This window comes from Pangasianodon hypophthalmus, chromosome 28 (genome assembly GCF_027358585.1).
Source record: "Pangasianodon hypophthalmus isolate fPanHyp1 chromosome 28, fPanHyp1.pri, whole genome shotgun sequence".
In the NCBI taxonomy this organism is placed as follows: domain Eukaryota; kingdom Metazoa; phylum Chordata; class Actinopteri; order Siluriformes; family Pangasiidae; genus Pangasianodon; species Pangasianodon hypophthalmus.
In genome coordinates, this window is record NC_069737.1 from 15,423,453 (window position 1) to 15,493,947 (window position 70,495).

General features: G+C 38.6%; 5 protein-coding genes and 1 long non-coding RNA gene across 12 annotated transcripts in view; 3 read left to right on the forward strand and 3 right to left on the reverse strand.

Moving 5' to 3' along the window:
- Nucleotides 1-6,590: 6,590 nt before the first annotated feature.
- frg1 (FSHD region gene 1) lies at nt 6,591-13,396 on the forward strand. Its single transcript, XM_026947696.3, has 9 exons — nt 6,591-6,762; nt 7,017-7,084; nt 7,620-7,745; nt 9,526-9,583; nt 10,544-10,658; nt 10,883-10,987; nt 11,605-11,696; nt 12,612-12,722; nt 13,237-13,396. The coding sequence occupies exons 1-9, from the start codon at nt 6,701-6,703 to the stop codon at nt 13,271-13,273; spliced, it is 774 nt and encodes a 257-aa protein (XP_026803497.1). The 5' UTR covers nt 6,591-6,700; the 3' UTR covers nt 13,274-13,396.
- A 435-nt stretch (nt 13,397-13,831) lies between these two features.
- LOC128317077 (butyrophilin subfamily 1 member A1-like) lies at nt 13,832-25,751 on the reverse strand. Of its 2 annotated transcripts, XM_053231043.1 has the most exons (11): nt 25,702-25,751; nt 25,264-25,311; nt 24,360-24,701; nt 23,964-24,116; nt 17,524-17,649; nt 16,973-17,062; nt 16,507-16,551; nt 16,347-16,412; nt 16,155-16,220; nt 15,765-15,830; nt 13,832-15,665 (listed from the first exon to the last, which is right to left on the reverse strand). In XM_053231043.1, the coding sequence occupies exons 1-11, from the start codon at nt 25,724-25,726 to the stop codon at nt 15,166-15,168; spliced, it is 1,527 nt and encodes a 508-aa protein (XP_053087018.1). In that variant the 5' UTR covers nt 25,727-25,751; the 3' UTR covers nt 13,832-15,165. The 2 variants fall into 2 exon arrangements, with proteins under 2 accessions (XP_053087018.1, XP_053087019.1); XM_053231044.1 differs by lacking the exon at nt 16,347-16,412.
- Nucleotides 25,752-25,806: 55 nt separating this feature from the next.
- Nucleotides 25,807-28,020, forward strand: LOC128317661 (uncharacterized). 2 transcript variants are annotated; one of them, XR_008301200.1, is made up of 4 exons: nt 25,807-25,828; nt 26,192-26,283; nt 27,236-27,346; nt 27,861-28,020. It is a non-coding gene; the product is annotated as an uncharacterized LOC128317661 (long non-coding RNA). The 2 variants fall into 2 exon arrangements; XR_008301199.1 differs by lacking the exon at nt 25,807-25,828 and adding an exon at nt 25,890-25,969.
- Nucleotides 28,021-28,455: 435 nt separating this feature from the next.
- On the reverse strand, nt 28,456-35,144 carry LOC113547399 (butyrophilin subfamily 1 member A1). 4 transcript variants are annotated; one of them, XM_034301005.2, is made up of 11 exons: nt 34,790-35,144; nt 34,350-34,397; nt 33,319-33,660; nt 32,910-33,068; nt 32,132-32,257; nt 31,582-31,671; nt 31,123-31,167; nt 30,963-31,028; nt 30,771-30,836; nt 30,381-30,446; nt 28,456-30,281 (listed from the first exon to the last, which is right to left on the reverse strand). In XM_034301005.2, the coding sequence occupies exons 1-11, from the start codon at nt 34,812-34,814 to the stop codon at nt 29,782-29,784; spliced, it is 1,533 nt and encodes a 510-aa protein (XP_034156896.2). In that variant the 5' UTR covers nt 34,815-35,144; the 3' UTR covers nt 28,456-29,781. The 4 variants fall into 4 exon arrangements, with proteins under 4 accessions (XP_034156896.2, XP_053087016.1, XP_034156899.2 ...); XM_053231041.1 differs by having other exon boundaries at nt 32,916-33,068; nt 34,790-34,891; XM_034301008.2 differs by having other exon boundaries at nt 34,350-34,454; nt 34,790-34,832.
- A 1,084-nt stretch (nt 35,145-36,228) lies between these two features.
- Nucleotides 36,229-47,735, forward strand: asah1b (N-acylsphingosine amidohydrolase (acid ceramidase) 1b). Its single transcript, XM_026947708.3, has 14 exons — nt 36,229-36,385; nt 37,253-37,299; nt 37,672-37,762; nt 39,156-39,242; nt 39,481-39,559; nt 39,713-39,787; nt 40,522-40,567; nt 40,780-40,924; nt 41,721-41,775; nt 43,339-43,420; nt 44,159-44,290; nt 44,507-44,630; nt 45,757-45,813; nt 46,242-47,735. Exons 1-14 carry the CDS (start codon nt 36,320-36,322, stop codon nt 46,329-46,331), a joined length of 1,176 nt encoding a protein of 391 aa, XP_026803509.3. The 5' UTR covers nt 36,229-36,319; the 3' UTR covers nt 46,332-47,735.
- Nucleotides 47,736-53,764: 6,029 nt separating this feature from the next.
- Nucleotides 53,765-70,495, reverse strand: part of dlc1 (DLC1 Rho GTPase activating protein) — an 86,971-nt gene continuing 70,240 nt past the window's right edge. For both annotated transcript variants that reach the window (XM_034300979.2, XM_034300980.2), the window contains 12 exons: nt 69,948-70,029; nt 69,085-69,148; nt 65,464-67,010; nt 64,708-64,887; nt 64,109-64,268; nt 63,794-64,001; nt 61,464-61,677; nt 61,188-61,302; nt 58,282-58,488; nt 57,904-58,121; nt 57,578-57,751; nt 53,765-56,788 (listed from right to left, as the gene is read on the reverse strand). In XM_034300979.2, coding sequence (XP_034156870.2) covers nt 56,689-56,788; nt 57,578-57,751; nt 57,904-58,121; nt 58,282-58,488; nt 61,188-61,302; nt 61,464-61,677; nt 63,794-64,001; nt 64,109-64,268; nt 64,708-64,887; nt 65,464-67,010; nt 69,085-69,148; nt 69,948-70,029 — 3,269 coding nt within the window. In that variant the 3' untranslated portion in view covers nt 53,765-56,688. The remainder of the gene's footprint in view (nt 56,789-57,577; nt 57,752-57,903; nt 58,122-58,281; nt 58,489-61,187; nt 61,303-61,463; nt 61,678-63,793; nt 64,002-64,108; nt 64,269-64,707; nt 64,888-65,463; nt 67,011-69,084; nt 69,149-69,947; nt 70,030-70,495) is intronic.

A 70,495-nucleotide genomic window follows, 5' to 3' on the forward strand; every position in this document is an offset into this window, starting at 1 on the left:
TAATTAGAGTGGAAACGTTTTGATTGTTCCGAGTTTTCATAACACCTAGGATGGTGATAGACAGGTAATAATTGTGTGTGTTTGTGTGTGTGTGTTTTGAACAATGTACATGTCAGAATCTTAGTTAGTTAGTTAGTTAGTTTAGTTAGTAAAGAGAAAATCTCCCAAAGGAGGATCCATTCAAAAGGGGTGTGTGTGTTTTTTTTTTTGTGTGTGTGTGTGTTTTGAACAATGTACATGTCAGAATCTTAGTTAGTTAGATAGTTACTTAGCTAGTTTAGTTAGTAAAGAGAAAGGATCTATTCAAAAGGTGTGTGTGTGTGTGTGTGTGTGTGTGAATGTCCTGGCAGAAGCCATCGCTCAGTCGGGTAAACAGCAATAACACACGCTATTAGACCGCCCGTTCCAGCATATCATCCGCTCCTGGAGGCTTTAATAGCCAGAGCCGTCCATTTCGAAGGCTTTCAGATGTGTGTAAGTGTGAAAGGTGTGATCGGGGCGGACACTGCGGCTGGAACAGCGTGAACAATTCTCCTTTTGATATATCACGCTATCAGCTTACGGCGTCGCACTTACAAACAGGACCACATTAAACACTGGAAACACCGCGGAGACGGGGCGAGCTCGGGGTCAGCTCAGTGCGACGCTGGGATATTTCTAAAAACAGACATTAAGGAGAAAAGCACTTACTGTTTCCTCCAGGAGTTTATGTAGAAATCTCATTTTCTTTTATTTTATCTTGTTTTAAACATCTGGTAGAACATTTCATGGGAACAATCATCTGCATCTGAGTTCCTTATTCACAAGTGACCGTATGTTGACCTCCAGAGGGCCAGTATTGGCATCCCTTTACGACAATAAAAGAATAACAGGAATGAGAATGTGATGGGTGACATGTTGAGCTTAAACACGTAGGGAAGCTCTACAGGTTTATTTAAGCACAAAACTTTATTCAGCAACTTTATTTATAATGTCAGAGCTTTTTTTTTTTGTTAATATAAGAGAATTTCTTTGAATGTCTGAGGTGAACTAATGGATGTGAATACATTTTTTGTGAAAGCGAGAGCATTTTATACAAAAGTGAAAGCAGTTAGTGTGAATGTGAGAGCATTTTGTGTGAAAGTAAGAGCATTTTTGTGAATGTTAAAGCAGTTAATGTGAATACAAGAGCATTTTGTGAATATGAAAACATTTTATGAGAATGTGAAAGCAGTTAGTGTGAATGTGAGAGCATTTTGTGTGCAGGCTTTATTAAAGTTTTTATTATATATAGTGGTATTTTTAAAATGCTTATTTAGAAACTTTGGAAACTTTTTATAAAAATTATATTAAATGTCTTTTTTATTATGACCTTAATTGTGCCTAAAGATATTTTTATTTATATGTATTTTTCATTTATTTTTTATATCCATTGTAATTGTTTTATATACATTTTTCTATCTATTTTCTGCACAGCATTGATTCTTTCATGTTTAAATGTCTTTGTTTGTCACAGATGGATTTAAAAATATATATTTTTTTATTTCCCAGGGAAACACGAAATGTTCAAAGGCATGTTTTAATTGAAATATTCCTGTTGGGGTGCCAGTAATTTCGCTGCACATGTTCTGAGAGGAAATACTGTTTATATAAAAAGATGTTCTTATGAAATTGATTTTATAATTTTGTATTATTCTATAGCTCTTAAGCCCCGCCCACCAATGTTGGAATGTTGAAGGCAGGAAGTGATGCGTCTGAGAGACAGACAGCGGATGGGGAGGTGTGAATCTCTGGCAGTGAAACATGGAGCAAAAAGCACCATGAAGCCTGAATTATACAAAGCCGTGCTCCTCGCTGTCCATCACTCAGCGAGCCATAATAACACACAGCACTTCCTCTCTCTCTCTCTCTCTCTCTCTCTCTCTGTTTATCTCTCTCGCCCTCACTTCCAGCTCAGTAGTACAGCTGTGACCGTGAGTGCAGAATATTTAGCTTGCTGTGAGTCTGTGTCTCCTTCATCCACCTCCCACTCATCCTTCACTTTACATCGCTTATCCCTCACTCTCATCCATCTGTCCATCATCCTCTCTCTACAGACCTTTTATTAACTACTGTCTATTGCTCTCACTCTCATTCTCTCTCTCTCTCTCTCTCTCTCTCTCCTTATGTCCCTCAGGCTCCATTGCTTTCCTCTGTCTCTCTCACCTTCTCTCTATTTGTCTGTGAACCCTCTCTCTCTCTCTCTCTCTCCTTTTTGTCTTTCTTTCATTTATGTCTGTTTCTCTCACTCCTCAAGTGTTTCTCTCTCTCTTTCCATCTCTCTCTCCATCTCCTCTCTCTGTCAGTATCTCATTCTCTCACTTTAATCTCTCTCTCTCCATCATCTCTCTCTCTTTCCCTCTCTCTGTCTCTCTTTCTCTCTCTCCCTCATCTCTCTCTCTCTCTCTCTGTTCTTATGTCTATTTACTTGACTGTCTCTCTGTCTCTCTTTTTCTCGTGCGCTCTCTCTCTTTCTCTGTTCTTATGCCTATTTACTTCGCTCTCTCTCTCTCTTTCTGTCTCTGTTCTTATGCCTATTTACTTCGCTCTCTCTCTCTCTCTCTCTCTCTCTCTCTGTTCTTATGCCTATTTACTTCGCTCTCTCTCTCTCTCTCTCTCTCTCTCTCTCTCTGTTCTTATGCCTATTTACTTCGCTCTCTCTCTCTCTCTCTCTCTCTCTCTCTGTCAGATACAGGAACATGACGTTTCTCTCTGGAGGTTTCCACTCAGTAAACCTCATCCACGTTTCTCACACGCCACATTTTCTCCTGTAACTCGTCCTCAGGGAGCTTCTGTATCTCTCTACACCTGCGGCCTCTCGGAAAAAAAAGAAAAGCGACGCTCCGGAGCTGTCAGGTAGTGAGCTGGCGTAACTCATCCCGGGCCTGTGGGAGATCTCCTGGAGATTTTTCCCCGAGTCGCTCCTCCGGATGCGTTTCTTTCTGCGATGTTTTTTTTTTTTGGGGGGTTTTTTTTTTTCTCGCAGATATACCGTTCACTCGTTCCTTTAATCCTTTCATTTTCTTCTTCAGCAATATGGTGTATAAATGTTGTAATAATAGACAGCTTTTTAGTTCTCCGATGGTTACAAAGCACTGAAACTGGAGACTCCTTCCATGAACGTGAATTAAACATATAAAATTACACGCCAATGATTACGCACTTTGTTCAAATACGTTATCGTTTCCATAGTAACAAGTGCATTAATACACTATAAAGCTGTACTGCTGTGTTACAGAAAATTCTGACCAATCAGATTTTAGAATTCAACACTCCTATGGATGGTCATGATGGTAATTATAATGGAATTTGATTATCCTGATAAATTCCACGTAGCTAATTTAGCGCAGACCGTAGCATCAGTCGTATCACCTCATGCTGAATAAAACTCCTTAACAGGCCGTTTTTATTGCTGATATTATATTCATGTACTAATGCAATAACGCAACAATATAAATCACACAAATTAGCATGCATGCTAGGCTGCAGGTGTCTAGCGCACACGTCTGGTGCTTGAACGATGACGACTAACAAGAAAAGCAATAAAAAGCATTTATCACGCTCATAAAATTCAATTTATTTTCCTCTTTCTCTGTCTCTCGCTCGTTCTTACGTGTTCTCCACCTCGGATTCAGAGGTAATGGGGCGAGCAGAAGGCTGAGGAAAACACACACACACACACACACACACACACTCACTCAAACGGAGCAGCAGATCAATCCAAAACTAGCATCATGTTCCTAAATACATTTCCCTACACCAGCCTCGAGGCTACATCCATTTTTAAAACGGCTCCGTTCCGTAAAATTACCCAGTAGTCATTTATCTGCAATATTTCATAGATCTAGCTAACCACATATTAGCACATGTGCTAGCAGGGTGTTAGCTAGCTAGTGAGTAGCGCAAGTTATGACCACGCTCACACTGTGAGCTAAGTGCTCAAATCCATTTTTTTTTTAAAATGTAGACTATATTCAAGACACAGTACAGAGTTAATATAACTAGCTAGCTATTTGTGTTAGCAGGGTGTTAGCTGGCTAGTTATGCTAACTGTTTACTGTGTCTTGAAAGTCTGCAATTAAAAAAAACGGATTTCAGAACTTAGATCTCAGTGTGAGTGTGGTAATAACTTTGCACTATTGTAGCACAGACACTAGCTAGCATACACCCTGCTAGCATAACTAGCTGAACCCTCTTTGAATACACGCATACTATGAGCTAACCGCTCAAATCCATTGTTTAGTGTAGACTATTCAGTATTCAGGACACAGTAACTAGCGTAACTACTGCGCTTGCTAGCTAGCTGTTGTTAACATGTTTGTATAGCAACTTCAGCTAGCAATTGTTCTGCTTTTCGTTACTTTGTACGATGGATGCCGCCATGTTGAAACAACGTCACAGAACTGCACCTCGGAGGTCCTCAGTTTCCATTTGGTCCTAACAAAGCTCAGGAAATCAATTCTTCATAGAATCTACCCAGCTACAACCGATCGTTCCTTAAAGACGGCTTTACACTCTAGGATATTCTGCCTGATTGTTTGGTCATGAGTTGAAATTGCGTAATGAACGCATAATGACACGGCGCGCTCACGTTATCAGTGCCACTGCGACCGTAGACAGCTGACGACAAAGTTGTGTCTCAGTGTGAGAAATTTCTGATTAAAATCTCAGACTCTTGTCTAAAATCCACCAATAGGAGGATGACAAACTCATACGAGAAATATACGTAGCATAGAAAAATACGTCGCGGTGATGACGAAACGTAAACAAAACATGCTAACAGAGGGAAAAATATAGTCTTATGACCTGAAGCCATCTTTGAAGAAGAATGTTTGTGTGCGCGCAAGTGCATATTCACTGACTGATGACGTAAAATGAACGTACGAAATTCATTTTTTTTAATCGTTAGAGGATCTCTATAGTAAAGAAGCCGAGTCACTGTTACAGAACAGCTCACTTCAGACTGTTTTATTCTTCCATTCATTTAGAGTTATATTTAATACTGTGGAATGTCAGCACAAGTTCGTTCGTTGTGTCACTTATGTTACGTTAAACAGTTGTTCCATTACAAGTTGTAAGACAAAAAAACGCAGTTTGTCATGTTACTGAAAAACCTCGAAGCTTAAACGTGTACAGTCTTACGTACAGAGTGATAAGTAATAAACTCGGTTCAATATGGAGGAATTGTAATGATGACCTCGTTGACCTTTAATGTACAACGTTATAGCGTAATTACTGCGCAAATCATTGTTACATCAGACCTATATATTCATCTGTGTTGTATGTACATTGCGTTGTTGTATGTAACCTTACGAATAAGCATTTGAACCTGAAATCCCGCCCCCAGCCACGCCTCTGCCCGCGTAGAGACGAAGTCAAACGCGTACACAGACTTCTTGTCACTCTCTGAAAGTCGATTCAGAGTGACCTTCTAAGCAGCACGAGTGTCAAACTCATCGACAAACCAAGCGAGACAGCCTTTCAAAGCGGGAAGGAAAGCAGGCAAAATGAAGATGTATTACATTTTTCTAGCGGAGCGATGACCTAGATGTGCAGACGGATGAATTTGTCCTGTCACCGTCTCTCTCTATCTCTCTCACGTCTGTCACAGGCGCTGACACGCATAAAAGCTTTTCATGGCCGCCGCTGAAGCGTGTCTACTCAGAGAGGATGTTAGCGCTTTAAAGGTCGGATCGCGAGCACGTTTGTCTCGCGTCGTTTCACTTCCGTGGTGATTTACGGCAGATGAGAAGATGATTAGATGGATTTTCATGGCTGCTCTGGATGCAGATGATGCTGTTAAAGGGAAGAGGAAAAGTCCAACCTGAAACATCTTTATGTTGAAATATTTGGGATGTGTTTAGTGATATATACACACAGTATATATATATATATATATTTGGATGGATCTGTATTGTCGTTATTCCTGTGAGAAGTTAGCGGCTCAGTCAGTTTGGAGAAAGTTCCACTAGAACAGGTTCTCAGCGTTCTCAAAGATTCACTTCCTACTACTGTCTTTATCATTTAGTGGAATTAGTATTTTTTTTGGGGGGTTATTTTTTAGAGAGAGAGAGAATTGTTGGGGAAAAGGGGCGGAGTTAAACGAGTCAGGGGATAAATTCCAGGCTGGAAAAATTAAAAGAACAAAGAAACAATCCAGATTCATTACATGACAATGCTGGAAAACAAACAAACAAACAAAAAACCCAATATATTTTTTAAAACTATCCAGAAAGAAACTATCCAGATTCATTCATTAATATTAAAATTAAATTAAAAAAAATTTTTTTTTTAATTATTTATGATGTTATATTATGTTTAGGAATCTTTAAAAGTTACAAACTGCACCTTTAATTTTCTAAAAACGTGCTTATGAGGTGTGTGATAAATTTATTTATTCTGAAGTTAACACACATAAAGATCTTTAATTTAATACTAAAAATGATTAATGATATCATTTCTTGTAAAACTGAGCGAATATTTGTGATAAAACTGCTTTTTGTGTAATGTCGTCCTCCAGACGCTGAATGGCAGCGTACATTTAAAAAAACGCGAGATCAAAATTCATTCCTCTGTGTCCCATGTCGGCCACCGTAGACGGCTGGTTTGTTTAGCCGGAAGTGCAGGTTCAGGAGAATAGCTAAGAAGCTTGCTAGGTAGTTAGCACGGGTTTTACTCTAAAATGGCCGCGTATTCTAACGTAAAATCAACCAAACTCGTGTTGAAAGGTATGAAAGATAAAAGGTGAGTTTATTTATTTATAAGTCTTTAGTAGCGTTATTGTTTTAAGCAGCTATACGCAGTTCGCTTTAGCACTCGGCTGATACTAGTGCGGGCTGCATCCAAAATGGCGCCATGCTCCCTTTATAGGTGCACTAGGTAGAGTTTAATAAGCGACGGATTTTTACGTCATATTTAGTGGACTTTATGGCTGATAGACGCGATTTGGGACGAAGCCGGTTTTCGTCTCTGGTTAATTTCTTGTTTGTTTATTTAAGCAAAAAGAAGAAGCACAAAGACAAGAAAAGAAAACGCGATGATGATGAGGAGAAACCCGATGTCGTCGGTACGTTTCCAGGATTTTTGCATAAATAAATAAATACCATAGAAAATAATATTAGAAATACTCTGTTGAGTTCATTTTTATATTGTTCTCTAATTATTTTAATTATTTCAATATTTTGATATAAAATAGTTTTATTTGTTTGCTGGTGTGCGTTCTTTCTAAATTAATGTATTTAAGTTCTTATTTATAAAACAGAATTTTATAATTATTATTATTATTATTATTATTATTATTATTATTATTATTATTAAGCTATTTTAATTATTTGTAATTATTTCATTGTTTTAATTGTTTGTCATTGTGTATTATTGTTTTTGTATTTTGTTATTTATTAATTTATTTACAGAACAGTGCTTTGTGATTTATTATTATTATTATTATTAATATATAATATTGTAATTATATTTCTTTTGAATTATTTTTATGTATTATTGCATACATTTTTAGTTTGACTCATTAAATGTGGTGTGTGTATGTGGTGTGTGTATGTGGTGTGTGTGTGTGGTGTGTGTGTCGTGTGTGTGTGTGGTGTCAGGCGGCTGGTGGTCTGTCCGTAATTTCGGTGAAATCAGCGGCACGGTGGCCATCGAGATCCACAGCAGGTCGTACGTCCACGCGTTAGACACGGGTCTGTTCACCGCCGGAGCTCCGCATACAGGAGGTGAGGATCAAATGCAGAAGAACTAGCGCTAAAGAGGCTGATTTAATTTCTCCTCGCGTCTTTAGTGTAAAGTTTACAGCGTAAAGTGCGACAGGAAGATCCCGTGTGAGGGGAAACGACTCTCCACACCACCGGGGGGCAGCAGAAAAACTGCCCTGTATCACCACAGCATAGCGACTGTTTAGGGCGTTGTTATGGAGACCGTGTCAGTGGGTATAAAGATCTGAACGTTCTGTCGGCCATTTTGTTTCAGAAAAATACAGTTACAGCAGACGAATAGCAGAGAAATAGGAAGTTATGATATGAAGATATCAATATTGTGACCATTTATATTTATGTACAATACAGTTTTCTGATAACTCATGGATGTGTTTTCATGAAAATAGTTTTATTTATTTATTTATTTATTTATTTTAAAATAAATTTAATCACAAACTGACTAGAAGCAAATGATTTGATGCTAAAATTTTTAGTTCATTTTTTAAATTGTAAAATGATCATATTTCATATTTCCAGATTTGTTTTTTTTCTATATTTTTGACTAAATTCATCCGTTTTTATCTTATTTTTTTGTTTTGTATTTTCTTGCACAAGCCAGCGTGAGAGTTTTCTTCAGGATCAATAATGTTTATCTGATGTGGTGATGTGATATCGTAGTCGTATCGTCCGCTTGGTTTGGTTCTCGTCGATTCGTCGTTTGAGCAGCCAATCAGAGAGCTCGATTTCTCTCACAGTGTACGGTTTCGCTCTCATTAGCACGCTGAGTTGATTTTAGTGAGAATTCTGTCTCTCTCTCTCTCTCACACACACACTTTCTGTCTCTCTCTCTCTCTCTCTCTCTCTCTCTCTCTCTCACACACACTTTCTGTCTCTCTCTCTCTCTCTCTCTCTCTATTTCTCTGTCTCTCACTCTCTGTTTATTTCTCTCTTTCTCTATGTCTCTCTCTCTCTCACACTTTCTGTCTCTCTCTCTCTTTCTGTCTCTCACTCTCTCTCTTTCTCTCTCTCTCTCTATTTCTCTGTCTCTCACTCTGTTTATTTCTCTCTTTCTCTATGTCTCTCTCTCTCACACTTTCTGTCTCTCTCTCTCTCACACACTTTCTGTCTCTCTCTTTCTGTCTCTCACTCTCTCTCTTTCTCTCTCTCTCTCTATTTCTCTGTCTCTCACTCTGTTTATTTCTCTCTTTCTCTATGTCTCTCTCTCTCACACTTTCTGTCTCTCTCTCTCTCACACACTTTCTGTCTCTCTCTCTCTTTCTGTCTCTCACTCTCTCTCTTTCTCTCTCTCTCTCTATTTCTCTGTCTCTCACTCTGTTTATTTCTCTCTTTCTCTATGTCTCTCTCTCTCTTTCTCTCTCTCCCTCTCTCTCTCTCTCTCTCTCTCTCTCTCTCTCATGGCCCGGGAGAATAATGGAATCCGGTCTCTGATGATCGCACGCTGTAATTGCGGCAGGTTTCGCCGGAGAGACTTGGCTGATAGTGGATAATGTGGGACTGTTTGCGGCCCGTCGCTTCATCCTGAGATTCTGCACTGAGACGCGGAGACGAGTTTGTTAAGAGTCATTACTTCCTTCAGAGAAGCTCTTAGAGCTGCGTAAAGAATGAACCCTGATAGATTTACTGCGTGAATAACGCTGTGTTTATAAGAACTGTAGAGCACGTGGAGAAGTGCTGAATAACCTGTTTATAACACCTTCATATCTGCATCTCTGTATACAGGGAACTGTTACAGAACAGGTTTAGAAATCTGTCATTTGGTTGTTGTTGTTTTTTTCTGTAGATGATGAAGGTCCTGATCCACCGGAACAGTTCACCGCCATCAAACTCTCAGACTCCAGGTTCGACCAAATAAAATTCATTATTCTCAACCTTTTCTGTTTAATGTGCCTGAGTGTGCAGTGGAAAGGTGAATTTAAAAAAAAAACATTTAAAACATTTTAATTAAATTTATTAACCAGATTTATTTCAATTATTTTATCTAAACACTTTTATAAAAATAAATAACTGAATTTATCTCTGTTTAAAGTATAAAATGCAACATTATTACAAATTTAAAATATGAAACAATATAAAATGGTGAAATATGAAATTAACTGTTATTAAAAACTTATTTGTTTTTTTTTAAATCAGACTATTGTTTTAATTATTTTTTTGTATTTTTTTTACATTTATTTATTTATTTATTATTGATTATTTTTAGTTTCAGTGTGATTGATGGTGATAAATATTAACGCTCAGTCAGTCATTAGCTGATTGTGAATAAATTATTAATCAATTATATAAAGTTCTTTTATTGATATTTGTGAATCATTTTATTTTATTTTAATTAGATTAATATTTGGTTTATATACACTGTTTATTAGATATTTTATTTAGAGTTACTTAAATATTGAATTTATTTTGTTTAACCTGTATGTCTTTGGTGTTTTTTTAGTGTATTTTTTTTATTATTTATTTATTTTATTTATTTATTTTGTTTATATATTTATATCCTTAGTTAGTTTGTTGGATTAATTTTTTTTAACTCTGTCTATTTTTTTTTTATTTAAATAATTATATGTATTTTTATTAAAGGTATTTTTATTTTTTTATTTATTTATATTTATTTTGTTTATTTATTTTTATCCTTAGTTAGTTTGTTGGATTAATTTTTTTTAACCCTGTTATATTTGTTTGATTTTCTTTTAATTTAATTATATGTATTTTTATTAAAGGTATTTTTATTTATTTTATTTATATTTTATTTTTATTTACATTAGACGCATCAGTGAGTCTTTTCTCTGTTCTCCGTTGTGCAGAATAGCCCTGAAGTCTGGTTATGGTAAATATCTGGGGATAAACTCGGACGGTGTCGTGATCGGACGCTCGGACGCTATCGGCGCGAGAGAGCAGTGGGAGCCGGTGTTCCAGGACGTGAGTGCAGCTGTCAATCATTTAACCGCAGCCAATCAGACTGCAGCTCGGATTTAACGCTAGCTTCATTTCATTTAACGTCGCTGTTCTGCGGTAGCTTTTGTTTAAACGTTAACAGAAGACGGATCGGAGACGTCGGATTTAGTTTTGATGAAATAACTCATGACTTTTTGTCCTCTGTGTGTGTGTGTGTGTGTGTGTGTGTGTGTGTGATTTCTCTGCAGGGTAAAATGGCTCTGCTGGCAGCAAACAGCTGTTTTATTTCGTACAGTGAGAATGGAGACATCGTGGCCAAAAACAAAACGGCTGGCGATGAAGAGATGATCAAGGTCCGCTAGTAATTCATTCATTTTTTAAAAAATTTCCTAAAGCAACTCACTCTGTGTTCACGCTAGCAAGAGACAAGTCACTTGCATCTTAGTCTGTTTAGATTATTTTTAGTTCTAATAAGAAACTGTAGAAATCGTTGTAGCTACTACTAGCTACCTAGTAAAATCAGTTGTTTGTTTTACATCGTACGTGCTTCGTTCTCGCTTTGTTTTCAGATTAGATCAGCAAAACAAGCTAACTGTACTAGCTACGCACACTCACCACAGGCACAACGATCTCCTTCCAAACTTTATTTTTCCTTCATAATGTCTCTATACACATTATACGACAGGATAAGCGTGTGAAACCACGGTCGTAAGCTTTTCTTCCATTTTTCCGTGAACTAATTGCAGGTAGGAACTAAAGTTGTGAGCGAGGAGCTAAAAAAATCACACGAAAAGTTTGACTCGAGGAATCGTTCGAGATAATCGTTCAGATTTGTTGCTTTACAATGTTGTACGAAAGATCGCGCGCTGCTTGCTGGTGTGAGCGGCGAGTTACACGTCATTTGAAATATGAACAAAAGCCATTTATTAGCTGAGAGAGTTAACGTTCCGAATTTGTTTGGATTGTACAGATCCGCTCGTGTGCCGAGAGGGAGGTGAAGAGGAACGACGACATCGCAGACGAGGACCGAGGAAACGTCAAGAGCTGCGAGATCAACTATGTGTGAGTGTCAGTGTGTGTGTGTGTGTGTGTGTGTGTGTGTGTGTTTTAATGTAATAAGAATCAGAATGATAGTTTTGCATAACCTGTGCAAAGGATGGAAGTGCAGTTGTGCGAAAGTTTGTGCACCCTTAGGACGACGGACAAACATGTAAATATCTGGCATGATATTACATTAATAATAATAAAAATATATTTATTTTATTAGATTTACTTTTTATTTTGAGTTCAACTTCTGAACATGCTTTAGATAAAACACGAAAAAATTATACATAAAAGAAGGACTTACACATATATATATATATATGACTGTATATATTATGTAACATATTAATAGTAAATATGAAAAAATCTTTTGGATTTATTGCAGCATGGACTAAAGTTTCCCTTCATGATGTTTCTATTATTTTTATTTCATTTATTTATCCATGTATTGAGTTCATGTGTTTATAATGTCCCGTAAGCTAGATATAGATTCGTTTTGCACTTTTGCACTCGTCTATAGTTTTGTTGTTGTTGTTGTTTATAAAATATTCACAACAGACAAATCCATACAAATGTTTTTCAAAGACTCTAATCCAGTCTGTAAGAAGGAAACAAAACCACCAGTCTACAAACGTGTAATGAAATAAAATAAAATAAATGTTATAAACACCGTTCACGTCGTAAAAACGCTTCGGAGCTGCTCATCTTCACGCTGTGGTTTAAGACGTAAACCAGACGCTGTGTTTGGACGTGATGAATTTTTGTCTCATTGAATGAATCTCATTATGTACGATCTACAAAAAAGGAGTTCTGCTCAGGTGTAATGTGTGATTGTTACCATTATATTTGTATTGTTTTATATATATGTATATATATTGTTAATGTTTATGAGTTTAGTTGTTGACATGGCGGTGTTGTGTTGGTGGACGACAGGAAGAAGTTCCAGAGCTTCCAGGACAGGAAGTTGAGGGTGAACGAGGAGGACAGCGGCACGCTGAAGAAAGCCAGGACTGAAGGCAAATTCCACGAGGCTTTACTCGACAGGTCACAAACTTTTATTTCTGCATGAGCTATAAAACTTAGTGCCTTTTTATTTATTTATTTTTTTATAAAAATCAAATTTTATTTATGGAAAGACATCATGTTTCTTCATTTGTGCAAAGACAGAAGAAAGAATTATTGCAAAATGATTTAAATTCACTTATCTTAACAAATCACGTTGGGAAGTTTGGGAATTTACTTCACTAAATGTATTTCTCCACCATGTTTCCATGGAAATCCCAGAATTATCCCAGAATTATGGGATGGCTTTTTCAGAGAACAGATCTTTGTCTCCTTCAAATTTGTCATGAGGTTTTCTGTCTCTTAAAAAAAAAAAAAAAATAGCTTCCTACGAGATTTTAATGATGTTGAGTGGAATATTGTTGCACATCACAGAGCTGATTATTGATCTAATGCCAGTTACACAATAATATAAATCTATACTGTATATATACAATATTGTTTGATTTTTTTCTCCTGAACTGTGGATCATATGTGTGTCTTTTCTTTCTCACAGGAGATCCAAGATGAAAGCTGATCGATACTGCAAGTGACGCAGGAGGAACGTTTCCGTCATTCTTTTTTTATTTTACTTTTATAATGTTTACATTTTTTTGCTTTAAATTTGGCCAGTGTGATGTTATTGTGTTGTATATTAAACAATTTAACTGACCAGATTCAGTATTTCCAGCAGGTTTTTTGTTTGTTTCATTTGCTTTTGTTTGTTCAAGTAAGAAATGAAAGAAGTAATAAATAATTAAATAAATAAATAAGTTATTAAGAAGTAAGTAAAAATGTACGTAAAGAATGATGTAATTAAGTAATAAGAAGAAAAATACGTAAGTAAATGCATAATTAGTTATTAATAAGTAAGTAAATACCTAAATAAGTAAGTAATTAATAAGTAATAAGTAAGTAAGTAACTATATAAATGAGGAAATAAATAAGTTATTGTTGTTAGGAATAATTAAGAACCGTTAATGATTCATTGGACCATTAAACCCTGTTTTTAAAAATACTGTACCAGGACCAAGAGAGCTTAGCTAAATTTAAAGCCCTGACTGCTTCTAGGTTTTAAGAAGATGGAGTCGTGGAATCCAGGGAGTCGGATGCAAATGCAAAATTTCTTTAATAACAAAACAACTAAAAAAACAAGCGAAGACTGGAAAAGGACCCAAAACTGGGACAACTAAAACAAGGAACTAGACTGAGGCGAGGCGAGGCAAAGAAAAGAAACTCAACAAGGAAACAAAAACCACTCATGGTGTAAACAGAACATAAAATACCAGCAATCACACCAACTACACACAAACACACACAATGTTTCACACGTAAGGAGGGAAAACAGACCGTAAATAGGGAACTAACTGGAGAAACATAAAACAGGTGAGAACAATCAAGGAAGGAAATGGAGCAGGCAACAAAAGAATAAATTCAAACAATGAGTGAGAGCACCCTCTGGTGGTCTGGGGAGGAATTGTCCATGGTGAGCATGATGGTAAGAAAATATTGACCAGGAACTTGGAGTTCTTTAAGGATTCATTGGATAATTCGGGGTTCTGAACTTCCAAACTGAGGTTTTACTTGGAAGCTTTTTTGATAGGAAACTACTGTGTTGTAGGTTCTAGATAGAACATTGAAGGATTTTATGTCTGTCTGTCTGTCTGTCTATCTATCTATCTATCTATCTGTTTAAACTAGAAGCCTATAAACCTGTATCATTATTCATTAAATCATTGTTACTCATTTCAAGCTTTACATTTTCTTATTCTATCGGCAGATAATTGTGTTTCTTTCTAGAACTAAATGCTTAAAATTTGCAAAATTATCTGCCAATAGACAAGAGAACTCGAAACCTTTTCCAATATACAGCATCTGCTCTTTTGGAGTTTCACAATATACTAGTTAAACAATGCAGTGATGTTATTTGTCTTTCATTAAAATCTAATCCTTGAATGTTTCTATTCTGTTTCAGTTGTGTAAAATACTGACTGCATTGAATGACATGTGAAATATGAACCTAGTTGAGAACAGATCTACCCCAAGAGAACAGGGAAAGGAGACAGGAGATAGTTATATATAAACTGCATTTAATAAAACAGAACGCACCAAAGCAGAAAAGCACAATGTCATAAGTAGCAAATATACAGCATTACATTACTGCTTTTAAAAAGTTGCCAGACAGTACAGTAATTATTATGCCCTCTGATTCAGGAGGATTTAATACTGAAATCGTGCACTTCAGTGTGAACTACACGCCAGTCATCTGCAGAATCTGAAAGAAAATCCTCTTTTCTGTAAGCATGTGTGTAACCTGAATCTGAATATGAGTAACGGTCCTCCGAGTTCATTAGATTTATTATAGACACAGGAAGTTGTACCTGCTGAAGATGAAAACAAACCTCTGGCCTTAATGCACTTTTTTAGCTGACTCTGAGTTTTCATGTTAATCTAGAATTCTGACACGATTTAAATCTTTCACTCCTGGACTGAACAGTGCAAAATATGTGCCATGTGGTATGTTACAAAATGTGTGGAGATGATTATGAGAGGTTTTATCTGCATTGAAAAAGGAAAGAGCGTTACTTTGACAGTTTAAATATAGCCCTAATTTTGTCATGTTATATTCGATGGGTATTTTACTGAAATCATGAGTATTAGGATATAAGCCTTTGCCTTCTTCATAACAAAGAGCTTTGAGGACGCTGTCTGAGTGGGGTTTCTGAGTCACTCCTACACACCATGATGATTTCGGCTTTGCAAAGAATGCTTTATCCCATAGCATCACTTCCCAGTAGAACAGCCCTGAACCGAGCTCCTCTTTACTCAGAACATGAGGAAATTTAGATTTAGAATCATCACTTGTTTTTTCACAGGAAACACTTTTACAATCCGTGGACACTTTCAGAGATCCGAGAGCTGTTGATGGATCCAGTGTGAGACTCACTGTTGATTATAAAAGGATCAGTTTAGGTTTATTTTACATTGTGAGACACACAAGTGAATGGATTTCAAAAATAGGAAAGAGACTGAGGGTTAATGTACTTTTATATCTGACTTTCCAAGACGGTTCTTCAGTAGGTTCTGGAGGTGTATATAGTGAGGAGATACCTATGAAGAGACACATGACCTGGAGCATTTCCTTTTTTACATGTTGAATACATGAAACAAAATGCTGGCATGCTTTTATGCATTATTCTATTGTCAGATGCCATTTTTTTGTGGAAATTCAATATAGAAATAACTTTACGGTCTTATAAACCATAATGAGAAAACAATAAGGAAGGTACATTTTTTAAAATAAATTTTTACAGTGAGACTAACTATAATTACACCATAAATCATCTTCAGACAAATCTGTTTTTTTTTTTTTAATGCAGGTAATGGAGGTGTGGTTTAGCGAGCATCTTCAGTGTTGTGATCAAACAAAAATACCTTGATTCGTGTTTTTTGTAGCATTAAGAGGAACCGACTTCACCGGTAAGGATTCATGAGGATCAGCTGCATGAAAACAATAAGGAAGGTACATTTTTAAATTAACTTTTACAGTTAATAATTATAATTATATCATACATTTTAACAGATTTGTTAAAGCAAATCTTTTTGTAATGTAATATAAAAAAATACCTTGAGTCGCGTTCTCTGTAGCATTAAGAGGAACCGTCTCTGCAGGTAAGGATACATGAGAATCAGCTGCATGACAGAAATGGAAGAAAATAGAGATTACTAAAATGCATTATACCGAGTGTTAGTCTAAAGGAATACAGAAGAGAAGGACAAATGCTACCTGCTGCTTTTGCATTTTTATGAGATGAACAGTGCGGGAGTAAACCTGTTTAAAGAAAAGACAATCACGTTATTGACACGAGTTCAGGACCTGTAGTCCATCAATGAATATTATTTATACTATAGTGATTTTCTTGATTGTGATTCTGATGTTTTCCTTGAAGTGACTTAAAAGTGTAACTTTAAGTTTCCTGACATGGAAAAGCCTTCAGCACAGAGGAGTTTATGCTTTGCGTTTTCTCGACAAGCTGCATTTTTTTTCTTCAAAACTAACAGAACTAACTTGTTTCATGGATGGTACACAACATAAACTGCTGATATTGGAAAATAACTTTGGGGTGGTAACTGTAACTCTACTTCATCACATCACCTCTTCATTGTTTATTTTCAACAAATGTTTTATTCCTTACATAACTGATATACCTAGCTTTTTATATCAGTGAAAATGCTGAATATTTCATTAATACCTTTTCTGAATAAAATCAGAAGAACAGTGAAGGTGCTGAGGACAATTAATGAAAGCACCAGAGTCGAGATGAACGCTTCCCTCCAGAATCCTGCCAAAAGATAAGCATTATTTAAAAACAAAGTATATCAGAATATGCTAAAATGGTAGTAAGAGAAAGGTTTTCCATACAAATTGCTGTTTGATATCCCGTTTATCATTAGAGAATCAGAAAATGAAACAAAAAAACTGTGTAAATACACTCTCAGAAATACTTTTCCTTGTTGCTGGTGTGATACAATCAAGATTACATCTTTTGTACCTTTAGTATATATCATTTGCCTGGGAAAATACCTTTACTTAGCTTTCAGAATAAAGATACATCAGTGCTACTTAATGTCCAATTATGTACCTTAAATTATTTTTAAAGCTATACTCACATAGCTACGTTTCCTGGAGAAACATATTTACTAATGTTACAAAAGGTGTACCCTTGAAGGTACCACCCCAGTGACAAGGAAAATACAGTTTGCTACATTTATTTCTAAGACTGTATTGTGAGAGATAACTTACCTTTGAGTGGTACAATTCTGCCCTCTCTTATTTCCTGACCGTTTAAACCCACAGTACAGGAGATCCACTCTGAGTCAGATGGAGAGAAAAGCAGCCATGAGCTCACACTCACCAACCGTTCAGAGTCTGAAAGAGAAAGAAAGAGAAGATAACTTTAACAAATTGTCTGAGAAACTGGAGTGATCCCTCTGGAACGTTACTAAATTGGCCTCATTCATATAAAGTGAAAAATTGGTGACAATCAGTATCTCTAAAGAAAATGATATTCTGCATGGTGTGCCACAGGTCTCCATGCTTGGACCGCATTTGTTCTCCTTGTATATGCTGCTATTAGGTCAAACTGAATAATTATGGAAATAATAGGCAATGGTACACATCTATAGTGTATGTGTAACGGAGTTAAAAACATTAATTCTAATGATATTCATGGTGTTGAATTACAGGAAATTAGAGGGTAAATTAAATCAAATGGTGTTTTGGTGCCCCCTAGTGGTTAATGCATTGCAGACATTCATTATTTTGTCTTTGCCTGCCTACCGTAGTTCAGCAGAAAATGGCTGACACTGCTGCGGTGGTTTATGTCTGCAGTGTTTTTCACCCTGTCTAATAATACATTTTGATGTATTCCTCAGACACGATTATCATTGCTGTGGAGAATAAAAGAAAGAACAGACAACCAGAGTCTTGTGTGCGTCGTCCATTTAAAGTTTGTGGCGGTTGTGTGGGATGTGTCAAGGCCACATTGGGGACAACAATCGTTACACTGGTGCTGTGACTCTCTGGATCGCCCTGATCAGCTCGACGCAGATCGGCCATGGTTGCTGCTCCTCAGCTGTGTTTGAACCCCGTTTGGATCTTCGATGTTACGGACAAAGACAGTAAATGCATACACAATACATGACCACAGCTGAGTGACTGTCGATTACCTAACACAGTTTGAATACGGAATTTTGAGCACACTTACACTGATATCGTTTTTTTTTTTAACTGTTTATATATATATATATATATATATATATATATATATATATATATATATATAAACAGTTAAAAAAAAAATATATATATATATATTTTTTTTTTCTTTCTAACTGAGGTGTTGTTTTAGTGTCTCATTATTTTCTCTGTTTAAGTCTGTAATATATACTCGTTTTCTTTATTACTTCTAAGTAATAGTAACTGAGATATGACTGAAAAAATTGATTGTGATACTGATATGGACAGGACATTCATGGAAGCCACTGGTTTTCCCAGAGGGAGGGGTGGTTGGCTTGTTGGAGCTTCTGGGAATGATGTTTTCAGTGAAGGGGGGTGGGTCAGTCGAGGTCTCACAACGACCACAGTGGGGGTCGTGGTATAGATTTGACGGCAAATAATTCCCCTGTTGGGCGTGCCACAGTTGAGTTCCCTTGTACTTCGACACCTAATGCTCAGAGGGATGCTCTTAGCCATCTCACAGATATGGTGGGCCAGTTAGGTGCACAGATTGGAGAATCAATCGTCTCCAGGTTGCTTTCAGCAGGCTTAGTAAATGCAAGCAATAACTGCCAGAGCGATTTGCTAGACCACCACACTCGGTCACAGACAGGACCAGAACAGTCTATGCCGATGATGGTACCACAAGTGTCAGTACATGTGGGGTCAGAACATGACATGTTTCGTGGTGACAGATCTGACAAGTATTGTATTAAAGAGTGGGTTGATAGAACCAAAGCTTGTATAAGAAAGCAGAAATGTCCCATCTCAGAACAAGCTGAGGAAATTATGAGCAGGCTTGCAGGAAAATCGAAAGATGTCGTTAAAATCAGTCTGCGTAGTGATTGTACGCTTGATGTAAAGCAGAATCCTGAGCTGATTTATAATATTCTGCTTCAATATTTCAGTGAGACCTCATCATGCCTACCTCTTGCCGATTTCTATGCTACTCTTCCCAGAGCTGGAGAGAATCCAGTAGACTATTGGATTCGAATCAACAAGGCTGCTGATCTGGCGAATGATGGTCTTAATAGACAAGGAAAGCAGCTGGCTGATATGAGCGAAGAGGTGACACGGATGTTCATCAAGCACTGTCCAGACCCAGGTTTGGCTAGTATATTCAGATGTAAACCGATTTATGAGTGGGGAGCTAAAGACATACAGAGCAGAATTGATGACTATCAAAGAGAATACATGGGTCGTGCCGGTAAAGAGCCACACTTCAGCGGTGCTTAACAAGGAATGTACTGAGCATGATCACCTCGTCAGCTTACCGCAGTCTGCTGTTCAGTACACATTGAGTTTTCTATTAGTGCCAAGTACATGTAAGTAGCCAGAGATCTCAGCAGAGCCCAGTACTGTTCAATGTTGGTCATGTCCTGCTCCAAACCTGCCTGCAGTCCAAACCATGACACAGAATACACAGCAGCCTGAAAGTCAAGTACTCTCACGAATGATGGAGATGTTAGAGCAGCTGATGGATAGAGTTCAGTCACGTGATGTTCCCACTCACAGAGTCAGCTTGAGGTCGCAGCGGCGCTATTCCAGAAATACATGTCGTGTATGTCATGATAACAAGCACAGCACTGTGACACACTGCATAACTGATAAGTTGTGTTTCGAATGCTTCTCACCTGGACATGCAAAACGTGATTGTCCGAAACTTTCCTCCGTCCGGGACGATATGGAGGGAAACTAGTGGACCTGTATTTGGAGGGAGGCAGTACGGGTCATTCTCGCAACTCCCAAGTTGTTACTGACTCTGAAAATGAATGCTATTTGATTGAGAACAGTGTTGATAAACTAAATATTGTGTATCAGAACACACATGTTGTTGGAGGACACGATAGCCTCTTTTATACACCTGTGACAATCGGTGAAAATGTGACATTGGGAGCCATGACGGATAGCGGATCAATGGCATGCACCATAAACGACACAGCTGAGATGAAGCTGAGAGAAGCGGGAATAGTTGATGGAAACAGTGAGCTGAGCATTGATGTGGTCCTTGTGGGCTGTGGTGGATTGCGTGTCAAGCCTAAATCTGTTTACAATCTGACCATGGAAGTTTATGGCTTGAAAATGATTGTACCTACCCTAGTGGTTCCTGGCCAACATGACGAGCTCATAATTGGAACTAATGTCATCAAATATGTCTTGCGACATATCAAGCAGTGTGAGGGTTTCTGGAGAGCTGTGTCTGGTCCTACATCAAAGGATCCTGAATGTGAGAGCTTTCTGTCCGTGCTCGCTGGACTGCATCGCTGGAGAGGTAAAGACATGCCTGAGAAACTTGGAACAGTAAGATGCAATTCTGCTGTCTGTCTTGAGCCTGGTTGTGAATATTTAGTGTGGGGGAGACTATCGAAATCAGCTGTTGCATCACCAGGCAGTGCTGTCATGACAGAGCCCACCACTTCGCATTCGATTCCTAGAGGTGTCACAATGGCCAGACTTGTGACATCGCTGTGGAGTGACGGATGGGTCCCTTTGAAGGTGATCAACACGTCAGGGAGACTTGTGCTGCTGAGACGTAATGCAAAACTGGCTGATCTATATCCTTGTATCGCACACGAGGACATTAATAGCATGGATTCAGTCAAATCTCCCCTTGTATGTTGTCCCATGGGTCTGTCTGACTGCAAGGCGCAGTCGATATCTACAAGGGAAAGGTTGGAATCCATGGGACTGTCTGACCTTGATGTAGAGTCATGTGATGTTTCTGACCAGTGCAGGCAGCAATTAGTCTGTTTGATCTTGACTTATGAAGACATCTTTTCGAGAAATCACCTTGACTGTGGAGAAGCTAAGGGCTTCGTACATAGAATCCGCCTTTCGGACCCCAGGCCATTCCGCCTTCCATTCAGACGTGTAGCCCCTAGCCAGTACCACAAGCTGCACCAGGTCCTGACGGAAATGGAGGAAAAAGAGATAATTCATCATTCTACAAGTGAGTATGCATCTCATAAACAAGGACGGAGTGTCTACGGACCCTGATAAGGTGGAGTGTATTTCAAAGTTGAACAGTTCTGACCTGATGGAAGTAGACGGGATGACACCATTTCAGAAGAGAATCAGATCGTTTTTGGGGATGATGAACTATTATCAACATTTCATTCCGAATTACTCTGTCAAGGCAAAACCTCTCTTCAATCTTCTTCAGGGGACGGAAGAATAAGACTCGGAATGTATCGTGCCAAAACAGGAAGTTGAGACCTGAGGAGTGGACTCAAGCACAGCATGATGCAGTTGAGCAGCTGAAGATATCTCTGGTTGGGAGTGTTGTTCTAGCTCACCCAGATTTCTCACGTCACTTCATATTGGTGACTGATGCTTCTCTGGATGGTATTGGAGCTGTGTTGTCACAGGTCCAGGAAGGGGAGACTAGAGCGAGACCAGTCGCTTTTGCCAGCAAGTCCCTTCCACGTTCACAACGGAACTATCCTGCACACCGTTTGGAATTTTTGGCCCTGAAATGGTCCATTTGTAAAAAGTTTGGCCACTGGCTAAAGGGACACAATTTCACTGTTTTAACAGATAACAATCCGCTTGCTCACATACTCACAAAGCCTAAGCTGGACTGCTGTGAACAGCGCTGGGTAGCCAAATTGGCCAGCTTCGACTTCAATATAAAGTATGTACCTGGCCCTCAGAATGTCATTGCTGATTCCCTCAGCAGAGTTCCTTTTGTCAAGAGTGGGGTGACACAAAGACTGCTTCAAGTGCCCTATGATATCACGTTGACCGATATGAGAGGGATGTCAACTAATTCTGTGCAGGATGCCTTCAGATGGTCCTGTGGCAAAAATCAGGAAGAAAGTGTTATCCAACAATGACAGTTATGCACAGTCAATAATGATTTTGGCATGGATAATGCTACTGTTGCAAGCTCGGATGTCTCTGCTGTCTTGACTTCACATGTGGAGTGGGAACTTGGTGCTGATACACGGGCTATGGCGGTCATAGATCACTTGCCTCAGTTAGTTCCTATGGGCCAGGACACATTGCCAGCGTTTTCTGTGGAGGACCTGCGTGACAAGCAGATGAATGACAGAGTCTTGTCAAGAGTTATGTCTTACATTGAGAGTCGCTGGAGACCCACAAGACGGGAAAGAGCAGGGGAGTCTGCGGCAGTGCTTCGTTACCTCAAACACTGGGAGAAACTGATTGTGAGGAATGGTGTTCTCTACAAGGTGTCTCATAACCAGTCATCAAGGACAAAACGCTTCCAGTATGTTTTCCCAGACTCATTGGTGGATGTAATTCTGAGAAGTGTTCATGATGACAGTGGCCATCAAGGTCAATTCAGGAGTGTTAGTTTGGCGAAGCAGAGTTCAAGGTGTTTCATCGCAATCTCCTGCTACTGGTTGATTTCCTGCCTGTGCCTGAAGAGATATCTGTGGATTGTCCGATGTCCCTTGTGAGTGACCCCCATAGTAACATGCCTTCAAGTTCATCAAGCCAGAAAGACTGCTCGGTCATGTTCAGTGAACCCTCGCCTAGACACATGGATGATAACAGTGCCCGGGAGACAGTTCCTCTGACCAGTCATTTGGATGACGATACTGACAGAACATTGAGTTGAGTTACTCATTTGCCTGATGTGAGTCCAGAATCTACTTCAACTGTAGTCTCAAGTGATGTAATAGTTAACCCGACACCACCAGCTGCTTTAGCAACGTCTTTTGAAAGTATATCTGTGAAGTCAGATGAAGTAACAGCTGATGTGACTGTCACTGGTGATGAATGCCATTCAGATTCAGGAAGCATAGAATCTGCAAGCACTGTTATGTCTGCTCGAGCACACTCACAGTCCTCCGGTGTGACTCTGACTGCTCTTACGCCTGTTGACACTAGCTCCACCAGACAGACCAGATCACGCTTTGGCCGTGTCATCAAGCCAGTTGACAGATTAATTCAGACAATGTCAGGCCAGGCTGTAATTCAGGATGCGAAGCGTAATGTTGAGGTTGTTTGTAAATCTATGTTGCGAGCTTTTGCTAATTAGGAAAGTAAATCTACTTTTATGAAACATTTGAGAAAGCTTTTTCTTCTTTCCTACTTTGTCTGGACTGGTTTAAGGTCCTTGGTTCATGTTCAAATGATATACCTGAGGATGGAAAGTATCCTTATAGTTGACTGTTGTGGGGGCCTCTTTAGTTACCCACTTATGCATTTTGTTGTTTCATTTCCTTTATTGGTGTATTCTGGAAGTACGAGATTGTGGAAGAATATTGTGGGATGTATTCGGTGCCCCCTAGTGGTTAATGCATTGCAGACATTCATTATTTCATCTTTGCGCGCTGACCGTAGTTCATCAGAAAATGGCTGACACTGCTGCGGTGGTTTATGTCTGCAGTGTTTTGATCTAGATCTATATCCAGATTTCTGGATAGCTTCTTTGTGACCATGTCTATTCTAAAAAGCACTATACAAATCAAATTTAATTCATTTGAATCACATACCAGTTCTGTAGTAAGTGTGGCTGTTTGGGAGTTCTCGTCCTGCACTGTCTCTCCAGGTGAGTGTGGGTTTGGGTGACCATCCACCTGACATACAGGTAATGTTCACCTTTTCTCCAACTTCTTTGTATAAGAGGAGGGGTGTAGAACCTAGTGCTGTGGTGAACATACTGAGTTTGTTGAATAAAGAACCCAGAAAAGGCAAAAAAAAAAAAAAAAAATACACAATATACTATCTGAGAAGATAGTCTATACACACAGACATATGTCTATCCTTTTTCCATACCATTACTACATCTATTACTCAGTAAATCAGAAGAAATTTTCTGAAATATGCAGTTAAATACCAATTAGCACTAAAAGAGGTACATGCATAAAAGAGGTTGGATTTCCTCGTACCTTTTACAACCAGGTTCATACTGCCCTTCTCATACCAAGTGATGCTCTCTACAAAGCATATATATTCTCCTTTGTCGACTACTGTGAGGTTGTCCAGTTTCAAGGAGACATTCCCTTTGTCCAGTTCCCCAATCAGAGACACTCTGTCCCTGTACTGGTCTTTTCCAACATTCTCCTGGACTTTTTGGTCTTGGTAGAGCAGAATCGGGTCATGTTCACCTTGCTTGGACCAGCGAACTTCAAAAGTTCTAGCATTTAAAGATGGAGACAGACCACAGGGCAGGACGACTGAAGAGCCCAACGGTGCTGAGACTGGAGCATTGGGGACGATTATGGAGAACTCTGATTGAGAGAATGTTAGAGTGGGAAACAGACAATTTCAAGATTCCAACATCACTGACTTTTTGCCAATTGTTCAATGCATAGCCCAGTGCCAGTGGTTATCACACTGGATAAGAACAAATGATTTATTTATTCGCAAATCAACTGCAGTAGCATTTACACACGAAATGTACAGTTTCACAAAGGAGACTTAAAATCTTAACCTCGATTGATTGGCTTTAAATCATGTGTGATTTTTTTTATATGGATTACACTTTCAAATTTAAATCATTTATTTATTTTAATTATGCACTATTTTAATGAGAAAGAGATCCAAATCTATAAATTAAGACAAATAAGATTAGCCATTTAATTAGGACAAATGTAATGGAGGAAGGGTTCGTGTGGAAGATTTAGTGCATGTCACACTTAAGAGGTGCTCTTTTACCATTAAGTCTTCAATTTACAGCAGATTGGCATGAATCGAATACAACCTTTTATACAAATTTCAAATGCACAGGTCAGGTGTATGTGTATCTATCTGTACTTTAATACGTATACATGTTCTACCTACTGTACCTACCGGCTGCTGAACAGGCGAGAACAGATGCAATGTAGATCAGTATCATGGCTGCAGATCATAAAAACAGATCATTAACTTCTTACAACTGCGTCTGCTTTCGGTGTTCTGTTAATGGATGAACGCTGAGTTAATGTCAAATTAGCTAAACATAGAGCATGTAAAAATATACACATCTGTCTACCTGCAATATGATCTAAATAACAACCTAAAATCATAAATCATATAGAAAAACCAACAGGAAATGCAAAAAGAAACATATGTGTCACCATATTGAAAGCATACTGAGAAAGTAAAGGTGTATTTTCTGTTTTATTTTTGAATTAATCAGGAGCTGATTTCACACTTCCCGTTTTTCTTTTTGTAGCTACACCTTTACACAATATCACCTTGTGCTAATTTTGCCAGGATTTACTTTTCTTTACGTATTTGTCCTCTTACCTTGTCCATTAATCCTTGGCACCATTTCCTTCTTATCCCAGTGTACTTTGTTCAGAAGAAGCAGGAAATGACATGCTGATACTGATAATAAATTTGTTCTGCAGGTTTATAGCAGAGATGTCCACAGGTATGTTTTTACTGGAATTGTCTGTATTCGCCAGTGACAACGATCTCCTTCTGAACTTTATTTTTCTTTGCAATGTCTCTATACACATTATATGACAGGATAAGTGTGTTTTTCTTCCATTTTTGCGTGAACTAATTGCAGGTAGGAACTAAAGAGTGAGAAACTAAAAATTGCACCAAAGTATTGATTCGAGGAATCCTTTGAGATAACTGTTCGGATTTGTTGCTTTACAATGTCATACCTAATTAGCATAGAATTGAGAAAATTTCATTGCTCAAATGAGTTACACGTCATTTGAAATATGAACAAAAGCCATTTATTAGCTGAGAGAGTTAACGTTCCGAATTTGTTTGGATTGTACAGATCCGCTCGTGTGCCGAGAGGGAGGTGAAGAGGAACGACAACATCGCGGACGAGGACCGAGGAAACGTCAAGAGCTGCGAGATCAACTATGTGTGAGTGTCAGTTTGTGTGTGTGTGTGTGTTTTAATGTAATAAGAATCAGAATGATAGTTTTGCATAACCTGTGCAAAGGAAGGAAGTGCAGTCGTGGAGTGCGAAAGTTTGTGCACCCTTAGGACAAAGGACAAACGTAAATATCTGGCATGATATTACATTAATAATAATAAAAATATATTTATTTTATTAGATTTACTTTTTATTTTGAGTTCAACTTCTGAACATGCTTTAGATAAGACACAAAAAATTATACATAAAAGAAGGACGTAAGTATAAATTATATATATATATATATATATATATATATATATATATATATATATATATATATATATATAATGACAGTATATATTATGTAACATATTAATAGTAAATATGAAAAAATCTTTTGGATTTATTGCAGCATGGACTAAAGTTTCCCTTGATGGTGTTTCTATTATTTTTATTTCATTTATTTATTCATGTATTGAGTTCATGTGTTTATAATGTCCCTTTAGCTAGATATAGATTCGTTTTGCACTTTTGCACTCGTCTATAGTTTTTTGTTGTTGTTGTTGTTTATAAAATATTCACAACAGACAAATCCATACAAATGTTTTTCAAAGACTCTAATCCAGTCTGTAAGCAGGAAACAAAACCACCAGTCTACAAACGTGTAATAAAATAAAATAAATGTTATAAACACCGTTCACGTCGTAAAAACGCTTCGGAGCTGCTCATCTTCACGCTGTGGTTTAAGACGTAAACCAGACGCTGTGTTTGGACGTGATGAATTTTTGTCACGGGAAAAAAACCTCATTATGTACGATCTACAAAAAAGGAGTTCTGCTCAGGTGTAATGTGTGATTGTTACCATTATATTTGTATTGTTTTATATATATGTATATATATTGTTAATGTTTATGAGTTTAGTTGTTGACATGGCGGTGTTGTGTTGGTGGACGACAGGAAGAAGTTCCAGAGCTTCCAGGACAGGAAGTTGAGGGTGAACGAGGAGGACAGCGGCACGCTGAAGAAAGCCAGGACTGAAGGCAAATTCCACGAGGCTTTACTCGACAGGTCACAAACTTTTATTTCTGCATGAGCTATAAAACTTAGTGCCTTTTTATTTATTTATTTTTTTATAAAAATCAAATTTTATTTATTGAAAGACATCATGTTTCTTCATTTGTGCAAAGACAGAAGAAAGAATTATTGCAAAATGATTTAAATTCACTTATCTTAACAAATCACGTTGGGAAGTTTGGGAATTTACTTCACTAAATGTATTTCTCCACCATGTTTCCATGGAAATCCCAGAATTATCCCAGAATTATGGGATGGCTTTTTCAGAGAACAGATCTTTGTCTCCTTCAAATTTGTCATGAGATTTTCTGTCTCTTAAAAAAAAAAAAAAAATAGCTTCCTACGAGATTTTAATGATGTTGAGTGGAATATTGTTGCACATCACAGAGCTGATTATTGATCTAATGCCAGTTACACAATAATATAAATCTATACTGTATATATACAATATTGTTTGATTTTTTTCTCCTGAACTGTGGATCATATGTGTGTCTTTTCTTTCTCACAGGAGATCCAAGATGAAAGCTGATCGATACTGCAAGTGACGCAGGAGGAACGTTTCCGTCATTCTTTTTTTATTTTACTTTTATAATGTTTACATTTTTTTGCTTTAAATTTGGCCAGTGTGATGTTATTGTGTTGTATATTAAACAATTTAACTGACCAGATTCAGTATTTCCAGCAGGTTTTTTGTTTGTTTCATTTGCTTTTGTTTGTTCAAGTAAGAAATGAAAGAAGTAATAAATAATTAAATAAATAAATAAGTTATTAAGAAGTAAGTAAAAATGTACGTAAAGAATGATGTAATTAAGTAATAAGAAGAAAAATACGTAAGTAAATGCATAATTAGTTATTAATAAGTAAGTAAATACCTAAATAAGTAAGTAATTAATAAGTAATAAGTAAGTAAGTAACTATATAAATGAGGAAATAAATAAGTTATTGTTGTTAGGAATAATTAAGAACCGTTAATGATTCATTGGACCATTAAACCCTGTTTTTAAAAATACTGTACCAGGACCAAGAGAGCTTAGCTAAATTTAAAGCCCTGACTGCTTCTAGGTTTTAAGAAGATGGAGTCGTGGAATCCAGGGAGTCGGATGCAAATGCAAAATTTCTTTAATAACAAAACAACTAAAAAAACAAGCGAAGACTGGAAAAGGACCCAAAACTGGGACAACTAAAACAAGGAACTAGACTGAGGCGAGGCGAGGCAAAGAAAAGAAACTCAACAAGGAAACAAAAACCACTCATGGTGTAAACAGAACATAAAATACCAGCAATCACACCAACTACACACAAACACACACAATGTTTCACACGTAAGGAGGGAAAACAGACCGTAAATAGGGAACTAACTGGAGAAACATAAAACAGGTGAGAACAATCAAGGAAGGAAATGGAGCAGGCAACAAAAGAATAAATTCAAACAATGAGTGAGAGCACCCTCTGGTGGTCTGGGGAGGAATTGTCCATGGTGAGCATGATGGTAAGAAAATATTGACCAGGAACTTGGAGTTCTTTAAGGATTCATTGGATAATTCGGGGTTCTGAACTTCCAAACTGAGGTTTTACTTGGAAGCTTTTTTGATAGGAAACTACTGTGTTGTAGGTTCTAGATAGAACACTGAAGGATTTTATGTCTGTCTGTCTGTCTGTCTATCTATCTATCTATCTATCTATCTATCTATCTATCTGTTTAAACTAGAAGCCTATAAACCTGTATCATTATTCATTAAATCATTGTTACTCATTTCAAGCTTTACATTTTCTTATTCTATCGGCAGATAATTGTGTTTCTTTCTAGAACTAAATGCTTAAAATTTGCAAAATTATCTGCCAATAGACAAGAGAACTCGAAACCTTTTCCAATATACAGCATCTGCTCTTTTGGAGTTTCACAATATACTAGTTAAACAATGCAGTGATGTTATTTGTCTTTCATTAAAATCCAACCCTAGAATGTTTCTATTCTGTTTCAGTTGTGTAAAATACTGACTGCATTGAATGACATGTGAAATATGAACCTAGTTGAGAACAGATCTACCCCAAGAGAACAGGGAAAGGAGACAGGAGATAGTTATATATAAACTGCATTTAATAAAACAGAACGCACCAAAGCAGAAAAGCACAATGTCATAACTAGCAAATGTACAGCATTACATTACTGCTTTTAAAAAGTTGCCCTCTGATTCAGGAGGATTTAATACTGAAATCGTGCACTACAGTGTGAACTACACGCCAGTCATCTGCAGAATCTGAAAGAAAATCCTCTTTTCTGTAAGCATGTGTGTAACCTGAATCTGAATATGAGTAACGGTCCTCCGAGTTCATTAGATTTATTATAGACACAGGAAGTTGTACCTGCTGAAGATGAAAACAAACCTCTGGCCTTAATGCACTTTTTTAGCTGACTCTGAGTTTTCATGTTAATCTAGAATTCTGACACGATTTAAATCTTTCACTCCTGGACTGAACAGTGCAAAATATGTGCCATGTGGCATGTTATGAAATGTGTAGAGAAGATTATGAGAGGTTTTATCTACATTGTAAAAGGAAAGAGCGTTACTTTGACAGTTTAAATATAGCCCTAATTTCGTCACGGTATATTTGCTGGTTAGGTTAGTGAAATCCTGAGTATTAGGATATAAGCCTTTGCCTTCTTCATAACAAAGAGCTTTGAGGACGCTGTCTGAGTGGGGTTTCTGAGTCACTCCTACACACCATGATGAGTTTGGCTGTGCAGATGATGTTTTATCCCATACCATCACTTCCCAGTAGAACAGCCCTGAACTGAGCTCCTCTTTACTCAGAACATGAGGAAATTTAGATTTAGAATCACCGCTTGGTTTTTCATAGGAAACACTTTTACAATCCGTGGACACTTTCAGAGATCCGAGAGCTGTTGATGGATCCAGTGTGAGACTCACTGTTGATTATAAAAGGATCAGTTTAGATTTATTTTACATTGTGAGACGTACAAGTAAATGGATTTCAAAAATAAGAAAGAGACTGAGGATTGAGGTACCTTTATATCTGACTTTCCAAGAGCTTTCTTCAGTAGGTTCTGGAGGTGTATATAGTGAGGAGATACCTATGAAGAGACACATGACCTGGAGCATTTCCTTTTTTACATGTTGAATACATGAAACAAAATGCTGGCATGCTTTTATGCATTATTCTATTGTCAGATGCCATTTTTTTGTGGAAATTCAATATAGAAATAACTTTACGGTCTCATAAACCATAATGAGAAAACAATAAGGAAGGTACATTTTTTAAAATACATTTTTACAGTGAGACTAACTATAATTACACCATAAATCATCTTCAGACAAATCTGTTTTTTTTTTTTTAATGCAGGTAATGGAGGTGTGGTTTAGCGAGCATCTTCAGTGTTGTGATCAAACAAAAATACCTTGATTCGTGTTTTTTGTAGCATTAAGAGGAACCGACTTCACCGGTAAGGATTCATGAGGATCAGCTGCATGAAAACAATAAGGAAGGTACATTTTTAAATTAACTTTTACAGTTAATAATTATAATTATATCATACATTTTAACAGATTTGTTAAAGCAAATCTTTTTGTAATGTAATATAAAAAAATACCTTGAGTAGCGTTCTCTGTAGCATTAAGAGGAACCGTCTCTGCAGGTAAGGATACATGAGAATCAGCTGCATGACAGAAATGGAAGAAAATAGAGATTACTAAAATGCATTATACCGAGTGTTAGTCTAAAGGAATACAGAAGAGAAGGACAAATGCTACCTGCTGCTTTTGCATTTTTATGAGATGAACAGTGCGGGAGTAAACCTGTATAAAGAAAAGACAATCACGTTATTGACACGAGTTCAGCACCTGTATTCCATCAATGAATATTGTTTATACTATAGTGATTTTCTTGATTGTGATTCTGATGTTTTTTTAAACTTTAAGTTTCCTGACATGGAAAAGCCTTCAGCACAGAGGAGTTTATGCTTTGCGTTTTCTCGATAACGTGACAAGCTGCATTGTTTTTCTTCAAAACTAACAGAACTAACTTGTTTCATGGATGGTACACAACATAAACTGCTGATATTGGAAAATAATCAACTTCGGGGTGGTAACTGTAACTCTACTTCATCACATCACCTCTTATTGATTATTTTCAACAAATGTTTTATTCCTTACATAACTGATATACCTAGCTTTTTATATCAGTGAAAATGCTGAATATTGCATTAATACCTTTTCTGAATAAAATCAGAAGAACAGTGAAGGTGCTGAGGACAATTAATGAAAGCACCAGAGTCGAGATGAACGCTTCCCTCCAGAATCCTGCCAAAAGATAAGCATTATTTAAAAACAAAGTATATCAGAATATGCTAAAATGGTAGTACGAGAAAGGTTTTCTATACAAATTGCTGGTTAATATCCTGTTTATCATTAGAGAATCAGAAAGTGAAAAAAAAAACTGTGTAAATACGCTCTCAGAAATACTTTTCCTTGTTGCTGGTGTGATACAATCAAGCTTACATCTTTTGTACCTTTAGTATATATCATTTGCCTGGGAAAATACCTTTACTTAGCTTTCAGAATAAAGATACATCAGTGCTCCTTAACGCCCAATTATGTACCTTAAATTATTTTTAAAGCTATACTCACATAGCTACGTTTCCTGGAGAAACATATATACTAATGTTACAAAAGGTGTACCCTTGATGGTACCACCCCAGTGACAAGGAAAATACAGTTTGCTACATTTATTTCTGAGAGTGTATTGTGAGAGATAACTTACCTTTGAGTGGTACAATTCTGCCCTCTCTTATTTCCTGACCGTTTAAACCCACAGTACAGGAGATCCACTCTGAGTCAGATGGAGAGAAAAGCAGCCATGAGCTCACACTCACCAACCCTTCAGAGTCTGAAAGAGAAAGAAAGAGAAGATAACTTTAACAAATTGTCTGAGAAACTGGAGTGATCCCTCTGGAACGTTACTAAATTGGCCTCATTCATATAAAGTGAAAAATAGGTGACAATCAGTATCTCGAAAGAAAATGATATTCTGCATGGTGTGCCACAGGTCTCCATGCTTGGACCGCATTTATTCTCCTTGTATATGCTGCTATTAGGTCAAACTGAATAATTATGGAAATAATAGGCAATGGTACACAGCTATAGTCCATGACGATACCAGTTCTTAAACCATCTTGTATTTAGGTATTTAGTGCATGAGTTATAGTGAGTTATAGCTCTAAAGCTAAAGAACAACTGTAGAAATTTTCTTTACTGATGTTTGAAATATTGAGTTTGCATTCAAATGACAAATTTTATTGTTGTTAAATTTCTAATGGCCAGTCCATGATGCATACATGTTCCAAATTATTCTGAAATCCCTGCATGTTTTCCTGGATTAACTCTTGACCCAGAAGACAGTGAATTCCCTTTTGAGTCCTCAACATTTCTTATTCAAGGAGTTTTCCTTCCACATTGTCACCTCTGGCTTGATCTAGATCTGTATCCAGATTTCTACAAAGGGCTATACTAATCAGATTTAATTCATTTGAAGTTTTTACCATTACCAGTTCTGTAGTAAGTGTGGCTGTTTGGGAGTTCTCGTCCTGCACTGTCTCTCCAGGTGAGTGTGGGTTTGGGTGACCATCCACCTGACATACAGGTAATGTTCACCTTTTCTCCAGCTTCTTTGTGTAAGAAGAGGGGTGTAGAACCTAGTGCTGTGGTGAACATACTGAGTTTGTTGAATAAAGAACCCAGAAAATGCAAAAAAAAAAAATACACAAGATACGATCCGAGAAGATAGTCTATGCACACATACAAATGTCTATCCTTTTTCCGTACCATTACTACATCTATTATTCAGTAAATCAGTAAATTTTGTCAAATTTGCAGTTAAATACCAATTAGCACTAAAAGAGGTACATGCTAGTAGCTAGTAGAGTTCTATATTGTTGGATTTCCTCGTACCTTTTACAACCAGGTTCATACTGCCCTTCTCATACCAACTGATGCTCTTTACAAAGCAAATATATTCTCCTTTATCGACTACTGTGAGGTTGTCCAGTTTCAAGGAGACATTCCCTTTGTCCAGTTCCCCAATCAGAGACACTCTGTCCCTGTACTGGTCTTTTCCAACATTCTCCTGGACTTTTTGGTCTTGGTAGAGCAGAATCGGGTCATGTTCACCTTGCTTGGACCAGCGAACTTCAAAAGTTCTGGCATTTAAAGATGGAGACAGACCACAGGGCAGGACGACTGAAGAACCCAACGGTGCTGAGACTGAAGCATTGGGGACGACTATGGAGAACTCTGATTGAGAGAATGTTAGAGTGGGAAACAGAGACAATTTCAAGATACCAATATAACTGACTTTACTCAAAGTGACTTACACGCAACCCTCTCTTGAGGGTTAAAGGTCTTGTTCAAGGATCCAAGAGTAGGCAGGTTGGTGATGCTGAGATTTGATCTCACAACCTCCTGATCAGTAGCCCACAGCCTTAACCACTGACCTTTAACTTCAAATTGTTCTGCCAGTTGTTCAATGCATAGCCCAGTGCCAGCAGTTAATGCAAACAGCAAAACACTGCCGGACACTGGGCCTCATTTATCACACTGGATAAGAACAAATGATTTATTTATTCATAAATCAACTGCAGTAGCATTTACACACGAAATGTGGAAATATCCTACAGTTTCACAAAGGAGACTTAAAATCTTAACCTCGATTGATTGGATTTAAACCATATAAGTAGAGACGAGTTGCTGTGAGTTTTTTATATGGAGCTTGGGTTATGGTCTGTGTGGAGTTTTGTATCCGTGTAATAACAACCCTATTTACTAATGAGAGTGCCTCTGCAAGTGTGTTTCAAAAGTGAGTTTAATTAATGAAATGAATGAATTAAATTCAACATTTTATACAAATTTCAAATGCACAGGTCAGGTGTATGTGTATCTATCTGTACTTTAATACGTATACACGTTCTACCTACTGTACCTACCGGCTGCTGAACAGGCGAGAACAGATGCAATGTAGATCAGTATCATGGCTGCAGATCATAAAAACAGATCATTAACTTCTTACAACTGCGTCTGCTTTCGGTGTTCTGTTAATGCATGAACGCTGAGTTAATGTCAAATTAGCTAAACATAGAGCATGTAAAAATATACACATCTGTCTACCTGCAATATGATCTAAATAACAACCTATCATAAATCATATAGAAAAACCAACAGGAAATGCAAAAAGAAAGTAAACATATATGTCACCATATTGAAAGCATACTGAGAAAGTAAAGGTGTATTTTCTGTTTTATTTTTGAATTAATCAGGAGCTGATTTCACACTTCCTGTTTTTCTTTTTGTAGCTACACATTTACACAATGTTACCTTGCACTAATTTTGCCAGGATTTACTTTTCTTTACGTATTTGTCCTCTTACCTTGTCCGTTGATCCTTGGCACCATTTCCTTCTTATCCCAGTGTACTTTGTTCAGAAGAAGCAGGAAATGACATGCTGATACTGATAACAATCTCGTTCTGCAGGTTTATAGCAGAGATGTCCACAGGTATGTTTTTACTAGACTTGTTTGTACCTGCCAGTGACATTTTCTAACTAATTTAGTTGGTTTTATTTCCCAAAACCAGGATAAAGCAGTTACTGAAGATGTACTGTACGAATGCAGCAGTAGATTAGGCAGAAGTTTCCAGAAAGAAATGCAATCACGACAGTGCAAAGGCATGAAATACAATACACACACTGTTCATCACTTTTCATTAGTCACATGCTGAAAACTTTACACACTGAAAAGCAGAACCTTCAATGCATTGCCTGTACATCACTTTATCTCTTCAGTGAGAATCATTCAGCAATTTTTTAAAGAATTAAACGCTGACAAATGCTGACTCTGAAGTGCATTGCATGTGTTGAAGTCGTGCTACACTGAAACGCAAAATATATATAATTGCAATATACATTTAATGACCTATAATGCCTTTCAACACTGTTTATAACCACCTTTTTTTTTTTTTTTTGAAGCTCTCTTGTGATATCCAGATGTGGCCACAAGGTGGCAGAAGAAACCTGACACTAGTGAACAATAAGTGTACTTTCTCTCTCTCTCTCTCTCTCTCTCTCTCTCTCACACACACACACACACACACGCACACACACACACACACACAGAGTTGTCAAACTGCATCTGAGAAATCAATCAGTAAACAAATCTGTACTAATATTAGTTAATGACAATAAATCACTATAATATTTATTTCTTTTTTACCCTTAATCTTGTGTTAATGTTCATTTATTACAACAGAATTTTTTTTGAACTAATATTGATTTATTATAATAAATATAAGTGCATTTATTTATTTATTTATTTATTTATTTGCTCTAAACCACTTGTATTATTGACTTTAGGACAACATAAGCAGACTGCTTTAGTTATTTATTTATTTATTTATTTTAAAATAATTAATTTGTATAATTATATTTGGGATTTAGTATAATTGTATTTAGCAATTAGATATTGATCTTTCGCTGTACACAAATAATTTTGCAGGCTAACAGATTAATAAATGATAATCTGGTTGCATGATTGAAACTGGGATTATTTATTTATTTATTTTTAACATATTGAAATGATATAACTTCATTTACTACTGGATAATATACAAATTATATTATTTAAATATTTTCAAAAACACTAAAATCCTCATCCTGCATCTAGAACTGTATAAGATTATTGTTTTTACACGACGTTACACGTTATTTGTTTATTTATATAATAAATATAATAAATAAACAAATACCCCCCTCCCCCCGTCTCTGAAATGGACTGCTCCGCTCTGAGCTGTCACGCGCGCTTCACATGCACTTCCGGGTTTATGACACTGTGGGCGCGTCAGGAGGAGCCGGTTTACAGTGTTGTGTGTTTGTGTGTGTGTGTTGTTTGGTTAAACTGTGGCGATGTTCCTCCGAGTTTTGTGTATTTTGTGTATTTTTAGCTTCGTGTCACTGCAGTATGTTCCTCCGGTGAGTGACGTTTTATTAGTGAATATTTGCATGTAAATATTTTGTGTATTATGTGTGTGTGTGTGTGTGTCTGTTTATGTCTTTGTCTGTCTGTTTGTTTATCTATGTGTGTGTGTGTCTGTGTGTTTGTGTGTGCCTGTCTATCTGTGTGTGTATGTGTCTGTCTATCTATGTGTGTGTGTGTGTGTGTGTGTGTGTGTGTTTATTTCTTTGTCTGTCTGTTTGTTTATTTATGTGTGTGTGTGTGTCTATCTATATATATGTGTGTGTGCCTGTCTATCTGTGTGTGTGTGTGTGCCTGTCTATCTGTGTGTGTGTGTGTGCCTGTCTATCTGTGTGTGTGTGTGTGCCTGTCTATCTGTGTGTGTGTGTGTGTGCGCCTGTCTATCTGTGTGTGTGTGTGTGCCTGTCTATCTGTGTGTGTGTGTGTGTCGGTCTGTCTATCTGTGTGTGTATGTGTCTGTCTGTCTATCTATGTGTGTGTGTGTGTGTGTGTGTGTGTGTGTGTGTGTTTATTTCTTTGTCTGTCTGTCTGTTTGTTTATTTATGTGTGTGTGCCTGTCTATCTGTGTGTGTGTGTGTGTGTGTGTCTGTCTGTCTGTCTGTGTGTGTGTGTGTGTGTCTATCGATGTGTGTGTCTGTCTGTCTGTTTATTTCTTTGTTTGTCTGTTTATCTCTGTGTGAGTCTGTCTGTCTGTCTTTATCTATCTATCTATCTATCTATCTATCTATCTATCTATCTATCTATCTATCTGTCTGTCTGTCTGTCTTATTTGTCTGTTTTTCTAACCACATGTACACCTGTCTGTCTCTCTAACAGGATATTTATTTGTTTGTTTATTTATTTGTTTGTTTGTTTGTTTGCAGTACACGGAGGACTGTCGGACGGGGATGTACCCACCCAGCGGCCCAACGTAAGTGTTGTTGCACAGTACATCATCTGTACGTTGTTATTGCGACACTGACTTTTGCAACACTGAAGTATCACATGCTGCAAGTAAGGAGTAAAACACGTATGTGGAAACAGGAACTAACGTGTTTCAAGGATGTTCCACAACTGTAAAGTGTAACTATAAACAGATAAAAAATGCAACATGACATTCTTTAATAAATAAAACATTGTAATTGTTGGCAAATTGCGGTACTATAAGAGGAATAAAACACTTATTGGTGGCGTGATGAATTCCTCTTATGACACAGCAATTTTCCAAAGATTACAGAGTTTTATTTGTTAAAGAACGGCACATCGTACTTTTTATCAGCCTAAAGTTAATTTATTTTTGCAGATTTAAAGGCGCAGTCCCTTGGTACACCATCAACCTCGAATTGCCCCCGAACAAAAGATGGACACAAATCATTGCGGATAAGAAGGATGCTGTAAGTTGACCCCTATGAGATCACTGTTGCTATGGTAATGATAATTACCACAATCGCTGATTTGGGATTTTTATTGTCTGTTAGTGTTTTGACATTTGTTTTGTATTAACAAAATCAGTTACAACTTGACACAAAGGTCAGTATTGGAGTCTGACTGAAGCCGGTGTCAGTGGATAGATTGGATCGATACGTGTTGCTAGTATTGGTGTCAGAGCGATACTTCATGGTAGTGCTGGTGTTGGACTGGTGTCTGCTGCTGCTATTGGTTTTGGACCATTACTGGTGTTGGACTGATACAGAATGCCAGTGTTGGTGCTGGAGTGCTACCTGATGCCAGTGTTGGTGTTGGACTGATACAGAATGCCAGTGTTGGTGATAGAGTGCTACCTGATGCCAGTGTTGGTGATAGAGTGCTACCTGATGCCAGTGTTGGTGTTGGACTGATACAGAATGCCTGTGTTGGTGCTGGAGTGCTACCTGATGCCAGTGTTGGTGTTGGACTGCTACCTGATGCCAGTGTTGGTGTTGGAGTGCTACCTGATGCCAGTGTTGGTGATAGAGTGCTACCTGATGCCAGTGTTGGTGCTGGAGTGCTACCTGATGCCAGTGTTGGTGCTGGAGTGCTACCTGATGCCAGTGTTGGTGTTGGAGTGTTACCTGATGCCAGTGTTGGTGCTGGAGTGCTACCTGATGCCAGTGTTGGTGTTGGACTGATACAGAATGCCAGTGTTGGTGTTGGAGTGCTACCTGATGCCAGTGTTGGTGTTGGAGTGCTACCTGATGCCAGTGTTGGTGTTGGAGTGCTACCTGATGCCAGTGTTGGTGTTGGAGTGCTACCTGATGCCAGTGTTGGTGCTGGAGTGCTACCTGATGCCAGTGTTGGTGTTGGAGTGCTACCTGATGCCAGTGTTGGTGTTGGAGTGCTACCTGATGCCAGTGTTGGTGATAGAGTGCTACCTGATGCCAGTGTTGGTGCTGGAGTGCTACCTGATGCCAGTGTTGGTGCTGGAGTGCTACCTGATGCCAGTGTTGGTGCTGGAGTGCTACCTGATGCCAGTGTTGGTGTTGGAGTGTTACCTGATGCCAGTGTTGGTGCTGGAGTGCTACCTGATGCCAGTGTTGGTGTTAAGTGTTGGAGTGTCACCTAAAGACAATATCAGTGTTTGATCAATAGCACTAGTTTATAATAGTGACCTGATAAACCATGAACAAAATACTGTAATTACAATACTTGATATAGATGTTTTAGCACATTGTGGTCCACATCTGATTGAACATTTCAGGGTAATATTTTGTTCATGTGGTTTATTGCCCTGTTTATAGAGGAGGTCTTGAGTCTGTCTGTTTTATTTAATTGTTTTTTTTTTTTTTTTCTTTTTTTCCTTCATTTTAGATGATCAGCTTGGCCCAGGCCGTCAGAGATCTGGCAGATGCCTTCGTCCCTAGTGGGCATCTGGAGGAGCTCGTTGACAAGGCTTTGGTAAGTGTCTGCAGAAAAGAAGATTGGTCTTGTTCCAGTTTAAAAGGCTAGATCGAGAGTGAGTCCATGCATGGGTGGAATCCATTGGCATTAATTTTTAGTTCCTGCATCACAGATAAACCAAATCATGGACAACTAAAGGACATAAACAGAGACATTGTAGGTGATGGATACACTTGTTGTATCGAAGGTTGCCTTGGTGATGTAGTGACAGGTTTGTTATATGTTTGACTTCTAGCCCTTGATGATTGACACTCTCCCATATCCTTTCAACGAAGAGATTAAAGGAATCGCAACAGCATCTGGAGTTCCTCTGGGTAGGAAATTCAATTATTATATATCTCCAAGTTGATTATTGTCTAGGACCTACCTGGTGCTTCCTCCTGAATAAAACAGCAGTGTAGTAACAGTATCCAATAACTTCAGCTATAGATATAACTGTATATTTTTCTTTTTCTTTGTTTTTAAAGGTGAGACCCTTCTTTTAAACATTTTCTATGAGGTTTTCACAGTGTGCACCTCGCTGGTCGCTGAAGATCCTCATGGTAAGCAGATAATAATCATCCGTGTAATCAGTTATACCACAGCATTGTCAAATTCTGGATTGTGATTGGTCAGAAGGTGTTGATTCATTTTCTATAACAGCAGCTCTGACAGTAGTGCAGCTGCAAATCACAGGTTTATATTAATGCGCTCGTTCTATTACGTTATCGTTTCTATAGTAACAGCTCAATCGCAGGGCGGACGCTCCTCATAAACGGATTAAAAAAAATCATTGATGTGGTGAAGTTTTTTGCGAGAAGGCATTTATTTAATATTTACGGAAGGAGTCTCCAGTGTCAGCGCTTTGTAACAGGTCGTAACTATAAGTTTTCCGACATCTTCAGAACAAAGGAGTTTACGCTTTTCTTTCTTTTTTTTGTCTTATTAACCTCAGACAGTAAACGTAATTACAAATCGCTGAAAGTATGACGTGTCATTCTTAGTAAATAAATAAATGTTAGCGTTGGAAGATTGCTGTGGTGTAAGCGGAATAAATTCATCGGGACGTTGCTGTTATAGGAAAATAATCAACTACAGGTTGGTAACAGTAACTCCACTTCATCACACCAACCTGTTTTGGATTATTTTACTATAACAGCATGACGCATTTTATTCATTATACTGATCGTGTGTGCGTGTGTGTGTGTGTGTGTGTGTGTGTGTGTGTGTGTGTGTGCGCGTGTTTTTTAAATATGATCTCTAAGAATTTAAAATGTTTTTTTTTTTTTTTGTGCAGGAAACCTCATTCATGCTCGGAATATGGACTTCGGACTTTTTATGGGGTCAGTTTTTATTTTTGTTTTTTTTTTAAATAGTTTTTTGCTTTGTAAGCAAATTGTATTAAATTTGTATTTTTTTTCCATTTCTAATTGTAACTAACTTAATTTAAAAAAAAAAAAAAAAACAGCATAAAAAGCAATGTGAAGATAGTAGAATCCCAGTTTTAGCTTTTTAATGTGTGTGTGTGTGTGTGTGTGTGTGTGTGTGTGTGTAGTTGGGACATGAAGAACCATTCGTGGGTGATCACGGAGAAGCTGAAGCCTCTGTTGGTGAACGTGGATTTCAGGAGGAACAACAACACCGTGTTCAAATCCACGAACTTCGCCGGCTACGTGGGCATGCTCACCGGCATCCAGCCTGTAACACACACTCTTATTTCTTAAAAAAAAATCAGTAATATAGCACAATAGATATTGGTAGTTATACAACAAAGCATAATAGTTTTGCATTATAACATAATAAGCTGCTAATAGTTCTGTAACGAAGCATAATAGATGCTGTAATGACCAAATAGATAGAATAAAATAATACACACTGTCATTTTATATGCAATTTTCTACATGCTAATAACACAATAGAGGCTAAGAGCTGTACAGCAAAGCATAATAAATGCTAACATTTGTATTTTTGAGCATAACAGAAGCTAATTGTTCTCTAATATAGTGTAATAGATGTGTGACTCCTTCACAGAGAACAATGAAGCCCACACGTTAACCACATTTTCACCTCACGCAGCTTTAACACACACTGCGGCTGATAAAGTGAATACACATTAGTCAGACCACGCTGAGGGTTTTCACTTTCAACACACACACCGAGCTTTAGATACTGTGTTTTCTGTGCGAGTCTTATCATGTTACAGCGAATGTTCTTATTTAACAGAAACAAAACAGTGAGAGGAATGAGGTTAGTATAGATTATACACACACACACACACACACACGTTACAGGATATCACATGGGGAACCTATTCGGATTTTACGCTATCGCAAGTCACTTTTATTTGTTCGTTGTCTGACTTTCAGTTCTGCAATTTATTAAAAAAAGGAATCGAGTTTAAAGCAGGTGGGTGTCACAAGACTGCGTTGTAACCTCGTGATTTCCTCTCTCTCTCTCTCTCTCTCTCTCTCTCTCTCTTTCTCTCTGTTTCTAAAGCACGTCTTCACCCTCACGATGAACGAGAGATTCAGCTTGGATGGAGGCTACATTGGTGAGTCACATCTCATCCCACACTTTCCTCCAAGAAGAAGAAATATAACTGATCTGGGACCAGCTCCTTTCCCATCTGTACATGTGCACGTGCATTAGGATCTGAAAAGAAAACTGATCCAGGATCAGCAGGACGACGATACGACACTATGAGTCATTTAATGTGACTCATTTGAACTCAGTTAGATTAGTTGTTCAAAAGGAGTCATTTGAATTAAATGAATCAAAGTAACATTTAATAGTTTTTTTTTTTCTTTTTGCAGTTTTGATTGTTAGTATGAACAGAAATGAACGCTAACTGATCTGGGAACAGCTCATCTCTCTCATCAGTATATTGACAATGATACAAGCTTTGCTCCTAATACTCTACCAGTTTGCTGTATCTGACCAATCACAGACCAGCATTTCGTCAGGGCTTTATTTAAAAAACATACATGCATAATAATAATAATAATAATAATAATTATAATAATAAATCATACTTGCAGAATTATGTAGTACACAAGAGCACACATATCTCCAGTCAAGCTTATTCCCCATTTTAATCTGACTACATTGATTTCATTTGAATCATTCAAACTCATTTAAGAGAGTCATTAAGAAGGATTCGTTGATGATGACTCCTCATAGATCCGCACTTTTAAATGATATCATTTGAACATCTAGAAGAAATCCAGATTTATTTAACTTCACTCTGCCTTTTTTTTTTTTAAATAGCTGGATGAAAACACTCCAATCAAACACTTTCCCCTTAATTTGACTAGATTGACTCATTTGAATCATTTGAACTGATTTTAAAGAGTCGTACAAAAGGAGTCGTTGATGTTGACTGATCGTAGATTTACACTTCTGTGTGGTATTAGCTGAACATCCTGAATGACACCTTGTCTTAAACTTGAACCGATTCCTCTTTTTAATGTTGACTCCTTTGAATCATTTGAGCTCGTTTAAAAGAGTCGTTCAAAAGGAGATGCTGATGACGACTGATCCTAGATCGGCACTTATATGGTAGTAATTGAACCTCTAGAATCTGTTTAACACTCCAATCAAACTGATTCCTCTTTTTTTAATCTGTCAACATCGACTCATTTGAATCATTTAAACTTTAAAAGAATAGTTCAAAAGGAGTCATTTAGCAAGTGATTCAAAGTAATATTTTCCAGCTTTTTTACAGCTTTGTCAATATAACGGTATGATTTATTGTAATAATGCAGTTATGTGACTCACAGTTTTGATCTGAAAGGGAAAGTTTGTCCCAAAATGTAATTCACAAAGTTCCCAATTTGCACCAAATATAGTCACTCAGCCAAGAATCGTTCAGTGTCCAATATCTGATTCTTCAGTTTTGTACTCGACTTTGAAGCCTGTGTTGAAATGTGTGCAAGACGTTTATTTTTAAATCATGTTTTTGTAGATGTTTTGGCCACGCCCACCACCATGGCCTGTGGTCTGACCACACCTACTCGCTCCTGTTTGACTCCCATGGTCTAGTTCACGTCTAGATACACAGTAATTTAGTAAATATTTAGTAAATATTACAGTAAATCTGTAATGCGTTGTGCAGGAATTCTGGAGTGGATCCTGGGGAAGAGAGACGGCATGTGGATGAGCTTCCTGACTCGCTCCGTCTTAGAAAACGCCACCAGGTATAAAACGAGTTCGAGAGTCGTTATGAGTGACGCTTGGTGACAAATCAGTGTAAGATTGCGAGATTACACATATCGCACATAACGAAGGCATTTCTATGATGCGTGATAAATGATAATTTTATTATTATAAAGTTATAAAGAATAATACATTTGATTATTATTCATAAACAGGTTTTTATTAACTACTTTATTTTATTTATTTATTTTTTAAAAATTTAGTACAAAAATTTAATATTAACTCCATCCAGTCAGTTTGTAATTATATTTTTGTAACCATTTATCACAAAATTTTAATATTATACAGTGTAATATATAATGATGTAACATATCATCGTATTGCCCACACCCAGAGAGACAAACACTGATCTTCCATAAAAGGGCAACTTCTGCCAATTTCCTGTATCTGACCAATCAGAAGCCAGCATTTCATCACAGCTCTAATACTAATACTGACTCATGTGTAACGCAGTGTTAATTTTAGTCTTTTGAAGAAAATGATGAATAGTTTTAGTCGTATTTAAAGTTGCTTGTGTTATTATTAGTTTTAATCAAGATGTTGGACCACGAACAAAATGTTCAGGTTTCCAAATACAACAATTTCCTACATTTCAGTAACACTTAAACACTTAAACACTTAAACAGAAGGCCAGCTCGCTTTATAAAGGTTTTTATGTAAGCATTTCTTTTTATGCTTTAATAACGTTACTCTAATGAGCGCGTCTATGACTCCCGTAGCTATGCGGAAGCTAAGAAGCTGCTTTCCGACACGAAGCTGTTGGCTCCTGCTTACTTCATTCTGGGAGGCAACCGGAGCGGCGAGGCGTGTATCATCACCCGCTCCCGAACACACAACCTCAACCCTCTGGAGTGAGCACACACACACGCACACACGCACACACACACACACACACACACACACACACACAGACACATACAGACACGCACAGACACACACCGCTAATTCAGCCATTTATACTTATTTCATTTTACCAACTGTATATAAAGAAGTAATGATTTTGTGTGTGTGTGCGCGTGTGTGCGCGTGTGTGCGCGTGTGTGTGTGCGTGTGTGTGCGTGTTTCAGGCTGGCTGTTAAACAGGGCCGTTGGTACGTGTTGGAGACGAATTACGACCACTGGAAGGAGCCGCTGTTCCTCGATAACCGCAGAACTCCGGCGATGAAGTGCATGAATCAGACCACACAGGCTGTGAGTATCTCAACATACTGTTCAAAAAATTCTAAAATTTTATTCATCAAATCGGGAACATGCAACAGTGCGCTCCAACGTCTGTACGTTTCATTTTTTTCTGAGAAAATACACAGAATTTCACAGAAAATCTATCTATCGGTCTATCTGTCTACCTGTCTGTCTATAAAAGAATCCAGTTATTACTTCAGTAATAACAGTAGATGTAGTAAAGATAAGTGAAACATGATGTTTTGATCAAAAGTCAGTCATCAAGTGCTTTAGAGGATGAAGGAAGCCATTTTTTTTCAAATACGTTTAATTTGACTGATATATATGTGTTGTGCAAAAGTCTTAGGCACCCTGTTTTTTTTTTTTTTTTTTTAGTACAAACTTTGTTATAGATGTTTATTTTCTGACTTCTACATTATTGATTCAGTAGAAAAACATTTTAGATTCCAAACATTAGTTTTCCAGCCCAAAATGAAATGTTACAGAAAAATGTTTGTATGTCAGTAAAGAAAGCAGCAGATTCCATAAGAGACACTTTTCAGATAAAAACATAATGAAGGCTGCTGGGTTTCGCTGCAGAAATAAGAAGCGAGTCGACAGTCAAAGTCTCCAGAAGAACTGTGGCTGCTTCTGCAAGATGCTCAGTAACACTTCCAGCTCATTTCCTTATAAAACTGCACACACTGCACCTCAGATACTGCTTTATTTATTTAAAGTGAATGATCGTCACATTAAATATTGACTTTGTTTCATTTATTACTGTTTACTGCTCTTTATAGTATTTTTTTAAAATGTAGAAACATTTAATTTCATTATTTTTGAAGGCATCTTTGCTCTACATCATTTCCTTGCATGTGCCTAAGACTTTTGCACAGTACTCAGTATGTATATATATATAAACTAGGTCATCCAGTAGCTATCTAGTAGCTAGTTTGTGTTCAAACACCATATGACCACTAAAAAAAATTCTTATAATAGCAAATTGTGTGTGTGTGTGTGCGTGTGTGTGTGTGCGCGCATTTGGGCCTGCCATAACTACGTGATATGTATCTGACACGTGCAGTTTAACACGTAACACAATTATCATCTCTTTTATTGTTGATTTTGCGTAAACAATGTCGCGTTTCTCCTGCAGAATATCTCCATAAAGACGGTCTACGACGTCCTGTCCACTAAGCCAGTCTTAAACAAAGTAAGTCTCGTAATTATTATTGAAGTGCTGTTGGATTCTGGGTTCTGATTGGTCAGAAGGTTGTTGATTGATTTTCTATAACAGCTGTTTATATGAATGCGCTCGTTCTCACGTGTAAGTTTTCGTTTCTATAGTGACAGCTGGTTAACAGGAAGTTGTACGTCAGACGCTGCAAGTAAACACGTGTAATGGTTGATATGTAAGGAGACGTTTATTTAACTTTTATGGAAGGAGTCTCCAGTGTCAGTGCTTTGTAACAGTAACACATTGTAACACTCGGGGACTTGCTGTTATAGGAAAATAATCAACTTCAGGAAAGTAACAGTAACTCTGCTTCGCACTGGAAGAGTCTTAGAAGAGTGTGATATTTTTCTAATCTCTCTCTCTCTCTCTCTCTCTCTCTCTCTCTATCTCTCTCTCTCTCGTAGTTAACTGCGTACACTACACTTATGGAGGTGTCTAAGGGGACGTTGGAGTCGTATATCCGAGACTGTCCGAGCCCCTGCATGCCGTGGTAAAAGCTTAAACACGGCTCTCGGCCCTCGACGTTTCTCCAGAACATTCCTTTACGCAATGCATGCACTTTATTAAGATTGCTCACAAATAAATAGTGATCATTTTATTGTAAAATCTATAATAATATAATATAATATAATATAATATAAGTCAGGAATTCTGTTAAGCACCACTCCAGTTCTAACGCTGAAGCACTGAGTAGCAGGGTACTTCCATTAATTTTAATAGAAATGTTGGTTCTTAGATATATTTTACGATTTATTTTAGCATTTGTTTGTCACGATGTGTCATTTTTCGCATTTGTTTCATTTCAGAAACCACGTCGCATGTAATCCGAGGTTAATTAGTACTAGACTGTACTTCTTTGGCTCAACTTTAACTTGCTTTTAACCTTGAAATGACATGTGTAATATGGTTTATAATGAAATTCGCTGTAGAGACATGCTAAAGTAGATTTATCAGAAGGGAAAGCCATTAGCTCAACTGTTAAAGGTGTTCTGATGCATTTTACTCAGTAAGGCTGCTTCAGTACTTGATGTTTTACGTGTAATTTTATCCATGCAGAGGGACAATGTAGTGAAGTTTTGCTTGTGAATTCACTGATTAGGATTTATAGAAATTATTCAGAAATAGAACAGTTTGCTTACAATTCATGCATTAGTGTGTGTGCACAGAGTATATTTTAGGTTTAGGGATGTTGTATTGTCTGAATGTTTTTAGATAGGGTTCCTCACTACACTCACTACTCACTACACTCAAAAAACAACACAATCTCTAATCTGACCCACGGTTCGATGTAAACAACTGACTAGTTGACTAGGTGAGTTGATTTTAAGGAGAAATAATGATAATAATGTGTTTCCTGTGAATCCTCATAAAGTACACTTGGTAATTTACACATTAATGTCCTAATTACAACTTAAAAATGCAATGTACAGGTATGAATATGTAGGTGTACCACTCAAAATACACAACTGCAATAAGGATTCTGGCCGAAACATGTTACTATGGTAACGTTTGGAGGGGCGGAGCTAAGTGGAAGCTCGTGAGACTTCTGGAACCAAAAGTTTCATGAGTTAGAAATTGTCAGAACTCGTTGCGTAAAATAATGAAGCAAGACGTAAAGCACAAAATGAAAATGTGAATAAGGATTTGAACACAATTTTCTGTTCAGCTCAAGGATTTTACAATATTTCTAATCTGACCTATGCTTCAATAGTATTTGAAATTACATTAAGTTACAATTTTAATTGTAATTTAATTGTAATTGTTGCACTTTTTCTTTTCTTTTTTTTTTTTTCTTTTTAAATGAAATTGTCTCAATACTGGTGAATCCTGTTTGTGAGTGATAAATGAGAAAATGGATGAAATTGTCATTGTTGAAAATAAAAATACATTAACACAAATTAGCACTGGAGCTGTGAATTATTGCAATATTTCTTTTTTTTTATTATTTTATAAGTAGTTTTTTTTTCAGATTCTTGAAAGTCTTAGAATTGCTTGATTAATAATACAGTGTCTTTAATCTGAAGAAGCATTCCACAGGTTTATAATGTTGCAGATAAATTTTCTGAGGTTTGGTAAGTAAGTTCTTTCCGTGAAGTTTGATGTTAGTGTGTAAACTTTACTAGCTAGAAAATTATAGCTGCAGGTTGTCGCAGGTGAATTCACAGAAAAGAAAAAAAAATCTGCATTATCTTGACATTTTGGCTTTGTGCCAAATAGCCTGTAATAAACTGTAACATTTTGAGTTGCTGAAATAAAATGAAAATGAAAAGTAAAATTTAAAGTCACGTAACTGTCTACTTAGCATCATGCATTTTCGAAGACGGATTTCCAATTGGTGAAGGAAAATTTTTGACGTAAAATGGAGCGCTTTGGCGAAAAGCTGCAGACTCGCATCGTAGCTGTTGATTTTGGTCTGAAGAACTCTTAAAGATGAGTTTGTCCTAAATTGTGCACAAGGAACCAGGAATCCTCAGTCGTACCTTCAGGTTTCCGAAGCCTTCGCTGAAGCCCGGGGTTTAGGATCTGTCTTGTGTCTATGGAACCGTATGGACATCTGTCAAGATCGTAAAGTTCTAATGGATTTCTACTCATTTCCTCTTTGTAGAGGCTGATTTTCACGCCCATTTTCAGGAAGTTCTCTGGTATGCCACTCCACGTGATCCTGGCATGTCTGTCTGATGTCGATTTAACTTCCAGTTTGATCCTGTTGTGTGGCTCGCATCTGGGGTTTGCTTCAGATTGTGGACGAGTTGCACCAACTGAGCAGTAAAAGAAAGCTAAAAATGCATTAACCATTTTATCTGCGTTCAGGAATCGTACCAAACCTGGCGTATCCGGATATACGACCTGTAAGCGTGCGACTCGTTGTTGATAGTCGAGCAATTCGCATGCAGTGAGCGATAATCTGGGATCATACATCGTATCACACGTCTCGTCCTTACCAAGCGCTTTAATTTGCCTCAGGAGCAACGTACTGACCCTGACCGTGTTATCTGGGTCGTATCCAGTGCCTTGATCGCTGTCCTCGTAATTCTGCGTGATATAAACTTCATCTACTGCCAACCCTAATTATTACTCTGTTCAAGTTTCTCAGTGGATGTCCCTGCGAGTTGTAGTAGTCCTGAGTGACGTAACTAGGCTTTGAGATTCCCAAAAGAATAGTACACTTTGTCTACACTGGACGAGGAAGTTCAAAGTTGTCTGGCTCTTCAGCACAGGTAAAGACGGTCCATAGTAGCGAAAGCTGTAATCTCCTCAGGATGGGTCGAAACCAAGCCAGTGCAGAAGCGTGAGGCCAGGCCGCGGGGATTCGTTACAAAAAAAAGTGCTTTCTTTCAGGTCCTTGATGTCTTTCAGGGTCCTGAAGGTGGAAACGCTGGATAAGACCACAGAGAGAGAGAGAAACAGAAAATGAATGCTGTTCCTTTCATCGTAAAACCTGAAGAACAAAAAAGTGGATTCAGAAGAAATCAGGTGAAGAAAAGGAAACGTAAATCCTGATAATCTTTTGTAACAATTAATAGTAGCCTAACTAACATTTTCTTATTTTTCATGAAAAACATCTAATTGTTGCTCTGCTGGTTTTCTGTGAGGAGAGGTTTATGTACCATTTATGGAAGGAGTCTCCAGTATCAGCGCTCTAAGATTTAACATCTTCAGGACAGAGGAGTTTACGCTTTGCGGTTTCTCGGTAACGTCACAAGCTGCGTTTTTTAACTTAAAGAGAGACAATAAAGAGAAGCTGGAGAGGGAAAGACTGTTTATAGCTGCTATAACGTAAATGAGAACAGGAAGTAATTTGTTTTGTGGATGTTCCACGACATTAAATGTAACTATAAACGATAAAAAGCGCAATGTATGTTTTTTTTTTTTTTTTTCAATAAATAAAAATTTTGTTATTGTTGGCAAATCACTGTGGTATGAGACAAGTATTTTACTGTTATTGCGTAAAGATGCGTAAACATATCTATTGGGTTTTTAACAAAAAATTTTTTTGAATTTTTGACATAAAAATAAATGCATTAAAGCATGTGATATTATAAAATGGAAACAACACTATGCCGTTAAAGTAATCGACGTATTTACGGAATAGTCAGCGATATCAATGCTGTTAGGAACCAGTAGCTTTATGCGTAAGTTTGTGTACGTTATATTTGCTGATTTTTCTCAAACAGAAGATCACAATCTAAAACAAAATACTCTTCATCCTACATTAATTACACTGTAGATTTTTATATTGGTGTTTTATTTTCCTGACTTTTAATTTTAAACACATATTTCTTCTTCTGTTCCAACAGACACACAACGTCCTTCCTTCATCTCGTCCAAACTATTCAGCTATTCAAACTATTAAACTAATTTTATAAAACTCAGGAGATATTGTTTGAGTACCATGGTTCTGTTTAATCTAATGTCTATACATTTTTTTATTACATGTTGAGTTACTCAGCCATTAAAATTGATGGAAACAGATGGAAAGAGATTAGACTTAAGATTTATTATCCTGTGGCTCCCTCTTGTGGGCAATGTTAGTATTTCAGCCTCATCTGTCACTCACATTGAGATAAATGAGAGCAAAATAAGTGAGTGAAAGTAAAAAAAAATAACCTGCAAGGGAAACTTAAGAGAGTTCAAGTTTGCTGAAGGTATAATATACCACCTAAAGTTTGGTAGCATACTTTAAAGTTGTTTTTTTTTTCTTTTTGAATTATTTTTGCTAAATTTCTACAGTTTCTCAATTTCTATGAACCAAACCAGACCAGTGCAGAAACAGTAGAAACAGCTACAATGATGCTGATTGTGATGGAGGGAAGTGTGATGTTCTTCACCTTACCTGCGTTCTCTTTCTCCATGTTCACCAACTTCTCCTTGATCTCGGATAAAGGGGCTGCCTGCTGACACACGAGCTCTCGGAGCTGCTTCAGCTCACCGCACGGATCCTGATGCGTTCCTCTTCCTGCAGACTGCTCGGCTCCGGCATCAGCAGAAACACCACGAGCAAGCACAACACGGTTCTCTCCATCTCTCTGCCGAGATCTCTGACATTCTCTTCTGTACATCAAGGTCATTAAATAACCCCAGCTTTACCTGGACATTCTCTCTGCTTATTAAACACAACCTACACTCAGGTCAGTCATTAAACTCAGACATGTGAGATGCGGGAATTTAATCTTCCAGAGCAGGAATTTCCAAAAAAAGAAGGAGAGAAGGAGAAATATTAGACTGTTCATGGTGTTGCTACGTTTCTATTCTGATAATGTTCAGTAACTTGGTGCAGCCATAAATGGTTATGATATTTAACATTTATAAGTGAACTAAGTCCATGATTCTGTTGAAAATGATACAGAAGTTGATTGATACCTGATAATAACATAAAGTAATAACATTTCAGAAAATTAAACTCCGTTTCTCTTTGCACCAGTCAGACTGAAAGGTTTATAAGGTTAATCTTGTAGCTGCCATTTTACAATTTCTGTAATCCTGTAGCTACCAACTTACAAGTAATGCTTAATTTAAAAATATTTTTCAATCAAATTAAGAAAATAAATATGAAACAAAACTCAAAACTTAATTTTCAATTTTTTTTGTCATCTTTTTTTAGCATCTTTCTTCTGTAGCATCTTTGTTTCTAAGCCTTATTTAGATAATGCACATAATACATAAAACTTTTATAGATAATATAAAACAAACACTATATACATTCAATTCATTTCAATTTTATTTGTATAGCGCTTTTAACAATGGATGTTGTCAGCCAGAGGTGATGGTGGTGAGGAAAAACTCCCTGAGACCATATGAGGAAGAAACCTTGAGAGGAACCAGACTCAGAAAGGAACCCATTCTCATCTGTGTGCAACGGATAGTGCGATTATAAATCATTCCCTTCTATAACTGTGTATTACATGGACAAATAGAGTGATTGTGTAACCAGGAAATACATTACAGCTTTCACATGAAGTCTATTTTGTTGAAGTTATCAACTGCTCACTGATGGAGACGTTATATATCGTATAATTATATATACAATGGATATATGGATGAAGCAAGAGACAAAAAATGTTTTGTGGGGTTTTCATGCATCATTTTGAAACACAAAGGCACTATGACACCACTCTGTCTCTGTTGGGATTGGGTGGCTTTGTGCTAAAAGCCTTGCCTTGGATCTTAGAACTTGCTGGGTCAAATCCAGCTTGTCCCTGTACTTGGTTTGGTGGGTGGAGAAGGTGAAGATGGTGTTAAAAGGGCAGTTCTTTGTGCAGTTTACTTAGCTATGTGACAGTGGCTTATATGAAGGTGAAAAGGTCTATAAAACAGGTTGCTTGTGTGAGATCCTGTGGCTCATGTGGATGAGCATCACCTCTGGGTTGAGAGGTTGCTGGTTCGAACCCCAGCCAGGACTCCAGGATGTGAATGTAGATGGTTGAGGAACCAGTGTGAGTGATGCTGAAGGTACAGGATGGCCTGAGTATGTGGAGGAGAGGCTAGGGCTGGAGGAGAAGGGGGGTTATGCTGCATGGCAAGTGGGTGTCGACTTAGTTTTCACAGTGGTCCCTATATTATGCAAAACTAAGTCGACACTCTTTCATCGAGCATCATAACCACTTCCTTCTCCAGCCCTGGCCTAGGGGGGGCAGCTGCCCGGATATTACCCCCCCACTGCCAGTACACGCCCTCACACCATCCTGCACCTTCAGCATCACTCACGCTGCCATTGATTCCTGAGCCATCTCCGTTCATATCCTAGAGTCCTGGCTGGGGTTCGAACCAGCAACCTCTCAACCCAGAGGCGACGCTCATCCACATGAGCTACAGGATCTCACACGAGCAACATCACACACCATTAATTTTACACACACATCACACACAACTAATTTTAACTCGACATACCAAATACAAGCACGAGCTGGATTCAAACCAGCAGTTACTGAATCCCGAGGCGAGGCTTTTACCACAAAGCCACCAAATCCTACCACACACACACCGCTGTCCTAGCGCCTTTGTGTTTAAAATATATAATCTATTTTGTTATGTACTTTATGTAAAAATATTTTTTTAATATCTTAGTAATATTATTTTTATTTGAAATAACAGTTTATATATAAAGTATATATGATGTGTATTAATAATAATAATAATGATAATAATAATAATAATCCACTCTGGTTTTGTCTAAACACATATCTTATAGAGCCTGTTGATCTGATGCAAACAGTCACAGATATATATATATAATTGTTATTTATATAATTATTGATATAATTATTTATATAATTAAATATACAACATTTACTATATAGTCTTTACTGCATGCCACTAAATCTCAATTTGTCACACAAAGTTGTGTGTCAGTCAGTGCGTGAAGTCGTTGCTGAGATACAGCCTCACTTCCTGTTTGGCAGCTTGGCCATCACATTCGTTGGCCCATTACGGAGAAAATGTTTAGAATATTCAAAATTCTTCTGATGACGTCAAATCGCATCAGCAGCCTCCAAAACTACAGTGAAATCGAACAACCTCTTAGAGAGTAGCAGAGCGAGCTAGGCTAGTACGCTAGCCGATATGTTATTCAAATAAACGTGTGTATCTTAAACACACGCTGTTTTCAATTATCATGTGGGAAAGTTTCCTTCAGTGCTTTCACAGGAAGGAATGTCTGACACTCTCACTGCTCTTATCTTCCTCCTTTCCCACAACATTGTGTGCAAATGTGTGTGTGTGTGTGTGTGTGTGTGTGTGTGTGTGTGTGTGTGAGAAAGAAAGACAGATAGAGATTTTTGTTTCAGGATGTATGAGGATGGTGACGTGTTTGGGATTCTCATGTGTCAGAGATTTCTCTGGAAATGTCGGCATCAGCTCAGAGCTGTGCGTGTGTGTGTGTGTGTGTGTGTGTGTGTGTGTGTGTGAGAGAGAGAGAGGGAGACTATCAGACTTGGAGCTGATTTTAATACCTTTAATAGTGCACTTTGCGAATAATCTGTACAGAAATAATATTAATTATAAAAAAGATAAACCATTTTCTCATCTTCCGTAACTTTAAGCGGTAACATTTACAATAAAATAAGATACAAAATCAAATCCCAATATATCTGTTTAAATACACAAAGCCTTAAATTAACGTTCAGTCATGCGTTATCTTAATGTACACACACGTTTATGGCACAGGAGCAGATCAGCCGGCGTTAGAGCGAAGCTTTTACAGAGCGACACAAAAATGCGGCATTCAGGAAATTTAGTTATGCAAAGTGTTCGAAATTACTGACAATTTGTCTGTACAAAGTTGTAACATTCTGATTTTTTTTACATTTGAAGAAATTTTTTTATATTTCCGAACGATATTATATGAGTAGATATTGTTAAGTGGAGAAAAACCCAAGCAGCGTTTTTGTATCGGTATGTTTTCTGTTTGTTTTTTGAGTGAGTTATGAGCATAAATAAGTGTTTTTGTTTTTTTTGCAAAATTACTTCATTTACATTAACACTGTCAAAGAATGAAAAAAGTCACTTTCCATCCCTTTAAACCGAACATTTAGGTTTGATAGAGCGACTGTCAGCGTCACTAGCACACGGGGGCGGAGCCAACAGCATCGCTAGCGGCTGGAAGGTGATGATTTTGCGTAACTGTTAGCTAACTCTACATTCATGCTAGCAAGCGACAAAGTGACAGGTGACATTCGGTTTCTACGTACGTTCGCGACACGGAGCAATGACGAATCCAAATCTTATGGTGCGTGTGATTGAACGTTTCTTCAGTTCGCCACTAACAACCTGCCTGCAATTAGTTCCCACAAAAATGCAAGAAAAAAGTATAACTGTGGTTTCATCTTGTCATATACGACCTCTCATTAAATGTCTATAGAGACATTACGCAGTAAAATGAAGCTTGGAAGGAAGTAGCAGAGATCGTGGGTGCCTCTGGTGTGTGTACGTAGCTCATAGAGTTAGCATGTACGAAGCCAAGCATGTAACAAAAACAAAATTGACGTGTATAAATCGTATACCTACAGTTATTACAGTTTCCCATCAGAACTAAAAAAAATAAAAAATTAGACAGGCCACGCCCACAAGCGATCAATTACAAGTGACACGAGTGACTTGATGCTTGCTAGCATCAACGCAAAGTTATACAAAGTCAGACGAACGACAACACAGACGACAAATATGTTGTGCTTAGCTGCTATTGTGCTTTAAAGCTACTCTGCCCTCCAAGAACTCGATCCCTCTTCATGTTTCTCTAGCACTTGCTGCACGGACAATTCTTATTTCTTATTCTTATTCCTGTCGTCTCCACGTTCTGTCTTTACCTCATCACACGACAAATCTTCTCCTAACTAGCTCCTCATTCTGTTTAACACGTCCTGCTTTTTTTAATACAACCATCATTCATTCCTTCACTCACTCAAGTAGCTTTTGGTCCAGTAACGGTTTCCCTTCGTAAAACGTCCGAGTGCACCAGCAAGAACTGTTTCTGTTCCATCAGATATTAAACTTTAAGTACAATTTAGTAAATAATAATCGCAGTGTGCGATAAATATCTGAAAGCAAAACAGAGTTAACAACAGACGTTACAACAATATTAAACAAAAGAGTTGAGGTAAACGGCGTGTAAACAGGAAATTTCAGCTTCTTTAAATAATATCATTATTAAAATGATCAACTTACTCGTTATTAATCACAGTTCTAAAGTAATAATAATATGATGTAACTACACTGGAACGTAACCATGACAACAAGCATAAATAACGATTCAAAATACCTCAAATCTGAATCCAAAGATCGAAAAACACGACAATTCTGAATCTGCTTATCTGAAAGTGATCTAAAAATACGTCAAATCCGAATCTAAATCTGCTGATTGAAAAAAAAAAAAACCTTCAAATCCAAACCTGCTGGTTTAAATATTCATCAGTTTGATCTGGGAAAAAAAAAAAAAACTTATAATTTGAATCTGCTAATTGATAAATACGTCAAATACAAACCAGTATCGGATCTGTGGATCGCTAATTTATAGGCTAAGAATAGAGCAAGGCAATTTTCTACAAGATGCCACCATAGCAACAACTGTATAACAGTAACATGATTAGCGTAGCACGAAAGTTAAAAGCTCTTTAAATATAAGGTACGTACGTTTATACAAGTGATGAAATTAAAACAGTTCTTGTTAGCGCACTCGGACAGGTGTAGCCGACGTACTCTCGTCACTCGTTCTTTAATTTTCGAGGTGTTCCAGCCACCGCCGATTCTGTTATCTCTCGTTTATCTATAAACCTCCATCCATCCATCATATAGGCAGATATGGTGAAAGAGCTGTAAATAATCATGCAGACACTGACATATATCTAACACACACACACACACACACACACACAGGTAGAGGTGTACATACTATTCTGTACTAGGGTGCCAGTGCATGGAATATGTCTCACTTGTCAACAACAGACTCATACATCAAACACATACACATACACACGAACACACATACACACACGAACACATACACACACGAACACACACACACACGAACACACACACACACAAACGAACACACACACACGAACACATCTTGCTTCGCAGAAGCAGTAGCACCCTAACCCCCCCTCCCCCTCCCCCCCCTTTCAAGTCCTTCCATGACGTCATCGATGATGTCACAGCAGCAGGTGTGTCCATTCCAGTCTTTCAGGCCCGTCATGTGACCTTTTACCTTAGTATGCAAAGGTCATGACCTCTGACCTCTGTAGCTTGAAGGATCAACATGCCGTCTTTGTAAGCCCGTGTGTGATTTATAGAATCTTCATCATCATTGGTCCAGGTGTGTGTGTGTGTGTGTGTGTGTGTGTGTGTGTGTGTGTGTGTTTATTTGTCCAGTGGGCAGGTGAAGGAGTCTCGTAGCCGCACCAGTTCAGAGACGCACAGGTGGCCGTACAGCTTGTTATACCACTCCGGACACCGACCTCTGCAACACACAAACACACACATGAGTGAGTCTCTCTCTCACACACACACACACACACACACACACACACATGCCATTGTGAGGACCAGCACAAGTATTAAACCTTTCCAGTAAGGACATTTTGGCCTTTTTTTCCCATTGTAACTGCCTCCTGAGCGTGTCACCTGCTGTACATGAACTTTCTCAGAGGTCCTCACTTTGGGCCAAATATGATGGTCCTCATAAAATGATACATGAATTTGTGTTAATTTGATATTTTTGTTCTTCTTTGTGTGATTAGGTGTGTGTGTGTGTGTGTGTGTGTGTGTGTGTGCGTGCCTGCAGTCTATTTTAGAGATGTGTATGAGACAGAGTGTGTGTGTACCTGCGGTCTATTCTGGAGATGTGTGTGGTGTGTGAGTGTGTGTGCCGGCAGTCTATTTTGGAGATATATATGTGTGTGTGTGTGTGTGTGTGTGTGTGTGTGTGTGTGTGTGTATGTGTGTGTGAGTGTGTGAGTGTGTGCGTGTGTGTACCTGCGGTCTATTCTGGAGATGTGTGTGGTGTGTGAGTGTGTGTGCCGGCAGTCTATTTTGGAGATATATATGTGTGTGTGTGTGTGTGTGTGTGTGTATGTGTGTGTGAGTGTGTGAGTGTGTGCATGTGTGTACCTGCGGTCTATTCTGGAGATGTGTGTGGTGTGTGAGTGTGTGTGTGCCGACAGTCTATTTTGGAGATATATGTGTGTGTGTGTGTGTGTATGTGTGTGTATGTGTATGTGTATGTGTGTGTGTGTGTGTGTGTGTGTACCTGCGGTCTATTCTGGAGATGTGTGTGACGCGGCTCTTGTTCGGGCCGCTCGGCTCTATGAGGTAGCGTGATGCAACCACGTTGGCGCGCACACCGAGCACCGGCGCAGCCTCGTGCTCCACCGACACACACACACACGCACATGCACCTTTAGGGAGGTCCGTCGCCCACGACCTGTAACACACACACACACACACACACACACACACACAGAGTTAGAATGCATGTATAGGAGGATTTATCACAGATTACCATTGTAATGAGACAGGCATCTATAGTGTGTGTGTGTGTGTGTGTGTGTGTGTGTGTGTGTGTGTGTCTCTCACCTCAGCACCACGTAATCGGTGGCTGGATTAGGCGCCATGTTGTTGCGGATGAACTGATAAATATCCGTGTTGCTGTCGAGTGTTTCGATCACTCGGCTCTCGAGCAGATCTTCATCCCATCGTTCCTGCTCACGGACGATTCGCTGCAGAACCTCGTCCGCTCCGGCCGCCACGTCCACACACACCTTCCACTGACGGAGAGACCAGCCGTCGTGCACCTGCACCATCATCATCATCATCATCATCATCAGGACCATAAAGGAGATACAACAATGCATCTGACGTGAATACGAGCCGGAACTTTCCGCACAAGAACCTGGAATTCTAAGACAGTGTGACAGTCGGAGAGTCTGACAGGAGAGAGCGAGAGTGCTGTACCTTTTTGTAAGCGAGTTCAGCGTGTTCAGGTGTCGAGCAGGTGTCGTAACCTTTGAACTTTTCCTTGGCTTCTTTAAGCAGCGCGTCCATGCTCTCCTTAACGAGGCTCCTGTAGCTGTGCGAGTCGTCCTGCAGGTCCTCCATGCGCGGGGGAATTAACGCCTGCTCGATGTACGAGTTCCTGCAGCGGGACAGCTCCTCGGGGATCTGAAGCGGACGGAGAGAGACGTTCACTATCACCACAAACCTCACATCAATGTACTTCCATCGAGACTCAGAAACGAGGTTTACTGATGAGCGGCGTAGCTCGCGGAGGATTAACGATGACCTGACGTGCACACTATAAAAATCTCAAACAAGCAAATTTCTAAATCAAACAAGGAAGCGTTGGTGTTCGGACAAAATCCAAAGTTAGAAATGATTTTAATAATATTATAGTTCCACTTTTGGAGGTTTATTTGTAGACATACAGGATTATTATTTAAGAAATCATTTATGGACATTATAAACTAAGCAACATAGTTTCTTTTTTGGTATGCGTCTTGACGCTAGGCATGCAGTTTGCATTAGTCTTACTTCCTTTTTTTTTTTTTTAGCTTCAGAGCTTCAGCACTAAGCTAAAAAAGCAAACTATGTCTTGGCTTATTGACAAAATCTGAGACAATTTAATAAAAAACAAAACTGTTAAAAAAAAAAAAAAAAAAAAACCTGAAATATTTACAAAATTTGTTGTTGTATGCTTGGCTCATCACATTTTGACCTGTGAGGAACAAAGTGAAATAAAACGTCTCGTGTTTGTAAATCCGGATAAAAAAGCGGATGTTATTGTCTGTCCTGTTCCTGCCGTCTCTTATTTATACTCCCAGCTGTGCGCTTACAGCTGCAGGGCATGAAAATAAAACAATAAATTCAGTTTTCGGATCAGCTGTACAGCGATAGGGCGATTATTTCTCATCCTGTTTGTGTGTGTGTGTTTGTGTGTGTGTGTGTGTATTCCTGTTCTTGTCTATGGCCTCTTCCTTTTTGTGTGAGGCTGTGTGTCCTGGTACAGTTGTCTCTTCCTGTGTGTGTGTGTGTGTGTGTGTGTGTATTTGTGTGTCATTTTTTTCTGGCCTTTTCCTGTTCTGTTTGTCCTTTTAACAGATAAATCTGTTATCTAAGCTGAGACGAAACCGGTTCAGAAGTTCAGATAAATTTAAAATGTATTTTAAATCAAATTATTGAATATTTCTGGAACTGCAGCTGGCGTGTGATTGGGCCGAGAGCGGATATGAGATGACTGATTTAATATTGGATCAGGATGACCCTGCTTAAGCCAATAAAAGATTTTATTAGCGGAAAAAGCAAAGGGCAGCTAATACTGTGTGTGTGTGAGTGAGTGTGTGTCTGCGTGCGTGTGTTCATATATTTATGGGGACCTCTCATTTCATACACAAAATCCAATCCCCTTAATGGAAGTATATACACCTATTTTGGTCAATAAGTGTGTGTGTGTGTGTGTGTGTGTGTGTGTGTGTGTGTGTGTGTGTGCGCGTTCGCTCTTACAGTCTATTATACAGTAATGTGAACACATGATAGTGTGTGTATTAAACATTTTGGGGATCTGTTCACTATAAATACAGTGGGAACAAAAAAAAAACCCAGGTCCCCACAGTTACAAGTGTGTGTGTGTGTGTGTGTGTGTGTGTCTGTGTGTGTGTGTGTGTTTTAATTCTCACATAATGTAACACTGTCAGCCTTGATTTGAGTCACGCAAATAATAGTTATGTTTGACTTTCGGCTGACTTTCATTATTTTATGCTTCTCCAGTAAAGCTCATATATTCCAGCAACAGGAGTGTGTGTGTGTGTGTGTGTGTGTGTGAGAAAACTTTCCAAGGATCTCGGTAACCCTAGACAAGTTCACGACCTTACATAACCCTGGTTTCAAAAAAGTTGCAATATGGCTAAACTATCCTTATTCTGCAAAGTGTGTGTGTGTGTGTGTGTGTGTGTGTTCCTTACACAACAACATTAACATCAGTAACAGCTACAAAAAAAAACCCTTCGAACTTTGCACAGGGCTCATCGGCTTGCGAGAACATTTCAGGAAGTTGTACGTGAATTTGCTCCGAGTTCTACGTTACGCCGTTGTTTTGACTTAATAACTCGTTATTTCAAGATCTTGTTATTTCAACTTAATAACTTTTATTCATTATTATTGACTCATTTTTTTGACTCCTAACATGTAAATTTGTGGAATTCCATAATACTCATAGTGGGTTTTTCTGAGTGTCTGTATTTGATGTAATTGTATCTGAACACATTTATGTGAATTACAGTCATTAGATATCTAAATGTGTCATTAGTGTATTAGTCATTAGATGTATAAATGTGTCTACTGAATTCCACTAAAGTAATGTTTGGGCGTAATTACGATCTGGGAAACAACATACGGAATAAGAGTTCTAAACTAACATTCAATAAAGAGATTAATGATTAATTGAAATAATGACATAATATCTTCAAGTAACTTAGAAGTTACTGAGTCGAAATAATGATATTAAGTCAAAATGACAACAACGTATCTTGAAACAAGGAGTAAATAAGTTGAAATATTAATATTATATCAAAATAATTGTATAATAATAATAATAATGACATAATATCTCGAAATAATGAGTTACTAAGTCAAGATAATGATAGAGTGAATAATGATATATATCTCGAAATAAGAACTTATTAAATCAAAATAATGATATTAGGCGAAAATAACATTATCTTGAAATAACAAGTTGCTAAAACGAAATAATATTAATTGAAAATTATGAAATAATATCTTGAAATAATGAGTTACTAAGTCGTAATAACGAGTTATCACTTTTTCTGTTCAGGGTTTCGGTAATAAAAAGTACGAGCGTGTCGAACCTGGAACAGTTTCCTGCACTCCTGGATCATGTGTGTGAGGCCGTGTGTGGCTGCGAGGTTTTCATTCAGGTCTCTTTGGTCCGGTTTGCCCAATGGGTTCTTCCTGCTCATCACTCTGCAACACACACACACACACACACACACACACACACACACATTATTGTTTACATTATGCATAGAACTTTAACCATAGAATCCAAAAGGAAATCCTTTTTAGAAAAGGTTTATTCATAAACCTATACACACACACACACACACACACACACGCGTGCTTACCTGGGCGAGGATGCGTCCCTGCGCGCCGTGTTCAGGTGAAACAGTGACGGTGCGAGACACACAGCCAGGTTAGTGCAGGTCATCTGATTCTCGCTCACATTCGCCGCTACGTCGCTCAGAAAACACAACAGAGTGTGGAGAGCGTCACGACTCTCATCAGGCAGCAGGCACACTGCGGCACGCGCCGCCTGCAAACGCTGCTCCACAGGAATAACTGCGAGAGAAACAGAGATATCGATTACACAACGTCAAAATAACGTCCATATTTTTCAATTAAATGTTCAGGACTAATTATATCCCAAAACACTAATGTTTAATATTCACTAGCTACAATAATAGTGAAGAATTAGCATGAGGATCCTGCAAATTAGAAGTACATGTTATCTGAGTTTTAATATGAATAATTAATGTATAAACATCTAAAAATTGCAAGTATGAGACTTCCTAAATTCGCTTTAAATACAGTCCAATCTCTTTCTAATTTCAACTGGAGGAGAAAAAAAACAATGCTACTGTCACAGTTTGGCTAATTAGTAACATTTTTATTTGTTATTCATTGTAGAGTTAATTACACTGATACTGACACGGTGGTGTAATCAATAACAAATAACGACGCTGACGCAAGCCACAAGCCACAAACCACAAACCACAAACGGAGATGCTAGCTGAAGGGTTAGCATGAATATCCAGCAAATGAGGAGGTAAACAAATTTGTTAACAATGCTACATAAGTGTTAATGGGAATAATCATGAATAAAACATCCTCAAAACATCCTTCATGTTAGACTTGATAAATACTGTACAATTTCTTGCTAATCCCACGTGGAGAAACAGACTAGCGTAACAGATTTTATTTGTTATTGTCCGCACCATTGTGTCAGTATCGGCATAAATTCTAAATACCTTGCTAATGTTATTAGTCACAAACACGTGCTGGTTGCAGCAAACAATGTAAGACGCAGAATTAGCGCTTAGCACAGCTTAGCTTAGTCACGATAAGCGTGCTGAACATGCAGTAGAGTAAAGTTACTCCAGTTTTAGCAGTTTGAGAACTCCAGAATGTCGTATTATGGATTATTTCGTTTGCTTTTGGCCCAAAGAAAGGCATTTTAGATTAAACATGATGTAATCTTGTTTCATAAGTACAATTTGACTAAAATCGTATTCCTTTTTTTATAACTCGTGTAATAAACCAGTTCTTGGAGCCTAAATGAAAAAAAAAAAAACGGCAGCGTGAATGGACTCCTGTGTTGGAGGATGTTGTAATCAGTGGCATGCTGGGTATTACGCCTGAGGGAGACTTTAAGAGCTATGAAGAGGGGAATGCTAAATGTCAGTTATGTAAGAATGTGTGTAATATGTTTTCACTACCCTCAAGCTACGGGAATAAAACACACACACACACACACACACACACAGAAGCCACTTGTCCGAAAGGAATGTTGACCCGTGGTCAGCTATACATACACACGCCTGATTCTGAGAACTTTTCAGGCAGCTGGTTTTCACATAAATCATGAGTGTAGTAAAAATTCACCCCAGAAAAACAGATAAAAGCACATTTGTTTCAAAACTGTTTTCCAGGGTTTCAGGAACGGAAACCGGAATGCCATGAAAGTTTTGTCAGACTGCATGATGTTGTGTTCTAAACTTCGAGTGAAAACATTTCCAGGAAAACAGGAATGATGTAAAAAAAAAAAGAAGCAAAAATTGAAATTAAGTTCCAGTAAAACTGAAATCTGAATTCAGTATTTAATCTCTGACTTTAAGAACAGCCTGTAGGGGGAGACACCGAGCCACTAACGCTGTCCGGTTATAAGAGACGATGGACAAAAATTTAAAAGGTAATTTTTTCTTTTTTAAAAAAAAAAATAAAACAAGTCTAAATGTGAGATTTGCCTATAGAGGAGACAAACAACAAAAAAGTCTCTCAAACACAAATGATTTAAAAAATTAACTAAACTGTAAAATTAGAGAGATATTTACACAAAAAGGTAACAAGTTAAATTGATATTATTTTATAAAAATATTGATTGATATGAATTTTATAAAAATTAAGCAAAATATAAAAGGACAAAAGGGCAAAAGAAAAAAAAGCAAAACATAAAAATTAAATAATTTTCATATAACCAGGATAAAAAAAGTGATTTATACATATTAAAACATTTTTATTCAATTGTAAGAAATTATTATATGCATTTAGTTAATCAAAAATGGAAAAACATTTTTAATTAAGCAAAAAATAAACCAATATATCATAACAGGGGTGTGTGTGGGTGTGTGTGTGTGTGTGTGTGTGTGTGTGTGTGTGTGTGTGTGTGTCTGCTTACACTGATAGATCTGCAGGAACGTGTCAGACAGTTTGCTGGTGAGCAGCGGTTCAGGTAGATCTCTGAAATACTGTTTCAGCATGTCCGCCACGTCGTAAGCCGATTGGCCCTCGTAGCTGACTCCGCCCCCTTCTGTGCCGCACGATTCATTCATCTGGCGCAGAGCCTGAATGCGCGATTTCACCCCTGACTTCCTGAACAAGCCCACCTGCAGGGGAGACAGAGGGACCCTTACACAACTGGGTAAACGGTGTGTGTGTGTGTGTGTGTCTATGTGTGTGTGTGTGTGTGTGTGTAAATGTCTCTCACACACACCTGGTCGAGGCCGTGATTGCGCAGGTAGCGCATGGCCTGTTGGATGCCCTGCGGTAACGGCTGTCCACTCCTCTGCACGTTCACCTGCAGCGGCACGCCAAACACACTCCGCTCCTTTGAGTCACGCACTTTCATCCGCTTCATGAACTTCGGTACGGCCCTGATGCAAGCGCACACACACACACACACATACACACAATATTAATTAAATTACAAAACCTGAAAAAAATAAAATAATATCATACCACACCCTGAAATCAGCCAAAATGTTACAACAGAGCAGTGTTTATAAAAATCATGTTGTAATATATGAAGTACTTCAGTACAGTGTGTGTGTGTGTGTGTGTGTGTGTGTGTGTGAGAGAAGGAAACTTCCAGAGGCGGAGGGCAGCTGAAATCTGTTTCCACCTTCCTCAGAAAGAGGATAAACAGAAAGAGACAAAGCAGGGAAGAGCCATGCAAACACACACAAACACACACACAGAGCCTTGAACTTTTACACTCCGGGTGTTTGTCTCACACTGTAAGACCTGCCTGTGTGTGTGTGTGTGTGTGTGTGTGTGTGTGTGTGTGTGTATGTGTGTGTGTGAGAGACTCACCAGCTGAAGCCGTGTTTGTTGGTGGGTGTGTGTTTCTCCAGCAGAGCTGTGAGTTTCAGCAGGCTGTATTTCTGCAGCAGATTCATCTGCAGTACTGACTGACAGTCAAGCTGCAGCGCGGACGACGACACACTCGGCCGGTGTGAGTTCTGGAAACTGGGCCAGCGCAGCTTCTGAGGCCTGCGAAACACACACACACACACACACACACACACCCCATTTAAAAGTGAATATGATGAAAGCATTGAGCTCACTTCCAAGCAACATCTACTACTGCACTACAATTGGCATGTTTCCACTTGAGGAACCAGGGCAGGAACCTTTTTAGTTCCTGCTTGAGAGTAATCACCTTTCTGTGGACCAGGAACTACTGGGGCAGAGCTTGCCATACTGAACATCACTGATGTGTCCAGTGCAAATATACAAATATAAAATGTATAATTATTGCTATAATTAAGCTTTCTGTATGATTGTCCACGTCAGAGCTTTGAGGTCAGCTGTAAAATTTTTCTTTCGTAACAAGTTGATTTTTTTTTTGCTTTATTAACGTGAAGTTGAAGGTGAGGAGAAACAACTGTTTATACTTGGTTTAATTTAAGTGAAACTAATTTGGTTCATAGAAGTTCCACAACATTCAGTGTAACTATAAATGGATAAAAGGTACATGCCATTCACCATTAAATAGTTTCAAAATACGTGAACAGACCTGCAGCATAACAAATGTTTCTGTTGTTGTGTCTGTTTTTAGCATCTTACCTGTTAGCCCGGGTGAGTGATGCTCCCACACCAGAGTCTCGTCTCTCTCTTGCGCTAACCGTGTCGTCCTGCTCGCCTAGCGGGTTCCCTGTGCTTTCCTGGTCGCTCCCATTCTCTGTCTCCATCAAATGGTTCTGTAACGGCGATGAAGGGCAAGGAGAGGCAGAATCCAAAGCTGAGTCCGAGTCTCCTTCCTCTTCCTCCTCCTCTTCCTCTCCAGGCCCTGATTCTGTCCATGCTCTGACCAGTCGTTGCAAGCCAGTCACTCGCTCTAGCACGTCCTCGATCTTTGGCTCCTCCTCCTCTCCCTCTGGTTCATCCTCTTCCTCATGCCCAATTTCAGGAAAGGGCACATTGTCGTAAAAACTCAACCGACTATCTAATGAGGTGGAGGACCTGCGATGAGGTCTGCTGTCGCTGCGGTGAAAGGAACCCCCATCGGCAAGCGACTTGGGAAAGGTGCCCGGTTTGTGACCATCAGGAAGGTAAAAATATATCACGCCAGATTCCTCATCTATCCTCTTATGTTCCACTTGCCTCTCATCAGTGCTTTTGCGGTTCCGTAGGTTGTTTTCCGTGGTCATGCTCGGTTCAGGCCTTCTCCCACAGTTCCGGATCTCCAGGTTCTCATTTTCCTGAACAAGACTGAACGGGTCAAACCCTTCCAGGTACATCCCAACTCGCTTTATCGAGCCAGCTGCCGTGCTGTGGCTCCGTGCCCTCGTGATCGGACTGGGTGTACTCACAGCACTTCCACTGCTCGTCTCTGAATGGCTGCTGCCTGTGCTTCCACTGCTCGTTTGTGTGGAGTAGGAGGTGCTGCGGTTGTGGGTCCCGGTGTGCTCCAGTGTGGCAATGTCGACACAGTTGAGCTGTCGTAGCTTGTCCTCATCCAGACCTTCCTTCAACACTGGACCGCTAATCTCCAGCCTTCCATTGCTGACTGCGCCTTTCTTTTTACGCTTTGAAGACATGCTGCTACTACGCAGTCGCAGGCTTTCCATACGCTTCAGGAAGCTCTTGGCCCTTGACCGTGTGCTTTTACTGTCTCTACTACTTCCTGAAAAGGTTCTGGCATCAAATGCAAAACTCCCATGTTCAAGCGGTGAGGGAATCCCTTCGGAAAGGGAATCCTCATTGGCGCCAGAAGTCCCAGAAGAGCACACGCTAACAACAGAGCTAGCACGGGTCGTAGAAGCTGTAGCGACATTGGAATTGGTGTTAGCCGGGCTGGACGGGACCGTAACACTACGTGACCCTCCATGACCACCACTTCCGGCGCTGTGCAAGGATCCCACCTCTGGCTGCTCGCTCAGATCTGTTAGCACACTTTCAGCACTAGCACTAACCCTCTCTCGAAGCAGGTGGCCCCCAGGCAGGTGCTGTTCCTGGGAGGAGAGGAAGGTAGGGGCAGAAATAGCATCTCCCGCTGGAGATGTGAAGACATCCAGGTCCAACTGGTCCAAACGGGACCAACGCTTGCTGTCTCGTTGAAAGGTCCAACGGCCACTGATGGCACAGGGCTCATCTTCATCTGAGTCTTCACTCTAGAAATGACAGTGTAAGAGTTTGACAAGGTAAACAACATTATCCGGGATAGAAAAGCTCCACAAACATAATCATGCAATCACATTTACATTTGTTCAATGCTTTTATCCAAAGCCATTTACATTTAGGAAAGGATACAACTGAGCAGTTAAGGATTAAGGGCCTTGCCCAACAGCCCAACAATGGCAGCTTAGCAATGCTGGGATTTGAACTCACAACCTTCCAAGTGGTAGCACAAAGCCTGAACCACTGAGTCACTATTGTCCTGTTTGATAATTTTGTTTTAATGGCAGTTTTTTCTTTTAAATTAGAAATATCCACATCTATGTAAATCTAACTTCCATCCCTTGTAGTATGATTTCAGTGTTACAGTTTGCTTTTGTCTTTTTGGAAGGGCTTGATTACCTTAACAGTAGTATACCAGATGCGGTCTGTGTGGTCTGAAGAAACTGAAACAGTCAGATGCATAATCTGTTTAATAAACTGTTACCTCAGAGAGGCCAACAAGAGGTCAGTTTGAGGATCATTCATTTAGCCTTACAGAACTTCCAATCTGATGTCCTAACACTCCTTGTCCACTTAAGCGGATAATATGGCAAATTTGAGGACAACTGAGTGGGAAAATCTGTTACTGTGATTGTCTCTGCAATGTCACAAGAGTCAAATGTCCACCATTCCTTCTCCCTAATCTGGGTAATCTATTCCCCCCTCAGGGGATAAAGGGGTGGGGGGGTTAAAGGGGTTTTGGTGGGGTTACCCTCCAGCTGGAGATTTGGGCTGGTCTAGTTCCCTTCCCCCATTAGAATCCAACACTATCAGAAGACCTAAAACCCCACCTATACCACAGCAAGGCTTGGTTCTACATTCCAGTGGTTTTGTGCTCAAGTTTTGCAAAGGTCTACTCTATATCCTTGATGATTGAACGCTGTTCTTGAATGCTTGACAATATGAACTAAATAAACTGTAGAACTGATGCATGATTAATGACGCTGAACTAGTGATGACCTAAACAAGTGTGTAACTTTGCTCTACATGGCAGGAAACCCATACTTAAGTAGCCATCCCTGTCAAAGGCATCTCCTCCATGGTGGATAATAACAGTGGAAAAAGTTCGTAAAACTCACCACGGTAGTTATTTTACAGCCCCCGGGCTCGGGAAGCCTTTGATCAGCGCGATTAGAGCAAGAAGCCAAAAAAAAAGGTACTTGTGTGAAAATCTTCCCCTAGTACCCTCAATAAAGTGGGATTGAATAATGAATAAAAGATTGCTAGCAATATGAATATTTGCTAAGACAAATCAGTCTCCTTGAGTGATTTGCAAGTGCAGCAAATACTCTTTGTACCAAATGTACCTTCCTTTATAAAGAAAGACTTGAGGAGAATCTGAAGAAAAGGAAAAGAAGGGTACGGGGACAAGGCATGAACAAGAGCGTGAAGATCAATGCATTCCAAGGATAGTTGGAGTCTGCCGCTCTGAAAGGAGGCACAATCACTTCCTTAAGTCAGCTTATGACCTTTCTCTTTAACGCTACGGGCACCGGACGACACCACTGGGGTCATCTGCTTTCATACCAGGACACACACAGACATACTCGACAAGGCAGCTATTGTTCAGGCCTAGTAGTGTGCACCAAAAACACCTCCATAAACATTGTGCTTATTTGGTTAAGTCATGGCCTCTACCTTGATTATATAGGCGGCTTGTTTGTCGATGCATTCCTGACACGCCTATTTTGAAATCACGGATCACGGAGTGTGTAAGCAAACACACATATGCATGCACATTCTGTAACCATGTGGACAGACTATCCCATAACGGCGAACTGGGCAGGATATCCTCTTCCTTTTTTTGGCAAGTGAGAAAATCAGTGGTGAGAGGAAGAATACAAAACCAACAGAGAAAGAAAAGAAAGAGAGGAAAGCTAACACAAGCCTTTCATTTCACCCATAACAGGCATACTTTACTCGTGCCTTCAGGACACAAGTCCTGCCAGAAGGAATAAAACTTTCCTTCTAATTAAAGTAGATGACAGACAATGAGGTTAAGTGGAGACAGGAAATAAGAGAACTTACTCTTTTTCTCTGAGGAGTGATCTCCAGCCTCATCATGGCACACTTGTTGAGAGTGTTTAGTCTCCTGCAAGATGAACAAACACACAAATTAGAAAAATTCGCATTTGAAAAGAACCCTGTGGTCTTGCATAAAAACCTTAATCCGGAATCATGTCCAGGAGACTTTCTCTGGAAAGAAAGAGTAAAAAAAAAAAAAGAAAAAGAATGAGCACAGCAGTACTGCCTGATAATGAGCTGTTGAGGGATAAGCTCCAGATTACAGAAAGTCAGAAAGAAGAGAGGAAGAGAAGAAAAAAAGGGAGAAGGAACTCGTTAGAACGGTCGGTGACAAGACCACAAAAGAGACGCCTGGCTTATCCTGCTCGCCACCTGGATGGGGTCATGTGACCTTCAGTTAGGGGCTTTTAGATATGTGTGTCTGCTCTGAGGGGCTGGCACCACGAAATGGCCTCCAGATGTCTGAGCACTCCAGCTGGGCTCGGCTTGACCCCCTCGCTCACTTAGAAACACGACTCTTCCTCTCGGTCTGTCTCGCTCTCTCTCACTCAACCTGTCTTTCTCTCACATTCTGGCCAAATGTGTACAGCGTTACTGTAGTAAGATGAGAAGTATGAGAAGTGAGAAGTTTGCTGGGTCTCAGGCATCTGTCGTTCCGCTTTGTCTTAATTTGTTTTTAAAAGAGAGAGAGAAAGTGGATGAGAGAGAGAGAGTGAAAAAGAGATGTACTGGCAATAAAAGGTTGCAGGTTAGTTGGCAGTGAAGGTTTCCGGAATCTGACAAGTGTTGATAGACGTGTGTGTGTGTGTAAGAGAGAGTGTGTGCATATGTGTGTGTATGTGAGTGTGTGTGTCTACATAGCTTACCTGCAAAGTGCTTCGATGGCGTCTCGATCAAGAAAGTCGTGATCTCTGGTGACTGACGAGATCTGGATAGGAAACTGACCATCTAAAAAATGAGAGAATGAGACAGAGGTTATTGTGTACGTAACCTTACGTAATATACAGCAACAATGGCATTTTTTAATTTATGAAAGAACATGTCATACTTTTTATCCATTTATAGTTAAATTTAATGTTAATGTTGTAGAATGTCCATGAAACAAGTTAGCTGCTATAAGTGAGAACAGGACCTATCACAGCTTGTCATGTTACAGAGAAACGGCAAAGAAGTGTAAACTCCTCTGTCCTGAAGATTTCGCAAAACGTAAAGTTGCAGCTTTACCTGGGACTGTTACAAAGTGCTGACACTGGAGACTCCTTCTGGAAATGTTAAACGTCTCCTCAAAAAAAAAAAAAAAAAAAACCCTCGCCATGTCAACGATTACAAACTTTTTCCTTATTTCTTTATGTGGAACAAGCTGTTACTATAGAAACGACAACATATTAGAACCAGCACATTAATATAAACCTGT

Coding starts and splice junctions, on each gene's coding strand:
- frg1 (XM_026947696.3), top strand. CDS start 6,701: ATGGCCGCGTATTCTAACGTAAAATCAACCAAACTCGTGTTGAAAGGT. Junction 10,988..11,604: donor GCGATGAAGAGATGATCAAG/GTCCGCTAGTAA, acceptor TGGATTGTACAG/ATCCGCTCGTGTGCCGAGAG. Junction 11,697..12,611: donor AGCTGCGAGATCAACTATGT/GTGAGTGTCAGT, acceptor GGTGGACGACAG/GAAGAAGTTCCAGAGCTTCC.
- LOC128317077 (XM_053231043.1), bottom strand. CDS start 25,726: ATGGTGCCAAGGATTAATGGACAAG. Junction 15,831..16,154: donor TACAAAAAACACGAATCAAG/GTATTTTTGTTT, acceptor GTCTCTTCATAG/GTATCTCCTCACTATATACA. Junction 15,666..15,764: donor TTGGAAAGTCAGATATAAAA/GTACATTAACCC, acceptor TATAATCAACAG/TGAGTCTCACACTGGATCCA.
- LOC113547399 (XM_034301005.2), bottom strand. CDS start 34,814: ATGGTGCCAAGGATCAACGGACAAG. Junction 33,661..34,349: donor TCTCGCCTGTTCAGCAGCCG/GTAGGTACAGTA, acceptor TCTCTCAATCAG/AGTTCTCCATAGTCGTCCCC. Junction 30,282..30,380: donor TTGGAAAGTCAGATATAAAG/GTACCTCAATCC, acceptor TATAATCAACAG/TGAGTCTCACACTGGATCCA.
- asah1b (XM_026947708.3), top strand. CDS start 36,320: ATGTTCCTCCGAGTTTTGTGTATTTTGTGTATTTTTAGCTTCGTGTCA. Junction 36,386..37,252: donor CACTGCAGTATGTTCCTCCG/GTGAGTGACGTT, acceptor GTTTGTTTGCAG/TACACGGAGGACTGTCGGAC. Junction 44,631..45,756: donor TGAATCAGACCACACAGGCT/GTGAGTATCTCA, acceptor TTTCTCCTGCAG/AATATCTCCATAAAGACGGT.